Consider the following 72,089-nt stretch of genomic DNA (forward strand, 5'->3'; position numbering starts at 1 on the left):
TGTTCCTTGAAGTGAACATTGAGGTATTGTAGAGGAAGATCAAAGATTATGGCGAGGTTAGCCAGTGGCCCTTTTTGTTCCACATCGCTGTAAATCTACAATATCTGGAAATAGTTTTAATATCTATTAAACGCTAATATGGGCTCGAACTTAGACAAATCATGAAAATCTCTGAACAGGGAAAATGTTCTTGGAAGCAAGTGACAGATTTTCACTGATACCCAAAGCAATCATTTTTACTGGGAACATATACTGAACCACAGAGTTCCTTTACAATGTTATCATAGTATTATTGGATTATTTGAACAAACATAGTGAAGCACTAACTTTACGTTTCTTATTTCATCCAATTGTCTTTGAGGTCTGTGGATTATATATGTATTTTTTGGATGAAATTGTGTATTAATTTGTTGGAGAGCAGAGCAGGCAGGGAGGACCCAAATGTAGCAGGCTGACTGGTGCAGTAAAAGATTTAATAAACTAAAGGTTTGTATGCTGAGAATCTAGAATGCAGTCAGGTAACAGTGCACAGGTAACGGGCCAAAAAAAACTCCATGCATGACAAAGGACGAACCAACAAAGGAACTGAGGTGGTATAAATAGTGACTGACTAACTGGGGAAGTGAGAACAGGTGAGCAGGAGGTGAGTGCAGAACTAATTAGGGACAGGTGAAACTGATCAGGGCGGGGCAGACAATCAAAAAGGCGGGAAAAAACACACAAAGGCAGGAAGTAAAAACATGGCACATGAGAGTGAAATATCATAATGAAACAGAAAACAGACCATAGAATGTATAGAAATGAATGTAGTCACTGTGATGTGGACTGTCGTTTTGAAGCCTAGAGTTCGCCCATCTTGTTTTTTTGCAACCAGAAGTGACACGGAGGGTGGAGCTAAGTACAACCAAACGCTGAATAAGACATTTTTAGGGGACCAAAATGTTACAATTAACGCACTGTGAAAGGGTTAAAGTTCTAAGACGAAAACACGGACAACTCCCAGACCGGACAACGCCGTGGTAGCAACCTGTCAATCACAAGGTAGCCACGCCCTAAAGCATCCCCTCCTTTATGGTCTATTTGTCTCTAAATGGGACCATCATTTACTAAATGAACATCATGCTGTATTGAAGAAGACTTGAAACTAGCGATTGAGACCATAAACTCATGTTTACAATGTTTACTGAGGTAATAAATCAAGTGAGAAGTAGGACCATTTTCTCATAGACTTCTATACAATCAGACTTCTTTTGGCTATTAGAAAGAATGCAAGTTTGATGCACTTCCGCAATGGCTTCACTTTTCAGACCCTGAAGCTGCCCACTGAGACAGACTAAACAAAAACCCAAGACCATGACATTAATTGAAACATTTTCAGTATATGACTGGTGGCTTCACATGTGTGTTTGGCCTATTCCTGAAATTACTGGATACTATTGTATACTTATAGCATTGTCAAGATGTTAGACTGTATGTGATTTTGTTTCATGTGGAGTATTTGGAGTTTGTGAACACATGTGATTTGGTATCTTAACTGAGCCTGATGAGGCAGATGTGAAAAGCCGCTTATATATGATTTCATTTTAAGTTCGTCCAGAACTGATTTTTTTTGGGGGGGGGGGGTTTGTAGCAAGATTCTTAGTCATTTCAGTCTGAAACTTGCTTTGGATCACTGAAAGTCGCTCCGACGGTGATTGCATTTGGCACAGAGCCTTCTGTCAACATTTGCATGCGCACCAATCCCACCAATTCTAAATATACTGCAGTAGGACATTGCATCAACATTTTCCTTTTTGCAAACCAAACAAATGTGACAGCGCTTTTCGTGTCAGGTATGTGTAACCAAAACAAACAGTCTCATCTCATAAGGAAAATATGCTGGCGCACTGACAAAGAAAGAAGAAGAGGATCTTCAGATGCATAAATAAACAATATATTACATGTGCAAAAGGTGATGAAAGTAACAAAATAGTGTCAGTCGTGGGACCATCTTTACAGACCGTGTTATTATTGGTGATTGCTTCCTGGAAACCAAACGGCAGTGCAGTCAAGAAATGCAATATGTTTTTTTACACACCAGATTATTTACAGGAAAGAGAAACTGGTTTCATTCTACCCGGGTTTAAATGTTTTTGTTGCGCAGTGAAAACCAGACAGTGCCGTCTGCGAAGACTGTGAAAAATCTCACGGATTACATCAAGCACCTCATTCAAGTGAAACGTTTCCAGCACAGATTGGACACACTGAGCGTCCCAAGAAATGTCAAAGCAACAATGGAATTAAATCCAATGATTTTCCTTTGTGCATCTTTCAAGCTATTTCCTCATAGGTCTGATGATTCCTGTGTGTGATGTGTTATTTCTGTGCCTGGGAGTCTGGATTTTAGGGCGGCCGACGCCTCAGCTCATGACTGGATGGTGATGTCATCTCTGTGGAAGGCCGGGGGCTCAAACACCAATTAACTTCCTTTTAGTTTTTGTATATTCAGTTTCAGTCAACAAACTTATAATTAATATTCACAGCACTGCACAGCAAGGTTTATACTATTTGTAAATTAAAATATTAAGTAACTGAAAAATGTCAAACCTCAAGCACCTTTTTTTTGGCAACTAAATTATTTTAAAAAAAGCAGTTACCAGCAAAAGCTGCCAACAGTATTTATTCATTCAGTATTTTTTATCATTCAAATTAGAGTTAGGGAAGAACCTGAGCATTTCTCAGCTGCCTAACATTAACCTGACGTGGTGAAACAAGTAACATCAGCTTAGCATCAGCTAACACTGCTAAGCTAAAGTTAACTAACAACATTAGGGGGCTAAAGGCACTGGCTGTATTCGAAACCGCATACTATGCTAGTATGTACTGATTCGGCCAAAATGTAGCATGCAGTATACGGGTCGCTACCTCGCCAGCCGGACAGTCACGCTCACTTATTGCTATGAGCTGGCTGGAGCTCTCTCTAGAGACCAGTCTCATCGACAAGAGGCCTGTTTGTTTAAATATCACAACACAAATGTCCATTATAAAATTAACAGGAACCTGTGATTATCTGCCTTTCTGGAGTTGAAAAGCTCCACAAAGGGAAAGAGAGAGATACCTGCTGAGACAACATGACCCTTTTTAACATTACTCTAATATTTGAAGGGATATCTTTCCACTGTTTTGTTGCTCTAACTGAAAAAGCAGTTTGAGTAAATTTTGTCGAGCAATGTTTTACCGTCTCCCCTGGTTTGTCTCACTTCACCATGAGCTGTTAGAGTAAATTGTTTAAGGGGTGGTGGAGCTAAACCATGCAGTATCTTCTGAAGTAAACAAACATTGGTCACAAAAAATAAAAAATGTAAAGCTGTATTTTTCGATAATATTGCCATAGTTGTATGGTTGTTTTTTTTTGTCCAGTGCTTTAAGAGCTGGTTTAAAGGCTAAAGCCTGGCCCATGGATGTATTAAGAGAACTGGATACAGCGTTGGAGGCGGGGCCCCGTTCAATCCTATGAAAGTTGCTCAGTGGCGCATGATGCCAAAATGGCTCGACTTCCCAGTGGAAAAGTACCCGGATCTTTTGGCGATTTCCCGCATCCATTGGGCCCAAGGAGCAGGCGAAGTAGCGTCCGCTCGGTCACATGGTCCCAACCGTCACGGTGTCGTCACGGCTTGCTAACTCCACCTCCCAGCCCTCAGTCCAGCCTCGGTCTGGGTCTCATTCACATGAACGGAAGAAGGGAAACAACTCTGGATTCAGCTATTAGTGCATTTAGTAGTATGTAGTATGTGGTTTCGAATACAGCCACTGTCTAGGGTCTGTGGTGGTCCCATAGAATAAATTAACTCAATTAACTGTGGCGTTATTGTGAAATATAACGTTAGTTGCTCTAACTAGGGCAACCCGATGACCACAAAGTAAACATCATTCGGCCGGCATCACAAACAGAACACGTACAAAGTGTCCGCTAACCGTGTCAACTGGTGAGTCTCTGGTTTTTCGTAGTGACGTCAGCTGTGTCCTTGAAGCCTTCAATTTTACTTTAATCCATTTTAAATACATACTCATCTGTGTTTATTATCTACGTCAACCTTTCGGCCTACAGTCACCAGTTTGAATATACGAACTGCCACCGCAGTAATGGCGCCGGCGCTAGATGGCAGAACACACAAAGCAGTCACTGGACTCGTCTGTAGTATCATAAATACTTTTTCTCTGATGAAGTATTTCAAATATTCCCCCAGAGAGCAGCCAGAATATTTCAAGATTTGAAGGATTTAAGCAGTTTTACCTCAGAGCACAGTCGTGCTGCAAACATCCTGTTCCACCTTATGTCTAATGTGTTTTATTGGGTGTGGGTGTGGGACTTGTGCAGGTCACTTGAGTAAACTAGACACACTGTAATGTTCCTGGAGTCATTTAGAGTCAAGCCGTCATGAAGCAGAGAAGCTGCCGCACAAAGAGACCTTGTTACATGCAGACACATGAGGTGTTGGCAGAATCTGCTCTTCATCTTTCTCCACACAAGGATCACCGGCCGACCTCCGTCATGCAGTATTTATAGCGCTGTAACTCTGTCTCGTCCTCGGAGTTCTCCTAAACACGAACAGACAGAATCTATGAAGAGGTCTCTCAACAAACGGAGTGGTTTGTATTTCTTTACAATAACTGTTAGATCACCAGAGGGCTTCTTACAGCATATTGTTGTGACCACAGAACTTATTTCATCTTTCATCTGATGATTTCCTTTTTTCAATTCTGGTTTCTCTATGCAACATTTTCAGCTGTGTTACGGTAGAACAGGCAACGAGTGTTGAGCGTTATAAGGGTTACATGAAGCCACTAACAAACAACCAATTATCTTAAATGACCTTACTGTTATGAAAACAAGAGGAGATTATTATGTACCAATTAGACATAATGCATGGTGTCCTATTCAAGTTAATATTAGGTACAATAAACCAGGTCAGTAACCTGACCTATTTCTCTGCAGTTACAGTTTAACTCATTGTTACATCAAATATTGACAAGCATCTTTAACCCACGCTTGTTGCACCATTATTTGTAGGTACTTCATTTACTGTTTGTGCCATTTTGTGACTCTTGTTTTTAATCTGTGATGTTGAATTTTTTTTTTTTTCTGCTGTCAGTTTTGTGCTAACCAAGCTAGCTGTTATATTAGCTGTATGATGCTAACGTGTTGTTGCTAATGTGACATTCTAAGTAAATCTAATTTACTGTCAAAGTTATGTTGTACTCTTGTGCTACTTTTGTTCTACTACTTGTATCTGTTCACTAGATTAATTGCTGTGTCGTACTTTCTATGGGGACTTTATGTTATGACTCAGAGCAACTGATGTAGTATAAAAAGTGGGTGATAGTCCGCTTAGGGCAGGTGGGAGTAATGGGTCCAACAAACACAGGACTGTCACCCAGGAGACCACTGTTCGTGTCTCGTGGGAAATTTCATTGAATTTGTTGTGTTTTATCCAACACTGTTCTCACACAGTGTCACAATTGCTTCCAGTAAAAGTGTGTTTTTATAGCTCACTGCATAGCTGTGCAGCTACACACACAGTGAGGGCAGGAAACCTACATTTGTCAAGGGAATATTTGTAAATGCAAAATGTATTTGCTGTATTGCCTGCTTCAGTACTACAGTCACTTTGCAAAAATCTGTTATATTTTATTAATATACACAGTCCTTGTGGTACTGTATATTTCAGCCCTGCTACCGCTGCAGTTCTTGGCTGCATATCACAATCCTGTCATCCTGTGTTTCTAGCACCATGTAGTGTTGCGGTTCCTTGTATACTCTAATTCTGCTTCTCTACATTTTAGGTAGACTCCTGCTACACTTGTCTGTTCTGGAAGAATCACCCCGTCTCTGTTGTTCTTCCCAAAGCTTTGTCCTACTCTGTTCTTTTTTCCCCAGTAATGTTTTCGGTCAGGTTTCTGGTCCGTAGCCATGTCATTGTGCTATTTAAAGGTCAGTCTATCATTATCAAGCATCTACAGACTGTGATCACAGGTGAAGGTGTTGGTTGATGCTGACATCTAGTGGCAGAAAATGCATCAGCACCATCACTGATGGGGGGGAAAACAATGATAGAAATCAATAAATAATCACACAAAATAAACACACAGGGTGAAAAAAATTAACATTTCACTGTTATACTCTGTGTTTTCCTACTCCCCCTGAACTGGTCATTCAGTCTCCTCTAATTTTCATCAAAAAATCTGCCACCTTTATTTGTTTATCCCTTGAGGGGAAAAGACACAACTTTGCATTATTCATAGGTCACGTAGTTACTGTGACAGTTCATCAAGAAAATACATCATAATTTAGTTGACGTTTGTGTGCCTTTGAATTTTAATGTGAAACCAGGCATGGCTTAATTAACTAATCGTTTTAAGATAGGATTACACATCAAAATAAAACAGAATTAAACGTGTCATCCTAAAACATTATTTAAATTTTGTGTTTTACAAGTTAAGTTCCTGTTAGCAACCTTTGCTGACCTTTAGCACACATAACATCTAATTAAATAAACACAATATGTATCAGAGACATACTGAGGTCTTTGATCTTGTGCAATAATGGAAATATGTTTTGCATTTCCAAAAGCAAAACTTTTCTTCTTGACATTCAAATTTAAAAGCAAAATGGCGTTCAGCTGTTCTCTACTGATGAGAGAAAATAAAATACATTTACACAGATTTAAATATGAAATTCAATTATAAATTTATATAATAAAAAATTATATTTTTGTAAATTTAATTATAAATTGTAGAATAGAAATATATATCTTTTAGAGCTGTCAATCGTTTCAAATATTTAATCGCGACTAACTGCATGATTGCCCGTGGTTAATCGCGATAATGGCAAAATCTTCGCACATTTTTATCTGTTCAAAATGTACCTTAAAGGGAGATTTGTCAAGTATGTAATACTCAAGGGAGTGAAGAAATAATGCTTGGTTTATGCAAATGTGTGTATTTCTTAATGGAAATCAATTCACAAGACAAATCAATGACAAACATTAACCCTCACAGGTACTGCATTTAGCAACATGACAAACTCAAGCCCAACAGGCAAAATCAGCATGCAAGTGTGCTGACTTGATGATGACTTGCCCCAAACTGCATGTGATTATCATAAAGTGGGCATGTCTGTAAAGGGGAGACTCGTGGGTACCCATAGAACCCATTGTCATTTACATATTACAAAAAAAAATTTCAGTCTACATCCAGAAAACATCACTTGATCCTGTTGATGAACTGGAATGTTTAAATCAATTATTAGTGAGCAGATAAAGTAAGGTATATATATATATATAAATGAGGTTCTATTTGAACTAAGAACCTGCAGACTTCCTCAAAGGAAACATACTTTCCATTTGACACATGTTAATAATCTGAGAGCTGCTTGTTCCTTTGATGCGTTGTTGGATCCCGATATTTCAGGCTTTCTTATGTCACATCAAAACCATAAAGGTGACAGAAACCACTTTCAGTTCTTCGCTTTTGAAAGTCTTCGGCTTTTGGAGGGTGTGACAACTCAATAACTTCTTCTAACTGTCCTGGATGTCTCCTTGATAATTTCTCTTTGTGAATTACGGTTCAAAAAGTGTTTGTTGCCGTCAATCAGGAAAAAATTGCAGTTTGGGAAGAATCTCCAGATATATGGACTGGAGCCTTTAAAAGTGCTGGTTGGCACAATAATTCAAAGCCATTATGTCTGCTGTTGCCTGTTTGTCCCGAAGGAAAATAAAAGATAAACAACACATAATAATAGAGGAGTTTTTTTTTAGCCACTGTCATTCAGAGCCGGAGTTGACTTATGACGCAAATATCAGCTAAAGGCGTGTCTTGTTTGGCAGACAGTGTTGGCAGACAAAAATGTTGGTCTAGTCACCGTTCTGGTATTTGTTTTTAATGTAGATACTCTACCTCAATGCCTTGAACACATCAGTGTTGTAGTCATTCAAAGCAGTCGTTGCTAGAAGGAACACGAGACATGATGTGACTTGTTTGTCCAAAAACAAGCTCTGCAGCCAACTCAGCTTCCTTATGACACATAAATACTCAGCCACTAATGTGGAGGAAATCACAGTTTAAGTGTCCAAAATAAGTGTAAACAGAAACTTCTGCGGTAACTCAGCTGTCACCACACGGATGTCAACAACTTTTTATATTTACAATGGATAAGTGAGATAAAACCACAGAGAATTATCACCTAATTCTGCGGCTCTATGAAGCTGTATAAACTCATGTAGCTCCTTGTTTTAGTTTAACAGCACATTTTATGGTTTAGTCTGAACCCCCAATTACCTCCACCAGGGAGGTTAGGTATTCGGTTTGGTTTGTCTGTTTTTCAGCACGATTACAGAAAACATACTGGCCCGATTTTCATGAAACTTGGTGGAAGGGTGTAGCGTGGGCCAAGGAAGAATCCATTCAATTTAAAACAAAAAATATAGCGAGATAGTTCATTTGGCCTCGGCGGAGGTCTGAGCTCTCCAAGTGCCCTTTTAGTTAACTATGTTCTCAGCAGCAGCAGCAGCATGCAGCTGTTCTCAGCACATAAACTCTGATAAACCGACTGTACGCTACCTGCCCACCACCAAACAACACACAAAGCTACAGTAGTTACTACCTGTGAAGACAATCGACCTGACTAAAGAGACAGATTTTTTTCTTAGGAGTTGGCGGAGACTAAACCAGAGATAAAAGAAGAGTGAATATCCGTCAAGTCGACAGAAACACAACTCAAAATAAATGCTAATGTTGTTATTACAAATAAATCTAATTAAAGAAAACTAATGACAGCAACTTAACCCTCTGTACTAAAACAAACAGGATAAAAATAAATCAATGAATAGATTAACAAAACCAGCAGCTCGATCCTACAAACTTGCACACATCGAGGCTGGAACAGTGCAGCGTGGTTCTGGTTGGAAGAAACTGAGATGAGTTTTGCCCAATGCAGGTTCGGCGCATAGACTGTATATAAGAAGTGGACGTGGTTCCTGTGACGTCACCCATTGGTTTGTAAACTGCCGTTTTGAAGCCTCAAGTTTGGCATTTTGGTCGTCGCCATCTTGGTTTTTAGCAACCAGAAGTGACACGAGAGGGTGGAGCTAAGTACAACCGAATGCTGAATAAGACATTTTAGGCGACCCAAATGTTACAATTTACTTTGATGAGCTGAAAACACACTGTGAAAGGGTTAAAGTTGTAAGATGAAAACACGGACAACTCCCAGACCGGACAACACCGTGGTAGCAACCTGTCAACCACAAGGTAGCCACGCCCTAAAGCATACCCTACTTTATGGTCTATTTGACTCTAAATGGGTCCATAATTTGTTTGTTTTTCACCTTCACAGTATTTATTCAGAGGAGGTTTACTGAGAGCAATGCTGTCTTTTTCAGCAACACCCTGATCACACAGATACATACTCACATCTGGAGGCTGTCCAGTACAACCACAGTCTGATATGTTGGCCATTGAGCAGCTCTGGAGCGGTTGGGCTTAAGGGCCTTGCTCAAGGGCAGCTCAGTAACAAGGGAGGGGCAAGCGCTGCTTCTTAATCCTTCACCCAGGCTCTTTATATAGTATGACGTCACCCGGGAGGAGCCACCACCTGACGGGAGCTCTGTACACACCTGTGTACATAAATGTTTACGCAGGTACACACCTGTCACATGCCATGCCAAAAATACTGACAGTTACACTGTCATTTCATTGACATGAGTTGTATTCAATCATCATTAGGTATAAGGGGAGGACCTAGTTTCCTTGATGTCGTCATGATTGATATCGACATAGGAATTTGTGTATTTGGTTGTCTGACATCACTCTTTGTGGGTTGCGATAGCCTATTTATCTAACATTTTACAGGGAAAGGTTATGATTTGTGCTGTTTTTTATATAATTGAGCGGGCTTTAAGTTGTGATTGGGCTGGAAACTGTCAGTGTGATCACCAATCTCTGCTGCTCTACGCAGATTTTAGTCTGTTTTGGATTTCTGGCATATTTACTGTATGGTTCAGTTTTACTGCTGTCATTTCTAAAATCTTTAATAACTCACATGTGCGCCACCTACCCTGCACCAAACGGCAGACAAAGTTAGCAACTAGCTGGTGAGGAAAGTCGACTATGGAGGTATTTTGTTTTACGAGTTGGTGGAGACCAAACCAGAGCTAAAAGTAGAGTAGTTTAACTTTCATTCATCTGGTGACTAGAAAGATGACTCCAAATATATGCTAATGTTACTCTGTGTCTGTTGGATGTGTGAAAAGGCAACTGTTTGCTAACAATGTTAGCCATAGTGCTTTTATAAAGTCAGGGATGTGTTTTCTGCTCCCCATGGCGACAAACAAACAAAACAAAAACAATTAACGCAGCTTTTATAATGATGTATGATTTGAATACAACAAAGTGACACAATTAAACTGAGGTGTTTCTGTTGAATCATTAGCTTAAATAATGAGAGTTCATACCAACTTGTCCTCTGGCTCCATGCAGAGAGTGACCTTTCTATTGGCCGCCCTCCAGCGCTGTTTACATGCACCTTCGACACCCTGTAACTGAGTCTTTCAGCATCCATTAATAAACCAGATTATTCTCGTGCCACCCGAGGTGTGCACCTGGCCGCAGACACAACACTTGTAGTCATCAGCTTTGTAATTTGAAGAAATGATTATCTTATCCAAAATGGCTTTTGGCTGATATCCAAATGTACTTTTGATGCCATGAAATATATTTTGCACACATTAAGGAAAATTAAATTGAAAGGAGTAAGATGTTTTTTAAGTCACAGTTTGTAGCACAGTGATTAAACCAGATTTCTCATAACTGAATGATAAATATGTACATATTTATATGTTCTTAACTCAAAACTGGTCAGCCTTTTATTACCAACAGCAATATGTTGGCACAGTTCCTTTTTTTTACATAAATTATACTCTTCTCCTTCACCACTTTCCACTGACACTATTACAACAAATATCTTCTTGAAAGATCTTGAAAATCAAAGAAAGCTTGTGAGCTGCTTTTCTGATGTTAAAGATAGTCATGAGGAAAAAGAGACCCAGGGAACCCCAAAAATAGACTCATAAAGCCTTTATTGATTATTCATAATGAAAAGTTAATGCATTTTGAGTATGTGTCTCTCATGAAGGCCATATGAGGCTGATATGAATATAGCAACATGGAATAAAGGCATTTCATTTAAATCTCTCTGACCTGCTGATGGACCAGTGAGCAAACACACCAAACTCCTGCTGCTGTGTAACCAATTTCAGTCTATTTCATTAAGATAACTGCTTTTCAGGGATACTTAGAAACAAGCAATTAAAATGCATCAAACAATAGCAGCAGATGCAGAGTCTGTTCGTGAAATGTACTAGTCCAGATTTCAGTTTACATTTGAAAGCCTGTAGACTGCTATGTTCCCTTGCACACCTGCTAACTGGTTAGATAGTGACTGTATAATACTGCCGGCTGTTCTTGAAAGCAGCATTTTTGGCTGCAACTAAACACTGTTCAAATCCATAAACCTTTATTGTGGAAACCAGATATTTTTTGACCGACACGTTCCCATCCCAACTCGTCACATATGGCCGCTTTGTCACGGCCCTTGGCGTCACTTTGTTTTCGGCATTAAAACCACTATGGTTACCCTTGGCGTCACTTTAGGTTTAGGCAACAAAACCACTTGTTAAGTTTAGGACATAACTACATGGTTGTGTTTAAAACTATTAGGTTTGTAAAGTGAAAATTAAACTGAACATTGTGAACACAGGACACTAACAAACAGCTGATGGTAACGTGACACACGGGACATGAACAGCGGTCTCCTGGATGAAATCCTTGTGTTTGTTGGACCCATCCAACCCCCCCTCCTGCGCGCTTAGTGTGCGTCTTTTTGTTCTTTAAACTACATTATCACCCACTTTCTTGGAGTATTTACTGTTGCAGCGGATGGGTTTGCATTGTTATTCATGGAATGCCTGCTGATGGCCGTCACAGAGCCTTGGAAGTTGACGCCCTGGGAATGAGAACGGGCTGGTGAGACGTGCATAAAATGATACAAGACACCTGTAGTATTTCTATCTTTTGACAACCTTAAAACTACTAACCCTAGATTACTGGTGATCCCAGCCGATATTTCTGTCTTTAAGAGGCTGTAGTGGACTCTGAATGGGTTCTATGGGTACCCACAAGTCTCCCCTTTACAGACATGCCCACTTTGTGATAATCACATGCACTTTGGGGCAAAAACCATGCAGTTTTTTGAATGCAGTATAAATGTGTTATTTTCGTCTATTCTAAAAATGGTGTATTTGAATATTTCTTGTGTCACTTTATGTCTTGTAATTACATAAATTGTGTATCACTATAAAGCTGAGACTCCCGTGGATCCAATGAGCCCAACTGTATTCATGTGTGATGATGTTAGTCCCCATAGTAGCCATTTCATTGTAGCGAGACCATTTCTTTAAATTTGACTTCACTGTATAAAATGACCTGTGGTGACCTCTAGGATAATCACAGCCTCATGAAACTTTACAACCACAAACTAGAGACCTAGAGCATTCAGAGGATGGATGGCTTCCCCAAGGTATATTGACAATAAGGGGGTTTCTGAGCAGCATCCAGAACAAAAGTGCTCGCCATCCAATCGCCGAAAACAAGCAACTCTTCGATCGGTAAAAAAATGATTAAACTTTGCTCCAAATCTGTGTAACAAATGGTATCAACCCAAAAATTGCTGCATCAACTTATGAGACATAATAGAGCATGGGGATGGCCATCATATACTTCCATCATAATGTTCTAAGCCCTTATATACTTTCACTATTTACTTTCATTAATTCTTCTGATTTATGACTAGCATAACACAGTGCTGAGCTGCATGTCAAATTAATCTTCAGGTTCCCAGCTTTCAGATGATACACCACTTCTATGTGGCATCTACTGTTGACGTGCTATCTCCCCCTAAAGACCTCCTTGTGCCCCCCTTAATATATGAAAGTATATGTGGGTCTCTAAGGGTAAAGGGGAAAACGCCCGTATGTTAAGGCTTTTTTCAAGGTATTATAACCTGCCAGGCAGTGGTTTAAAAATAGGACACGTTTAAGATTGTATACAGTGTGCATCTCAGGGTTAAACCTATAAGATATCAGGGCAGAGACATTCAGCTTTCCCTCCTGCCTTCTGGGTCTCGCTGGTTTCTGCCAGACACAAACCTGAAGAAGATAATTCAACTCTGACAGTGAAGTATCCTCCCCAGACCTGCGGAAATGCATCCGCGGACACACCAACACATGCACACACACACACACACACACACACACACACACACACACACACACACACACACACACACACACACACACACACTCAAATCACACACTCTCTGTGTTCTTTTAGAGGGTATCATTAAGGCTCTTTGTGAGCTCGCAGTAACGTAACAGTTGGACATAGACTGTAATCAAGCCCTGAGAGAATGCTCACAGCACAGGAATATATAAAGCCACAACCTGGCTCGATCTGAAAAACAGCTTTACAACATTTATTTCCACGGCTAACCTGAAGCCATGTTCTTCAGATAGAACCGCGAGGCCTCTTCTTCTTGTTTTCAAATCTAAATTGACGCACTGTTCCAGGATTGAACACCTCCTGAGAGCCGACTGAACCAGCAGGGATGTGCCAAGCTGTTGTTCCAATGTGACAAGCATGTTGCGAAATAGAGAACACTCTGAGTGTGATTACATGTTGTTCCCTCAGATGAATGTGTCTTCTAGCAGCAATTTACTGCTAAATTTCATTTTCACTGACTCTGAGTCAAAAACCATTAAAACCTCCAGAGGAAACCACGCAGGATTTGAAATTATACACTTTTTTTATGATCAACTGAGGAAATAAGCGAGAGCAAACGCAGTTTGAGTTTTTCCATTATGTCTCTCCAAAGATTTGCAAAGTGTTTCTGTGCAGACTGAGACACAGAATCTTTAGCATACAGGGAAAACACTCATCAAATCTAATGTTTATCTGGAGCATCTGAGAGCTTCATTATGGAGAACTTAGCCTACTGGAAAAAATAAAATCATTTCAATAGATGTTTTTGTGTCAACGTCATGATTTACGTCACGGTGTTAGCTGGAGGCAAAACAAAGGAAAGATTGGAGGGTATCGCTAGCAGTGGGCTAAAGTTAGTTGCTGTGTTGTTGGGTGCCAGAATCAAGATTTCACATACATTTGAGATGACAAACTGTGATTCAAGGCAAAGAGCTGCTAATAGTTAGCCTTTGGATAACCGCAGTTGTGAGCCATTGGCTGCGGTTAGTAGAAGACTAAACTATTAGCAACCATTTCTCTCCATCTCTGAATCGCGTCGCTGATATTATACAACTCTCTTTTTGACTGACTTTACTGAAGGATAGTTAACTATAGGCATCCAAAAATGTATACGCCCTCAATTTATCTTTACAACGCTGCTGTTGGCCACCAGCCAGCTGGTCATACGGCCACCAGCCAGCTGGTCGTACGGCCACCAGCCAGCTGGTCGTACGGCCACCAGCCAGCTGGTCGTACAGCTGGCTACTTAGCTGGTTTTCTAATTCCGCCATGCTGTCATGCAACACAGACAATGAGCCAAACAAAGTGGCGATAGCCCTGTGCTTTCCTACGCTGTGACAAGAGTGTGTGAATGAAGCATTAAGTTGATAAACTTTACTCATTTAGCGACTGGCTAGTTAGCTAGCTACCTTGCTAATTCAACCATACTATAGTCAATCTCCCGACAAGCTAGCTAGCTAACTAACATTAGCTTTGTCGGCTAATTTGGTCCCGTTGGTTAATGTTAACTTTCCCAACTAACACTAATGACCCTGGAGAGTGAGTGACAGTACATATGGAGAGAAACTAGTATTTTATTCAGCCATTGTTAAAAAAACAAGCCAACAAAACTTGGTAGTCAGCGTTAACTAACGGGTTCAGAGAATTATCTGCCTCCACTTTAACGCTCCGCCCACTAAATACGTCATCATGTTAACTAACAAAAAAGGTCTATTCACATGAAACTTTAATTCAAAATCAACATTTTGAAATCGAAAAGTAAATTAAAACAGCTGTAAACTGATTGTAAAACTCATCCAAACATTGTATTTTCTGAAAATATCACAAACATCCACAGTGTGACCTGTTTTTCTCTTTTCACATCGTCATCATCATCAGAATGAATTATCCCTGAATATGATAATAGCTCAAAGGATGCGTCATAACATTCACATTCACGGTGCACACCCATTATTGGCTGTTACATGTTCCCTCTCGCAGCCATTTCCCTAATGGACTCTCTCTGGTGAAGCCACAGCGGCCTCAGATCTGTGAGAAATCTCATCCACATATGAATACTTATTTTCTTCAATGTCCTAAAACTGCTGAGAATATCTAACAAGATAGCAGAGTGAGCATATCTTGATGCTACTAAATTATTAACCATGCAATGGGAAATTATATCTCTGAATCCTCAAACTGGCCATATTACTGTTGTTGAGTGAAAAGCTCATTTAATGTTTTTACTTATATTGCAGCTCCATTTCCTTTTTATTACATTTTTCCACATTGTGATTTTTTTGTGAGTGTCAGTTTACTGTACATGATCTGTTGTAGCTTCATTACATGCAGTCTGTTTGATTCTACTGTCAAATGTATGAGCATCAACATCAAACAGAATTTATGTAAAAACATGTATGCACGGATGAATGAGGGAATTCTCTAGCGCATGTGCATGGGTGAGCAATACATATGAATGAATAAGTGAATGAATCAAAGGGCAACTCTTCTCTCCACCCTCATTATTCACTCTACTACAAGTCTACTTTTAATGAACCAGGCTCCTCACTGAATCTATTTATCTATATGTATCTGCAATGTATGACGCTGGTTAAATCCCCTAGTGAAGGAAACAAGGAGCTCCAGTGCTTCCTTTCCTTTATCTGAGGAAACACACCATCCTTTAGGAAAAGAGAGGCGGTAGGCCTACTGTACGGTCTGATCAATCTATGCTTTTTGTTTCAGTTCATCTGGTTTGAATAAAACCACACTTCACATCATGTGTTTTGTGAAAATTAAAATATAGACCCAATACAAAATGTATCTGCATGCTGATTAAGAATTAATGAATGGGTTAAGATGGATTACAAATAATATTCTTTTAATTTTTACTCCATTTGGGGGAAAAAAATGTCAAGGATAAAGCTTCACTAAAACGACTAAAACCAAATATGCAAATGATTGCTCTATCATAAAGGCTAAACTTATTGTACCTTTTGTTTCTCTTTTACCACTGGGAGTCATCAAAGTCAGACATTTTCAAATCCGACACATGTGGGCTTCAATTTAACTATTTGCATTGCAAATATATCTTTTGTAACACCTTCATGTTTAATTATAGCATTTCCTTTGTCCTCCTTATATTCACTAGAGCAGTGCCTGTTCAGAGCGCGTGCCCATCCAGAACGGGCCGATTGCCTGGCTCCCAGAAGTGCTGCTTGCAGCGTCGTCGAGAACCACGGTATGGCTGCTTGTACCTGCCAAGTGTGATGTTGAATGGATGAACAGTTCTCGAGATACGTGAAGGGCAGCCATACATACATAAACAGATAGACAGAGAATACTTCCTTTACAGTTTGATGATGCCACTACAGCGCCACCTATTGACCGAATGGCACCAAATTTGTCATTGTCACTCAGACATCATACTGTATCTACACATGACCACCAAATGTGGTCCCAATAGCACAAAGCGTTCAGGAGATATGACCTTTTTTGTAATCTAAGCCCTGCCCACAGCATTTGAGCTAACCTTGAGGGCCAGCTATAGCAAAACTGTATAGAACATCAACAATAAAAAAAAAAGAACTTTTTTTCGGCTTAGTCCAGAGATGTTCTGTACCAAATTTGGTGACGATTGCTCAAAATGTTTAGGAGGAGCACCGAAAAATCAGATTTGGACAAAATTCAAAATGGTGGAAAATCTTGACGCAAATGGGCGTGGCTTATTTGGATAAATTCATCTGTACCCACAAAATCCAGAAAAAAATATTTTTGTTTACAGGCGAAAACATAAAGTTCACTGTTATAGCGCCACCATCTGGCAAATTTCACCACATTCAATACTGCACTCCTTTAAGTCCCCAGCAATACATTCACCAAGTGTGAAGTAGATCAGATTAGTGGATCTTGAGATAGACAAACAGAGAAACAGTCCTCGTTTTATAGTCAGATATATATTTCTGAACAGCATCATTCATTAATGTTGCCTTGTCTAGTTTTGTCAGATATTCTCTTGGTCTCTATTTAAGTCTCCTTTACTATTTTTTTCCCCCTCACAATATTTTCCACTGAGGCCAAGTAAAAGTGGTCTTCAAAGGAAAATGGATGTATTATTTTATTCATGCTAATTTGTATCCCCACCGTCATTGTAATCCTGATAATGACCTCAAATTATACCTCGTCATGACGTCAGTTCTGTCTGATTCAGCTTCACTGCACAGTGTTACTGCCAAAAACAACACAGAACTGACTTTAACACTTCTACCTAAACTGACATCAAACTTGAATCAGTATTCATAAATTTGCTATGTTGCTGTTACGAAGCTCTTCATAACATCTTCAGCAGTTTTCAAAGTGCCCCATCTTTTTACTTTTTCATGCCTTTTGTACGCTTTTGATTCGCACTGAAGTCGGAGGCCTGTTTATCCTCTGTTCAAGATTTAGACATTTCTATTATTCACGTCCCTGATGAGGCTACATGATCCCATTAGTTCCGAAAACTGGCAGGCCACATGAGGTGCCAGCAACAAGCTGTCTGTGAGGAACTCTGTGTGCCTGGGACAGTGAGCCTCTGTTAAACCTCATTATGGCAGTGTATCAACAGCTGACCTGCAAACAATGATACCTTCACTACACTGTTTTGAATAAATGTCATTTGGTTATGATAACAAGGCATATGTCTACTGTATACAGTATGTCTGTCCGGATGATGAATGTGAATGCTTTTGACCAGAGGGGAATAATATGCAAAACAGTTCTGAAGTCACGGCCGTAGCTACAACTGAGGTCATGTTACCTATTTTATTTGTATTTTCAGAGAATAGTTGGTAAATGGACTGCAGTTATATAGTGCTTTTATCCTATGTGCTTTACAATTTGTCTCTCATACACCGATTCTCTCTCTCTCTCTCTCACACACACACACACTTTTTTTTTAACTCAATATGTTTGAGTTTGACAGTGGTTAGGCCAGGTCGCCATTGGAAACGAGATTGTTCATCTCAATGGGACTCTCCTTATTAAATAAAGATTTTAATAAAAAAGCAATACATAAAATAATAAAAAGATGAATAAAGATTTGGTTTTTGGTCATTTCTTCCCAGAATTCACTCCATACACCATAAAACCTCACAAATGGTTGATAATTATGTTGGTCAAGGTTCGGCCCTGGGTCCTCTCTTATTTAGTTTGTACAGGGGGTCTCTTTAGGGGGAGATAGCAGGTCAACAGTAGATGTCACATATAAGTGGTGTACATCACCTGAAAGCTCAGCACTGTGTGTCAAATTGTTATAGACATAAATCAAAAATTAACTAATTAATTAAATTACAAATTAATTAATTGAAGTAAACTATAAAAGTGTATAAGGGAGAATGATAGAAGTAAATGTTGGCCATTCCTATGCTCACTTGTGTCTCATAAGTTGTTGCATACATTTTGGACTGATACCATTTGTTACACAGTTTTGGTATTAAATTAAGCAATTTCTTACCACTCGAGAATTGATAAAAATGATCAATAATCCCTCCAAAATACCACATTAAGACACCAAAACCTTGAGGAACACAATAGAAAAAGCCATGCTGTGATTTGGTATCAAAAACGTTTGACATTTGGAGATTTCTGCAAGAATAGCATTTTTTAGCGATTAAAAGGCGAGCACTTCTGTTCTGGAAACTGCTCAGAAACCCCCTTATTGTCAATCTACCTAGAAAAGCTATACATCCTCTGAATGCTCTAGGTCTATAGTTTGTGTCTGTAAAGTTTCATGAGGCTGTGATTATCCTAGAGGTCACAAATCATCACTACAATGAAATGGCTACTATGGGAATCAACATCATCACCCATGAATACAATTGGGCTGGATTGGATGGTGAGCACTTCAGTTCTTCTTGTATGTTTTATTTAATGCCATCAACCTACCAGGAACTGCAGATGAAAATTTGTCTGTATGGCTAAATCTGACACATTTACATGACGGACTCAAGTGCTCATGTTAATTAATGTGCATTGCCCTTTCTTAAATAAAATAAACATAATATAACAACATAATTTAATTCCTGAAAGCATTGAGAAGGCTTTTAAACAGACTTTAGACCTTCATATAGATGAACAAATATAATCTACATTTTTTGTTTTTTATATTTATTTGATTTATAAAAAAAACAGGGTCAAAATTAAGGGGGAGAGTGGCGAGGAGTGCGCTGGGTGGACAAATTACCTTAGTCTGCATTTCAATTTTGTTTTTTACTTTCATGACTTGACACAAGTACTGATATTCTTCCATATTTCATATGTGGCCAAATTTATGATACACTGATAATTAATTGGACATGACAAGGCAATTTGTGACCCGCTCTATCAAAATGAGTCGGATGTCGCGGCAGCGCATTCTTGTAAAAACACGTTTTTTTATGAAAAAGTGTGTTTTGGGTTGTTTTTTTTTTTATGCGTTTCTGAATAAATAAAGTCTCAGCTTTAATACAAAGTAAGAATCGATGTAAAATTCAAATGATGAGTCTAGTTTTGAAGCTCTTAAACATAACGTTGTCGTAAAGTTTTTACCGGAAGTCCGCTGTATTGACTCGGCTCAATAGAGCTGGTTGACAGAGGAGATAGCTGGCTTGACAAGATGAATTCACGTGAGGAAAACATCGCTCGACTTTTAAATTAAATTCCTGTTAGAGGTGCGACATCTGACGACAACTGGACCGACTTAAATTCAGATTATTTCACCGCACCGGGTGATGAGGACAGCGGGTGCGCCGGGTCGGGTCGGACGCCCGGCTAACGCTAGAGGCTAGGCTAGCTCTCAATCAGCTGATCAGGACGGAGAAAGAGAGTTGGAGGAAGGCGAGGAGGAAGATATTCCACTCATGGCTGAGCCGATGATGACACACAGTGTCTCTGATTATAGTTATTAAATCAGGACAGTGTTATAGAGACTGAGATCGCCCGGCCGGGAGTACCAGTGTAGCTGCAAACTGTAAAACAGCGCCGCTCTCTACTCCGGAGGAGATGGAGAGAAGACCCGACCAAATGAAAGAAATGACTGATGGTAAGTTCTGATGGTTAAACTACACTATCCTTATTTTATCTGTTTGTTTTAAAGACTTTTAAAATCTCTAGAGCAGGCTAAGAAGCATTAATAGCAGCTAATAATGTGTGTGTCACTGTGTGTAGTCTATAGGTGTCTGTCTGTCTCAGGTGTGTCTCTCAGGTGTCTGTCTGTCTGTCTCATGTGTGTCTCTCAGGTGTCTGTCTGTCTGTCTCATGTGTGTCTCTCAGGTGTCTGTCTGTCTGTCTCATGTGTGTCTCTCAGGTGTCTGTGTGTCTCATGTGTGTCTCTGAGGTGTCTGTCTGTCTCAGGTGTTTCTCTCAGGTGTCTGTCTGTCTCATGTGTGTCTCTAAGGTGTCTGTCTCTCTCATGTGTGTCTCTCAGGTGTCTCTGTGTCTCATGTGTGTCTCTCAGGTGTCTGTGTGTCTCATGTGTGTCTCTCAGGTGTCTGTCTGTCTCATGTGTGTCTCTCAGGTGTCTGTGTGTCTCAGGTGTGTCTCTGAGGTGTCTGTCTGTCTCAGGTATGTCTCTCAGGTGCCTGTCTCCTAGAAACTATTATTATTAAAAGGGAAATGTTGTGAAGTGTTTAATTCATTGAAAGAAGTGTTGTATCTGAACATAATCCAGGCAGCTGTTACATCATCACCACACCAGGTTTTATGAAAACAATATACAAATGTCATTTCTAGGAGACAGGGACAGGGACAGACAGGGTTGCTGTGAGAGACACAAAAGGTGAGGATATCATTTTAAATAGCAAAAGAAATAGCTTAACATATAGTCAAATGATATGTTGTATATTAATCTGATATCACATGGTGAATAGGCTATGTTAATGAATATAGGGCTGTATTAATATGATAATGATCAGGCCTCATTCAACAATGATTCAACATGATTTAGCCAGCCTAAAATCTTTGAGATGACTTGATTTTTCACTTTATGCTTTTCACTTTATGTCATTTTGTAGATGAGAAACATCGGGATCTCCTTGAGAAGATCAGCTCCCATATGACCCTGTCAAAGGATACAGTGAGCTGCAGAAGAAGCCAGCAGAATGAGTACAGGCAACACATTTCATAGTCTTTCTATTATATCTATATTTCTATTATATATTATATTATATAATATTGTACATACATAATATGTACATAATATTTGTTCATATGCTATCCATTTTCTAGTATGTTTTTTTATTGTTTGGATATGGACATGTAAGTTTGTGCATGTACCTGTGTGCACATGGCTCCATATTTAATATTTTTAATTATGTATTCTTCATATAATTATTATTATATTGAAATAAACATATATACTATATATTATATCATATGTACAGTATATTTTTTTATATTTTATAAATTTTATTCCATACATTTTGGATTCTTTTCTACATGGACTTCTAGCCCTATCTACTGTACTGCTTGTGGTCATACGCGTGCACGTGGCCACGTGCACATCACGTGCTCATGACTATGTGCACATGTATGCATGAAGGTATGTGTAGGCTACATTATGAAATGTTGGGTGTCACTTTTGACCAAAACATATTGTGTTCATTTAGACTTGAGTCTTAATAAATGTGTTTTAATCAATGCAAAAAATGGCTGAAAATGAATTCTGATCTTTAATGCCCTTTTTCTCAAAAGTAATGTTTCATGACAGTCGAACTTTGAAAGAGCATATCTCATTGAATATTTGGCGTAGAAAGATAATCTTGGTATTGCCATAAAGCTGAGACTTTCCTCTTTACAGTCAGATAGATAACTCAAAATGTGTTTCGGGGTCAATGTGACTCATAATGATGGAGCAGGTCACATTTGTGTTATGTATTGTGTGTATTTGGGAAAACAACAGGCCTTTTTTTCCTAACTGTGGACATTTTGACATCAGTCACAGTAGGAAAAGCACAATAATAAAATTAATGATGGCTCAATTCCATTTAGCGGCTTCAGTTTCAGGCTCCTGGTGTTGTGCATGCTGGCTCGCTGTCACACCGTTCTGGTTTACTGGGACACTTGACTATAATGGAGCCATTGTTAGCGTTATTAGTAACACCTGTGATTTTCGGTTAAAAAAGCCTGCTGTCACATCTACTTTATGTACGTTGAGGGTTTCTTTTTAAACTAATCTCTCATCCACTTGAAGGAATTTTACCTTTCGCATTCATTAACAAAACAAGTACAACCACTCCTTGTTCTTGACCCGGCTTTGAGTGCCACTTCATCCGCCTCACTTGTCCGCTCAGCCGCTGCATGACTCGAGGAATGAGACCAAAAAAAACAAAACAATCCCGGCTCACTTGACGCACAATACCTGTGGTTTCACAAAGTCACACGTCACACGGTAGCCTGATATAGACCAAGAGACAAAGGCGTGGATGAAACCCGAGCTCGCCAGCCTCCTTTCTGTTGCCATGACGACAGCAGCCGTTTCCAGTGCCACGGTGAGAAAAAAAAAACAGAGCTCAGAGGACCTGTGGCCAGAGGCTCCACCCACTGGGGGAATTAACAGATCTAACCTGGCAACCCGGTAACTCAAAATTAATATAATCAACTTATTTAGAACATGAAATGGATACAAATTAATTCCTCCACCTTCTCTTACTCCTTCCCATCCCTGCCATGTGTGGCCCTTTCACAGCGTGCAACTGGATGCGGTTCAGGGCGTGTTGCTATTGCTGGCAGGTGTAGAAGCAGGTTGAGCTGGTTGCTCCCTGAATGCCATTCTGTTGAGCCCTCCTCCCTCCCTCCTCGTCTCTCCGGGCCGAGTGCTGATTCACTCTCACATGTTGGCAGCTCACTGAAGAGATTTTGTTGCCTGTGCACCTGTTCTCATCTGATATAGCCTAAGAATAAGGTAAGGATTTACTGAGAGAGGATTTTCATTTTGTCTTTGTCTTTTTAATTTTCTCTGGAAATGTGTGATGGATGGTTTTTTAGTCCAAAATGTTTAATATGATTTGAGTCGCTGTTATATTTTTAAGTTAAACTAAAAAAAAGAACTCATAAATAATCTTTTTTTAAAGAAATATTTTAGTTTCGCCTTCTTTTACAATCATTTGTACTCCAGTTACACAAATGTTATGGTTATTGTTATACCAGGCAGTTTTAGATAGTGCTTTCTCTTTTGAAAGAGTAAAAATAGAGTATCCAAAACATTATTTTGTTACAATGTGAGAGTAAAAAGAGTTTGTCTCTGGGTGCCAAAACATCACATCAAAGTGACATCCATACTGTAAGGCCTTACGTAACCTAAACAGGGGAATACATACAATGCAGTTACATAAGTGTGCAGTAAATCAGTTTTACAGTAGTGACTTGTGAACTTGGGTTAAGTGGAGGAAAAAGTATTTAGATCTTTTATTTGAGAAAAAAAATGAAGTACATCACTAGATTCAAGATTCCTTAATTGTTCCATCTCAAATATACAAGAATAAGAGATAAAAAGTCTTTTGTTTTGGCTCCTCGACACTGCAGCATAATAGCAATAAAAACAGTAAAAAGTACAGTAAAAAGACATTAAAAATGACCTCAATTGGGGCTGTCAAAATTAACGCAGTAATGCCTTGGTAACACCAATTCGTTTTAACGCCACTAATTTCTATAACGCATCAACTTAGGTTGTAGCCGGCCCAGTTTTAAAACCAAAGTGATGAAACTGGTATCATATGAAACTATAAAAACCTAAAGAATTCATTGGTAACAACCATGTCATACCAGCTTGTCGAGAAGGAGGCTAAATAATGCTCTAAACTTATTCTAAATTTTGGTGAGGAAAAACTAGGATGGTCAATTTCAAAGGGGTCCCTTGACCTCTGACCTCTAGATATGTGAATGAAAATGTGTTCTATGCAAATCTCCCCTTTACAGTCATGCCCTCTTTATGATAATCAAATGCAGTTTCGGGGCAAGTCATAGTCAAGTCAGCACACTGACACACTGACAGCTGTTGTTGCCTGTTGGGCTGCAGTTTGCCATGTTATGATTTGAGCATGTTTTTTATGCTAAATGCAGTACCTGTGAGGGTTTCTGGACAATATCTGTCATTGTTTTATGTTATTAATTGATTTCCAAAAATAATGTATACATACATACGCATAAAGCAAGCATATTTGCTCACTCCCATGTTGATAAATACTTGACAAATGTCCCTTTAAGGTTCATTTTGAACAGAAAAAAAAATTGCAATTCATTTGTACATATTTTTATTTAATAAATTAATTTGGATTAAATATTGTTATCCATTGACAGCTCTAATTACAATACAACAAAATACAATATAATAATATAAAATACAAGTAAAGTAAAAGTAAAAGCTCTGAATTAATTTCTTTAAGTAAAATATAAGCAACAAAATAGTAGTAGTAATACTCATATTTGATGCTAGTTTAATCTATATCAATGCCTCATATTGTTTAAACTGATCATATATTTCATCTTTAAAATCTTAATCTAAAAAGTAACTAGTAAGTAAAACTGCTAAATTAATGTAGTGGAGTAAAAGTGCAATATGTCTCTCTGAAATTTAATGGAGTATAAAGAAACATAAAATGGAAGGGCCTCAAAATTGTACAGTATTAGAGTAAATATATTTAGTTACTTTCAACCCCAGCTTGGGATTTTGTCTCACACAGATATTGAGGTTGTATGATGCTGTAAACGTACAACATAAATGACAGCGTGTTTACATGTGTCTGTTGGACTGGATCTCACAGTGAAGTCACAGCTGACAGAGCTGTTGAGGTGCTAGCAGGTCAGATATAAATGAATACAGGTCACCAAGTCATCGATTATCATCTGATCTTAGATCTTTTGTTCGCTGAACTTGGACACATTTATACAGCACAAATCAAAACAAAGCAATGGCTCTGCTGAGTCACCTGTTATACTGGTTCTACACGGATTCCCAGCTGTCTACAGCATTATTCCACTTCACACAGAGTGTGTGTTAGGATTCACACTTCATCATGCTCTGCTAGTTAAAAAACAAGGTTTTGTTTTTTTTTGCCTTAAATTCACAGACTCTAATATACAAACTTGAATACAGCATCCAACCTTTTTAGTTACATCTCTGCCCCGCTTTTTTATTATTTTTTTCATCTATTTTTTCTATTTATTTATAATTGCTAATGCTGATGTTGTTTTCTTTTGTGTACATCTTGTTTTGTCTCTTTGTTCATTTCTAAGCTCATTACTTCAAAGTTGGTTTATAAACTTTTGTAAGTATGAAGTGTAAATTGCAGAAATGAAAATCAAAAAAAAAAAAAAACAATATATAAAAATAAATAAATAAAGTCAGGTACTCATTAAAAAGTCATCAACACCTTCCTCTTCACCCAGGATTTTGGTCATCAATAGCCGCAATTATCCGGCTATTTTAGCTTTTTCTGTACTTGTGTTTAGTTACCTCCATGTAAAGTGTCCTTGGGTTTCTTGAAAGGCACTACATAAATGCAAGTTATTATTATTAAATTGACAGTGTATGATCAGACAGAGACAGAAAATGTGGGGATTGAGAGGGAGAAGAACTTGATCCATTGTATGACTGTGCTAATTTATCAGCAAATACTTTCAAAGTTCTTCATTTCATAACTCCCCACAGGAGGGTTACTGTACTAGTCGTAGTGACATTTACACTTAAAAATGTAAATATCATTTATAGAGTTTTTCTTGATGATATCCTCGGTGTTCTGCAACTTAGAAACATGGCAGTCTTCTGGGTAATTGAATAAAATGCTATGACCTGGAGGTTTAATTATAGCATTTTTTTTCTGTCAGTTTGGTTATGGCAGATGGGGCTTTAAATACTACAATACCCACGAGCCTTAGCCGCTGAATTAGAACTGTAGCAAATTCAATAAGCTTTATTATTGCAATTGAGAACAAAACACAGCACTGGTATCACCAGAACAAATTTAAATTGTTCATTCAATCAGTCAAACTTTATTTATATACAACACAGTCTCACAGCAGTTCAAGACATAGTCATTTATTTATTTGATTCGTGTACATAGACATGAATTTCCCTTATTCTTTTCCGTGACGCTCAGCATGACTCTCAATAACGTATTTTTCTATGTGTTTTCCTACGAATGTCCAGGAACACATGACGCACAATGTGTCAATTTCCGCTCCAGTCTTTTCAAAATAAAACTACTTAGTTAGGTTTAGGAATAGATCGACTTTGTAAGGTTTAGGAAGAGATTGCGATTTGGGTTGAAATAACACTGTAAATGCTGTCACTTAAGTACAGAATGTGACAAATAAATCAACTTTGACTTGTTGTTTCACATGGAACATGAACACCGAACATGATCTCCTTGGCCAAAGTCCTGTGTTATTTGACTCACCCATCATTCCCGACCTTCTCCCTACATGGCGATTACCGCTCTCTATACTTCACAATTACATGGATTACATACAAATTGATTTTGTGCTCACCATCACGAAAATTTTTTTTAAAGTTGTGTCTATGTACACGTATCAATACATTACATTTTGTGACTATTTCACGAACTGCTGTGGAACTGGGCTGTTATATAGCACCTTTCAAACAAATCTTAATGCACGTCAAAGGGCTTTACAAGAGATTGATAGATAGATTGACAAATGTCATAATGATCAGCAGTTACACAAAGTAGTAAAATGTTATAGATATAAACAATGAACCCACTAAAATGATAAAACACTAAATAAAAGCCAGACTAGTTTATGTTTAAAAATATATTTAAAATATTTTCAGCTTCTCTCAGATCCTCTGGATCATAATTTTAATTGTTGAATGTAGTATCAAGTCTCTATAAAGTATAGTATTTAGCTCCTGCTCTCCACAAGTGGTGCACGCAACAAAATTTTAAGCTCTGAGATTCGATGTTTCTCACTGAAACACTTTGAATCACTATTTTATTCTCTTTTTTTTGTTTTGATTTGTGAACAGGTGAGTCAAAACAGTAACCTTTGACTTGAGAGCTACAAAGATGTTAAATAGCAATTTCCGAGGTCGGTCAAACCGGTCAGTTTATTCCAGTAAATAATTTTCACTGTTGCAGTGTTAGCTGCTCTTAAATGTAATTGTATCTGGGTGGATTGGGCCATTTTCTTTAATCATGAGCTCTTAGTGTCGTATTATCAGCAAACTTGAGCCGTTTGATTGATCCTGTGTTCACACAGCAGCCTGCACCATCAACAACCCACAGGTTTTCCATTTATTTCCCACAGAGCAGAAAAAAAGCCTGTTGAGAAACTGACCACAGAGGAACATTCCTGACTCCTATATGTTTTCATACTCGACTTATTTAAGAACGGAAGTTTAATCCTTTGGACGTGTGCGACTGGTGAAAAGTTGCTTTTCAGAAATCCCAACTTTCATTTAAAGGGACTGTTTGTAACTTCTTACGCGTATAAATCACCCGGGCCGGTGTCCCATGCGTGCTTGCATATGCGTGCTCGCGTCTGGCTACGCTGTTCAGACTCAGACTCCAACACAAACTACATGGAAGCACCAAAACCTCAAAGTTGTATCTAGTGAAGCCCGTCTTGCAAAACAGTGTTGGGTGCGGTCGTAGTACGCGGGAGAGACCGTAGCTTTGGTCTCCAGGCCCGAAGTCCCTGCTGTACTCTGCTCCTCTGCTCCTCTGCCTGCTTGCCTTCACTCAGCTCACTCCACCTCACGTGCATGCGTGCACACTACACACTGCAGAAGACTTCGTAGAATATCTAGTGAATGTACAGAGGACGTTTGTGCAGAAATAAATGCTGCAGCTCCTCCAGACCAACAAAGGTTTCCCGTGTCTTGCGAAGTGACGGGGCTCCGCAACGAGAAATGTTATCGTCTCTGACCAAAACTCCGGTGTCTTCCCTGTTCCCTCCGACTGCGGTCGGGAGGCTGAAGCAGGAAAAGCCAACACTAGGATCAGCAGTAATTCATGGAGAGTACTTCATCTGGTCAGCTAACATTACTTCCAAGGGTCCCTTGACCTCTGACCTCAAGATATGTGAATGAAAATGGGTTCTATGGGTACCCACGAGTCTCTCCTTTACAGACATGCCCACTTTATGATAATCACATGCAGTTTGGGGCAAGTCATTGTCAAGTCAGCACACTGACACACTGACAGCTGTTGTTGCCTGTTGGGCTGCAGTTTGCCATGTTATGATTTGAGCATATTGTTTTATGTTAAATGCAGTACCTGTGAGGGTTTCTGCACAATATCTGTCATTGTTTTGTGTTGTTAATTGATTTCCAATTATAAATATATACATACATTTGCATAAAGCAGCATATTTGCCCACTTCCATGTTGATAAGAGTATTAAATACTTGACAAATCTCCCTTTAAGTTACATTTTGAACAGATACAAAATGTGCAATTAATTTGGGATTAATCATGATTAGCTATGGACAATCATGCGATTAATCGCGCTTAAATATTTTAATCGATTGACAGCCCTAATAAAGAGATGAACAATCCATTGGTGATCCTTCGATGAGTTTAAAGAAAATTGGGCGTAGCTGTTTTTAATTTATTTTCAGCTAGTGGTACCCTTGGTGACTAGTTAAAATATGTTGTGACAGGTAAAACCAGAAATCTAAAATCCCTACATTTGCATATTCAAACCTCTGCTGCTGCAGACGGAGCCTGTTGCACTGCTCATAACAAGTCTCCCCTCAGAACAAAGCAACCGATCCACAAAGTGACTCCATGTGAAAGTGCACTGCAGGGAATAAGTGAGGCCGCAGTCATTTGTGTATTGGAGTGAAGCCGAGAGGAAAACACAGAGCTCACAGGGCACCTGTGTAAATTCACCCTGTCATCAAGGTCTCACCGGAGATTGTGTTGGGACCGTGCTGAACTGTGGTAGCTCGCTGTGTAACAATGCAGGGATGACTGCGTTGAAATTCACCTCCAGATGTGGCAGCGAGGGATGTCATGTTCATGATGTTGTGGCCCGCGTTCACCACACCATCAACCCAGCAGCTCCCTGAGAGACGGGAGGTGGGACAGGATTAGTCGTTCAAGGATTTCCATCATGATTTGTGTCAGTGCAGCTGACCTGAGCTGTTAAAGCAGGTGATTGTGTGCTTCTGGAAAATGGGAACAACCAGGGATGTCTTGTTGCACACTGAGTCTTGACTTTGTGTGTGGTCAGGGAGAGTTTGTAGGCTGTGATGAACACGAGTTTAACACCTGTGGCTACTTCCAGGTGGTAAACAGACTCCTCAGTCACTGGAAGCAGGAAACAGAAAAAAACACTGCTTTTTCCTTTTAGTTTTTTGAAGTAGGGCTTTCAATTGATTAAAATATTTAATCGTGATTAATCGAATGATTGTCCACAGTTAATCGTGCTTAATCGCAAATTAATTGCATATTTTTGATCTGTTCAAAATGTACCTTAAAGAGAGATTTGCCATGTATTTAATACTCTTATCAACATGGGAGTGAACAAATATGCTGCTTTATGCAAATGCATCTATATATTTATTATTGGAAATCAATTAACAACACAAAACGAATGACAAATATTGTCCAGAAACCCTCACAGGTACTGCACTTAGCATAAAAAATATGCTCAAATCATAACATGGCAAACTGCAGCCCAGCAGGCAACAACAGCTGTCAGTGTGTCAGTGTGCTGACTTGACTATGAAAGTGTGCATGTGAGCTTCACAGAAACAGCAGTTGACAAAGCAATTCAGCTCAAGGTCCACTTACTTATTTGTTCTGGAGCTTTTTACCAACTTGAGCTTTCGACCTTTAATCTCCATTGTTAAGTGGACAAGAAGTCTGAAAAGTGCTCCAAATAATGTTTGAACATCTACAGTTCCCTGAAAACAGAATAAACTATATATTTACTGAAAAGACCATGTGATACAGTCGAAAGCTTCCGAACAAGCGAGTAAGTGGACCTTGAGTGGAGATTGTTTTACCAATAGCTGTTTTCAAGGTCAATAATGAACTGTGAAGCTCAAGGCAATAAGGTGTGTTCCTTATTCATTAATTACATCAAACCAAACTCTTCACATGTGTAAAACTAAAATGAAATTATTATTATCATTATTTAATGAAATGATAAAACTGTCACGTAATAAAATCAGCATGATTCCACTGAGGGTTGATAAACAATAACTTATTCCTTTTCTAACATAATCTGTATTAATTAGTGACCACTCACATCTAAAGTATTATCATCACCATGTTCACTCTGAACCTTAGCACTTTGTGAACAACAATGTTATATATATGTTTTTTCATTAAATACAATAAATGTTTTATGTTCTCTCTTGTGTTTCAGGGTGAAACCAAAGGAGGAAATGGGATTGTATTTAAAAATCGCAGCAGGCCTCCTTCTGCTTATCCAAACCTTTCACCCGGCATCGTTTCAAAATGCAACCGATGCAACCGACGCCCCGCGGCGGACAATTGATAAGGCTTGGCTCCGTGAGCTAGCCAAAAATACAGCTGGAAGTCAAAACGCTGTAAATACTGAGGAGGCTGACTCTGATCCGGGATCTGATGCGGATGGGGAGTCGACTAATGATTACTCCAGTGGGATCGCATCCGGCTCGATGGCAATATACAGCGAAGGCGAGGAGAATGCGTCCGGCCAAGATAACCGCGTAAGAGAAACTACGAATAATCTGACTACTGTCGCTACCACCGTGCCGCCTACATTTCCCACAAATGTTACAACCAGGAAAGCTAAATTGCCAGACGCCACCGTTTCTCCGACTAACGTGACCTCAGACCCCACAACCTCACGCCAGATCAACAAGACAAAAGCTGAGAATGAATTTCACAACTCCACGATGACTCCTCAAAAACCCACGACTCATCCGAGCGCACAAAACTCCACCCACTCTTCAGGTAGCAATCACACTGATTTACCGACGACAACCTTGGCACCGGAAAGCAACGCTACGCAAAAATCCACGGCAAAACCCAACAAAGACACAGGGTTGACTAACGCTACAAAATCTACCACAAAAACAACCGCAACAACCACAACAATTCCAACAACCACAATGAAGCAAAAGAAAAACGAGACCTCCACCAAGTCTTCCTCTACAACGGCGATCCCATCTGAGACCACAGGAACGAGCCCTACGACTACAACCATCGCTGCTCCGATCACACCCGAGAAGGCCAACAAGACAGACAAAGATGCAGCCTCGGGGAGCAACTCAGAAAGAGGTACTGCTGCCGTTTCAGGTGTCACAGTATCTGGGTGCACATTTTTTTGACCAGGAAACGGCTTTGTTTGTCTTCCTAGCAGCATGACATCACTTTCTAGACAGATACCTGAAGAAAAATAGCATTTCTGTGAAATTCCAAGCCCTCCTGGCTGGCTTGTGTTGAGCAATAAGGCAACACAGCACAACATCCTTTACAGATCACCTTTAGAGACTTAAACTAACACCATGCTTCTTGCTCAAGAGCATATATCACTGTTGCTTGTTTTAGACATTGCTTTTTTTCCGCCCTTTCCCTGACCCACATTTGCTTCCATCTGTTTTCCCACTGGCAGAGGACAAACGGCCCTTCTTTCAAAGGAAAAGGTTGGATTGGGTTTCAGGTGCTATCGATGTGGACACTATGAGTGAAGGGCTTCTATTACAGTCACCTTTTTAGCAGGACAATGAACCCCTGTTTTAGTGGCAAGAAAATCTAAAAGAGGCAGTCATGGAGGGAGGTCAAAGATACTCGTGCTGCCTCTGTGCGCGGGCGTGGGACTAGTCTTTGGTGTCAACCACAAGATTAAGGAGATAGGATTGGAAAAGGCTGCTTGTCCTCTACACCAGTGCAAATCTATCTGTGTACTGTATGTATCTATCTAGTTGAAAAGCAACTTTGTACTGCTAAATATATGTGGGCGAGTTCACTGCTGTCACCATGGCAAGACGGGGAAAAAAAAGGGCTTTACAGAGTGCAAGGTTGGGATTACTGTGAAATAAAACTCACATCCCACGGACAGATGTGACAGCAGGACATAACACTAACAGATGATGCCAATAAACAGTGGGAAAACAGTTGTGAAACTGCCGGCAACACAGAAAGAAAAAAAAAAAACCTGCTCCATAGTTATCATGACAGGCACAGCGTGTGAACACAGACCTGTACAAAAGCACAGACGGTGGAGTAGAGATAAACATAGAGGCTATAAATATGAGCAGAGGAAACGTTGCTGACGCTGTTATCAATAAAGACAAATATCTACTCTCTCCAGCTGCTTGACCAAGGAAACATATAGATGTTACAGTGACATCAGGTTCTTTATGAATCGTAATCATGTTTCATCAAAATACAACGAGACTTTACACACCGGGGACGTGAAGAAGAAATGACACGAAAATGCAAAATACTGACAAATATTGATACTGCAAATATTTCGCATCAAAGCTATTCATACTGGCAGAGATGGGAATTTGCAACAGTTGCAACACTTTTTCAATAAAAGATATAAAGAAATAGAAAAGGTAGAAAGAAATAGATTTGCGCAGGCAGAGGGCCAACTACCAGGATGCTATTGACCCAGAGCAGCGTCTGGCAGTCTGTCTGAGGTTAATTGTTGTATAGCCCAAACTACTGTAAGCTATTTTAGTTTCCTTTTAGCAAAATGTTCAGAATGAATTTGCCTCTGGGAAACATGTAAGCAGTGTATATGTCTAGGGCTTTTATTGTGAAAAGTAAGAACAGAAGGAGTGGATCTGGTCTGCGTCGTCTTTGTCAAGGTTGAAGGGCGTAATAAAGTCCGCCGTCTTGGTTCGGACCACAGCGCCTCCGTGTTGTTGTCATGGATGTATCGGGGTTTACTTCCGGGTTATGCGGCCCAGTGATTATAGGCAGTAGTGGTTCTCCCGCTGGCCCCGCCCGCGAGCTCCTGCTCGGCCCACAGTCTTTACATTGTGATGACGTCACAGATAAATCCTTTTTCTCGCCTCGAGGAAAGTTTTAGAAATATAAAACCTCCATGGATCAGAAATTCATAATAGAAAGAGTCATAATCGACCTTGTTTGCAGTTCGAGGTGTTCTGTCAACAGTTTTACAGATGTCTCTTTTACAATGCGGGTCTATGGGGAAAATTGGAAGCAAGGCTGAAACGTATCCAGGTCTTATTTTCCACCAATGATTATTGTACACTATAATGTACGTATTGACTATGTCCGTTTGGCACAACGTGATCGATTGATGCCTTTATTTGTGGTGCGAAAGTTCCGAAAATAAGCTTTTTTGCCACGTATTCACGTTCTATGTGAAAGTACTCATGACAAAAACAACAGTACGAAACAACTATATTGACGTGTGAATTAACAGCACAAAAACAACGCTGCTGGTGTGTGAGTCTACAGCCATGCAGCTCTGTGAGGCGTAACGCTGCTTTGAGCTGCATGCTAATATGCTCCCAATGCAACCCTGTTTCCTATAAAATTATGTTGACATACAACTAAACCGCTTTCTCAATTACATTTCGACATATTTTTTTACACATGACAAAAACAGTGCTCTCCTGGGTGACAGTCCTGTGTTTGTTTGACTCATCCACCACCCTGACCTCCTCCCTGTGCGGACTGTGATTATAAACATATTTTCTGATACGTCAAAAACAAACATAATCTGGCATAAAATACGTTTCCCTCAAAATGTTATTAACAGTGCAGTTTCGTTGTACGGGAACGTAATTTTTAGGGACACCAGGCTGCACAATGTCAATGTTAATATGCTGATGTTTAGCAGGTACAATATTTCATCATCTTAGTTTAGTGTGTTAGCATGCTAGCATTTGCTAATTAGCACTACACATGCAAGGACAGCTGAGTATGATGGGAACACGATTTGCTTATCATTAGTCAAATTGAAGTTTTGACCTGATGATGGTGCTACGTGAAAAGTCAGGGAGTCACCAAAATGATTACTGAGAGGAACATAAATGTCTGCACCGACATTCATCGCAATCTTTCATCCCAAACCACAGACAACAACGTCATGGTGGCACTAGAGAAAACGTCAGGGGATCACCAAAGTCAGTAGGATTTATTCTCAGGGAAACATGGATATCTGGACCAAATTTCACAGCAATCCATTCAACAGTTGTTGAGTTGTATCAGACCAAAGTGGTGGACTGACCAACAGGCCAACATGGAGCACCTTTAAAGCCTCTGGACACCCACACAGGTGTTTTCAGTTCTTCTGATCAGACGTCTGCTCAGGACTGTGTGGGCGTGTTTAGATTAATTGAGTAACATCTTCCTGAGTCTCCTGTTGGCTTTGTTGAACCGGTTAGGGCGGGACAAATAACACCTTTATCGTTGTTGTTATTGGTAGATGAAGATCTGTGACCTAATGATTTCCAATGAAAGCTCCGGCCCACCTCGAACCTGAGCAGAAGTCTAATCAGCCAGAATAACTGAAAACACCTGTGTGGGTGTTCAGAGGCTTTAACACCCTCATGGACTTTGGTCTGGGGGAACATAGTTTTATTTGCATGCGTTCACATTTTTTACTGAATCTATATATCAAATGCCCATGAGAGAAAATAATACAAAAATATATTTAAAAACCCAATATTCAAAGGACAGGGGCATAAGATTACAATACTACACTACCCAGTATATATAACACATATTTCCACTCATATTTTACTCTTTCTACTTTCAAATGAAAGGGAAAAATGCAACTAAAGAAAACAAGAACTGAAATACACTGCATGAGAAAAATGGTCTTTTGGTTCAACTTGCCCCAGGTTAGGGGTAAATTGATCCCAGCAAGTGGGTAAATTGAGCTATTTGTGGATAAACGGAGGCACTGAATTATTTATGTGTGAGTCCCGATAAAATACAAATGTAGCATTTCTGTGTCAAATGATATTGAAAACCGTCACTTTCAGAAACTGTCTTTTTTTCCCCACTGCTGTTGACTTGAATACAAACAGTGGAACAGAAGAGTAGAAAGAGTTCTTTAAATAACTTCAACAATTAAACTTTGCAAAGTTGAAACGGTTACACATTACGTTAAAGCACAAAATTGTTAGGATTGAAAATGTTAGAAAATTCCCACCTGTACAGTTGTCATAATGTGACAACAGATGTTAACAGGTGCAGGTTATTAGCTTTGTGCTATATTTATAATTTTCAAAGGGTCCCTTGACCTCTGACCTCAAGATATGTGAATGAAAAGGGGTTCTCTGGGTACCCACGACACACCCACGGCACAGACATGCCCACTTTATGATAATCACATGCAGTTTGGAGCAAGTCATAGTCAGGTCAGCACACTGACACACTGACAGCTGTTGTTGTCTGTTGGGCTGCAGTTTGATATGTTATGATTTGAGCATATTGTTTATTCTAAATGCAGTACCTATGAGGGTTTCTGGACAATATTTGTCATTGTTTTGTGTTGTTAATTGATTTCCAACAATAAATATATACATACATTTGCATAAAGCAGTATATGTGCCCATTCCCATGTTGATAAGAGTATTAAATACTTGACAAATCTCCCTTTAAGGTACATTTTTGGACAGGCCGCGAGACTATCACAGGGCTGACACATAGAGACACACAACCATTCACGCTCACATTCACACCTACGGGCAAATTAGAGTCCACATTTAACCTGCATGTCTTTGAACTGTGAGAGGAACCCAGAGAAAACCCATGCTAACATGGGGAGAACACGCAAACTCCACACTATGTATATATGTTCAGTATATACATAGTGTAATTCAAAGTTATATAGTGATAAAGTCATATAATAGAACTGGAACTAAAGTTATGTTCAGTCCCATTTCACCTGATTTAGATGCACAGCCTGCCGTCTTTAAATATTCAAATGTATTCCAGAAATTATCATGATTTTGGCTCGTTAATTGCATTAATTAGAACGGCGTAAATTAGACAAATCTGTACAGCTGACTAATTGGGATGTGTATCTACTGGAAACATGTTTTCAAAAACACATCTCAGCTATAATTATCTGACAATTAACCCTCAAAGACAGCAGTTGATAGGAATAATTTGGTTGTTGACATATTATTTATCACCCTCTCCCCCCACCCTCTCGACCCCCTCTTTCCTCCAATAAAGGTTTGGCGACGGATAACCACGGAGCGTGGGGAGCTGTTCTGGGAACGGGGGTGGCTGTGTCCCTTGTGGGACTGGTGGCCTTCATCATCCTGAAGAAGAAACACGTGAAGGGTTTCTCTCATAGTAAACTGGTTGAGGACTATCCTTCAGAAACAGGTATGTCCCGACAACCCCTTATACAGTACATGCTCAACCTTGTCAGCGCTTTAAAGGAAAATTCCACCCTAGGACATCTATAATTACACTGTTATCTGTGATTGCTTGATCAGGATTTAATTAGGGTTGCCAACTTGATCTGACGTTTTCTAATATTAAAAAAACCCTCTGGTAGGTGGGCGGGCGGCAGCTTGCAAACTCTACTGCTAAAACACATGTACATTTTACACTAGTTCTGATACATATTCAACATTTTTCTGATACATAACCCCCTGAAAAACAGCTCATTTTAGTTTTTACACTTAGTTTTTAAGTGGATTAAACAAACAAGATATGATTTGTTAATTAGTGAGCTGTAGATGTGCCTCCAGTCTTTATGCTAAGTTAAGTTAACCAGCTGCTGGCTGTAGTTACATATTTAATGTATCAGACACAAGAGTGGTATCGATCTTTTCATCTAACTCTCAGCAAGAAAGTGAGTATTTCCCAAAATGTCAAATTCCTTTTAGCCCTTGGTCCTCTGCCTCTCTCTCTCTCTCACTCACACACACACACACACACATACACTCACACACACACACGCACGGTAAGGTAAGCTCACCATGCAAAATAGGATCATGTTCTGCAGTATGACAGCTTGCAATTTGTCTCATTCTTGCCATGAACTTAGAGGAAGACAGCATTTTCTTGTCACAGTTCCTCCTACGTGCCCTCATACTTAACCTTTCTGTTAAGGCCCAACTCAAATTAACCTGCACATTTCTTTTTCTGCTGCAGCAAACCTATACCAACACATTCTCATTCCCATAGAGTCAAATACTGACGCTTTGTCACGGCGATATGGTCGCACAAAGCACTCTTTAGCGCGCGGTGGGAGGGGCGGTGGATGGGTCCAAATGACACAAGGCTTTTATCCAGGAGGACGCTGTTTGTGTCCTTTGCGTCACGTCCAAAACATTCAGTCATTTTCACTGTACAAACGTAGTAGTTTTGATGTTGAAAATAAAGTGACGACAAGGAGTCGTGACAAAGCGTTGGTAATTGACGAGTTGAGATGAGAACGTGTTGCGTATACCTACCAGTTCTCATCCCAACTTAGACACACTGACGCTTCATCAGGACCCGTTGGTGTCACTTTCTAAGGCACTGGGTAGCACAGCTTGTCAAACGCTCCACTACTGTCGCAGTAATTAACGTTGTGAATTCAAATAAAAACACTTGCTTATAGGTTTAGGCAACAAAACCACTTAGTTAGTAAAAAACATCGAATAAGATTTAAATACCACTGATCGCAAAAACATTTAAACTTCCCCTGTAAATCCAGCATTACCAAGGAATACACCCGATTTGACAATATCAGGCCATTAAATAGGCGTTATCAGTCACTATGAGCACTATAGATGTGGGTCATTAGGGGCCTACTACACAAACTTTGTAAACTTTGCCATAAAAGTGAAAGTGAAACTTAAAAGCAACATGTTCTAACATGTAGTAAAACAGAACGAAACGTCATGTTTTGAAATCAAACAAAAAGGCTTCTTTAGGTTTAGGGGAAAAAAACAGTCAGGTTTAGGTAACAAAACTACAACTTCTTGAGGTTTATGCAACAAAAAGTAAAACTTCTTAGGTTTAGGCTAAAAAACAGGTTTATGTCCAAACTACAGTTTACAGTAGTGTAAAGCGCTTTGAGTGGTCGGAAGACTAGAAAAGCGCTGTATAAATGCAGGTCCATTTACCATTTAGCATTCACCCATTATGGTGTTTCATACAATCAATACTACAGCGCCTGACTTCATCTTCTGTCCTGATTACTACGGTCGCTAGAGGTCACTGTCGTGTTGTTTAATACCTTTTTTCGGTGATCTACCATGTGAATAGATGATAAGACCTACTAGTGGGTGTAGTAGGCCCCTATCAGTCCACATCTATGGGGCTTATAGCGACTGATAAGGCCTATTTAATAGCCTGACAACAGTCTAATCGGCTGAGGAATAATACAATCTATTTGTCTGCGTAATACAGCGTAATGAGGCTTTAGAGACAAAGAGTTCAATGATACTAATGTTTAATGTCAATTTGTCTGATTTCTAGTTCACAGATTAGACAACAGTGCACCTTTGGACTTGAACTTTGGAGTTGGTAGTTCGGCCTATTACAACCCAGGACTCCAAGGGGACAACATCCAAATGACCAACTTTCCAGGACGCCGCTGAGACCGAAACGTCTCCCAAGACCAAAGTCACGAACTCCCTTGAAAGATAGTTGGCTAATTATGCTTATTGGCATTTGATAGACAACCTATAATGTGGAGGGTTTTTTAAATAAGACGATGTGAAAGTGACATTGTGAAGGTCTGTCAGCCTCCACAAATGATGCTTCAGATTATGCATTGTGTTGAGTAGATTTACTGTATTGACATAGAGGGATCACTGAAGGCTGACCTACACTGCAGCAGCCAAAATTAACTGTCAAGACATTGATGTATGTTGCCAAAGGGTATCAAATGAAGTCTTTGCTAATAAAGAATATGCTTTACAGCTAATGAAGGATTATATTTGTAATAACTTTAATTTGTAATTATATTTTGCGTAAATAGGAACCACAAAATTCTGTTGAAGACCAGGAAAAATAAAAACAGTTCAGAAACCAGAGTGCGACCCCTGCTAATGCAAAACATTTGTAGCAACAAAAGTTCTGCTGCTCTGCAGCCTGTAACAGCAGATGACACAGCTGGCCCGTCGAGGCGCTTGCAACAAAATTCAGAAGCCATGGCGAACAATAACATTGTCCATATCAACAGTCGCCTGCTGTTATGGCATGAGGAATGCAATAAGAAGTTAAATTTGAACTGCACTTTCAGATATCCCACAACTGGCAGTCACAGCCGGAGTCGGAGAATTGAACCGTCAAACCAAAGACTGTTTTTCTACACCAGCGAGGGAGGTGGAGGGAGCTGTTTTGTTATTCATAGACTGAGGTTTTTGGTATTCAGGAAGGGGAGTCGTGTATTTGGTCTTAGCATTACTCAGTAGCAACAACTATATCATCATAATATACTGCTTAAATCTTCTGACCTCCAGGTGTCCAAACAGAGATTTGAGTTTCTTGTAGTGACAGTGTGCACCTGCTGCATGCTTAGAGCAAAATTAGAACTTTAATGCAGAATATTTTTAAAAAAACTTTATTTTTTCACTGTTATTCGTCTCCTCAGTTTGCTTTAACTTTGATTGACAACCTTTAAAGGTCACATATTATGCAAAATGCACTTTTCCATGTCTTTTAAACATCAATATCTGTCCCCAGTGTGTCTACAGGCCACCATAGTATCATAAAAGACCATCCTCTCTCTTTTTCTCCTCCTCCGTTTGTCCGGAAATGGGTGCAGAAATAAAAATTCGCTTTTTTCCTAGTCTTCTGACGTCATTAGGCAGAAATGCAAGCCATATATGGCTTTCCTGTTTCCAGTGAAACAGAACAGCACCCCCCTCACCCCATACCCCGGCTTGGTAACCCCGCCCACGGAGTAGCCGGCTCAGCAAGCTGCGTCCGCCATTGTTATTTCGACTGTTTACTAGTAAACATGCTGAAAGGAAAACCCGCTTGTTCTGTTGTTGGCTGCAATACTCCACACAAAAGCTTGCACCATGTACCCACTTCGGATCCTCTGAAGACCCAGTGGATGGACTTTATTTTCGCTGGTGCTGTGCCCAGGTTTATAAACTTTATTCTAGCTGCTATCTCTCCACTCGTCTCTCAGAGAGAGAAAGAGAGAGAGAGAGAGCTTCTCCGGGAGGGAGGGGGAGATAGTGACGCTGTGTTGTTGAGGAAGTTTGATTGACAGAAAACGCTGACCAATCAGAGCAGAGTGGGAGGAGACAGGCTGTGAATCAGTGGTTTTCAGACAGAGGCTGAATTAGGCTCTGAGGCAGGCAGACTCAGGCTGCAGTATGAGAAGAATAAAGGGTTTTTTGAACATTGCAGCATGTAAACATGTTCTAGTGCAACATTAAAATACATCTATGAACCTGGAAATGAGCATAATATGTGACCTTTAAGAAGAGTGTCTCTTTTTTGACTGATATCTGTTTGGGAAAGGAGGGAATAGCAGGGATTAATACACTCTCTCGTCCTTTAATGCTTTTGTATGATAAAATTAACAATATTACATAATTATTCTTTTCTAAACTTTCTTACTTTTCAATGTTATGTAAAAAAACAACACATTTTTATGTGAAGAAAACACCTAGAAAATACATCTTTTCAGCTCCCTGGATCCTTTCACTCATCATTACCTGAGTGAAGCCGCACTCGATCAATATGCGTCCCGATTATGATTGATATGTGCCACGTCTTGGCCTAAACAGCCAATAATAACTCGGAGATGTGGGATTGTTTTTTTTTGGTTGAGATGGTTCGGTGGCAGGTGCGGCAGGTCTGCTTCCTTCCTCGCTCTAATTTCAGACATCAATCAGGGCGAGAAGGATTTTTGTCTGACTGAGAGAGGAGTTTTGTGTCGCAGTGTTAAAGAATCACAGTGATTACTGCAGAAACAATGCAGGGCAGATGCATCATGGTAGACTCACCGCTGTTTGTAAAATGTATTGAAATCTGATGGTGATGCCTTAATAAAACAAGCAAACCCCAAATAGTATTCTTCATTTTGTGATTTCATATTAAGGAAGTTTGCATTTCCTCCCAAGATATTCTCACAAAAATGGTTCTTTTATTCATTAAACACACGCAAAAACATGCAGATACACAACACTTCAGTATCAAGATCATATTTGGACAAGCCAGGGTTTCTTTCATCCTTCACAAAAAACTGGCTCTGTGGGGAGATTGTGCCTGTTTTAATTAACCACAACAATTTGGGATGTGATTGTTTGGCAGGGTGCTGAAATCAATTAACTGACGCCGAGCCCTTGTGCTGAAGAATGTACATATCTCATTGGGGGGGTATAGGCAGGTTAATTTACACTTCCAGCTGAGCCAAATTAATTCGAATGAAATTAAACGATTGCTATCTAAATTGAGGCTATGTCAAATTTATTATTGGCTAAATTCAAATTAATTTTCTTCGAGCTAACTCACTGGAAATGAGTTTAACCTATAAGCCTAGCCTGTTGTAATAACCCAAATCACTGTCTCTTTATCAGATGAGCCTCTACAACAATTACACGGTCAACAGTGCATTATGCTGAAATCCTGGGATTTTTAATGAACATGGGCACTTTACGTCAGTGGAGGCTCAGCAGGGGAACCCTGGAGGGAATTTTTTAAAGTAAAATCCACAGAGTTGGACTGAAATATGGCCAATTAATGAGAGAGTTTTAAGGTGGATTTTTCCTTCAATATACCACGTCTAGTTTACTATGTCAAAAACATAGGATAGGATTTAAACACTCCTGACAGCAAAAGCGATTTAAACTTCCCATGTAATGTGTCAGCACGTGAAGCAAGAAATTCAATTATTTACTTATTTTTCTGCCATTTTAGCGCCCCCCCCCTCCAACTATGAATTTTTGGTACCGACTTATATTTTATTGGTGCCATATCTTTGTAGGCGGGCACTAAAAATAGTTCATCATATAACTTCAGTTCCAACAGCCACACAGGCATTTAACAAGCTGGCTTCCTGACATTGTTAGCCATTGCTTATTCCCATCACTGTGTGAGTGCTGTGTCTGCAGGACTACCTGCTGCTCGTGTGAGTTTTGATCTGATCATTTGCCATCATCACAACAACTTCCTCTTTCCAGGTGGACTACAAACTTAACAGCACAGAGAGAATAATTTGTCCTGTACAATACCTGCAGGACTCCCTCACAACTGAAACATATTCCTGAGGGACTTTTTTATTTTTGCACTCTCACAACTGTCTACAGTAAATATGTAGCTTGAGCCAGCAGCCAGTTAGCTTAGCACAGAGACAGGAACAGGAATGGAAAACAGCTAGACGGGCTCCCTCCCAAGGTAACAAACTCTGCTTATGAGCACCTCTAAAACTCACTTATCAACACATTATATCTTGTTTATTTAATCCGTATAAAAAAACAAAGAGAAAAACGTCAGCTTGCCGTTTTATGCCTTTTAACAGTCGCCTTTCCGAATTCAGACATATTCTTCCCCATCATGAATTTCTTCCTAAACCTCACCCCAAACAAAAAAGCAACCTCACACTGATCAATAACACCATGGCCACCCACTTTCCATTTCTCACTGAAATCCCACACAGTGTCTTCGCAACAGAACCAGACAATATCTATTGGAAACCTACGGTATCACAGCCAAACTGATCTTTGACCACTGGTGCAATCAACTACATCTCTAAACCCTAACCCTAACCCTTGCCGTATTCTCCCCACCCCTTATTCCCATAACCCCTAACCCCCAACCCCTTAACCCTAACCATCCCCCTCCCCTTCCCCAATTCTTCTCTCCTCCCTCCTCCCTTTCTACCCCCTTGCATTTATGAATAAATTGTTTACTAGAGCACGAACTTCTTCATAGATCCAGCCTCTCATTTTGCTCTCACAGTGCACCAGATTGATGCATTTAACTTTAAAATGTACACAATTTTCTTCCAGGGGAGCATGCCCCCGGACCGCCCTAGGGTCCAACGTCCACCCACCACAGTCTCACAAAATCCTGTGGAAAACACTGTATTACATCATCCAAAACTGGATGCCCCCCACACTTCAACTCAATCCAGCGCCACTGGGCCAGACTATTTACCATGGAAGTCTGGAACATCATGAAGGTCCTCATCTTATCTTAACCTCCAGACACCCAGAGCCTCCTCACATAAAGCATGCCAAGTGTGAAGAACTGTAAGGTCTCTCAAAATACCAAACCATGACAATACACAAATCACACATTCCTTCATGTCGAGCAAAAATTCTACCACAGGAAGTCACTGGAGAGTATTTCCCGACGCTAACGGTATATAACCAACGCCGTGTGGGCTTATTGAAAAAGGAAATAATGTGTTGTTATAAATAATGTTAGTAGGCTATGACATGCTCCAGTCAGAAGCACATCACGGAAGTTGACAGCACGTCTCCTAGCAACAGCGGTCCTCAATTGTCAGTCAGCTGCTGCCATGGGAACGCCCCCAGAGACTTGAAGCTTAGACGTTTGTTTCCACAAATATGTCCAAAAAGTGTGTTATCCTATTTTGAAAAGTGGGAAAATATGCACAGTATCACCAGAGTTTATATGTCCTTACATAATAAGTGAGGAGAATTCAAATTTCAGTTTGACTTTAATGTCTTTAATGCGGTCGTGTTGTGCAAGGATGTTATTTTCAGACTGAAAATAGTCTCTGACAGGCCTAAAGATCAAAAGGATTTGTTTCAGTTTGTTCTTTTCTTCTCATTGATAAGCCACATTGAACTTAATGAACAAGTTGATGGGGAAAAAAAAATATTTGGAATAAATCATCATGTTCTTATAGACCTCAAATTCATAAGATTTACTTAATAACTGGGAGGAATGGTAGGAAGCGGTGGCATATGGCGACTGATGTGCAGCTGCTGTTTCAGCCTCTGTTGCCAAATCTGCCCAACCTGCCACAGACTAATCCTGGTAAAAGAAGGAACAGCTTGGACTCCAGATTTAAAACACCTGAACAGCTACAGCTGCACTCATTTGGTGAATTTATGACACAGAGGGAGAACACAATGAATTTTAAACCTAAAACGAAACACTAAAATAATTGAATTTCTTAGCTCTCGGCTTCAGTCTTGTTTGTTGGATGTACAGTCATGTTGTACTACTCCCAATTTCACATTGTTCTCATATTTTCCTATAATTTTTATCGTCAGTTTAACCAGTTAGCTGCATGAAATGGGTATAAATAAGCCTACTGCTGTTTGTTACATAACAGACTTGGCTTTCTAGCTACTATTGTTATTGAAAAAGCATTTTGTGAAAAAAATACTGACAATGTAAAACCACAACAATGCTTAACCGTGTCTTGAAATTCAGTGTTGGGAAATTATATAATGTGTGGGATGTGCTTTGTTAAATATTGATATCCCAGTTGCCAATGTGATGAAAATGATATAAGCACAAATTTAATTAATTAAAAGGTAAATAAATAAATAAATAACTAAGAGCCATGAATTACTTCAAATCTGCCAGATTTGGGGACATTTAAGTAAAATCAAGACTCAACACGCAACTGTAAAAACCAGAAGTTAAAAGAAATAATTTGACATTTTGGGAAATACTTTTATTTAATCTCTTGTGGAAAGTTAGATGACAAGATTGATCATTCTCATGTCTGTAAGTTTGAGCTGGAGCCAGGAGGTAATTAGCTTAGCTTAGCATAAAGACTGAGAGCAGGTGGAAACAGCTAGCCTGGCCAGTCAATTAGACTGTTGTCAGTCTATTAAATAGGCGTCATCAGTCGCTATAAGACCCATAGATGTGGGTCAATAGGGGCCTACTACACCAACTAGTAGGTTTTATCATCTGTTCACATGGTAGATCACTGAAAGAAGGTATGAAAGAACATGACAGCGACTTCTAGCAACTGCTGTAGTACAGCCAGTGTGAAACTCCATAACGGGTGGTGGTTGGGCACAATGGGGATGATAGATGGATGGGACACAAAACACAGGACTATCACCTGGAGTCGCATCCAACAATGTGTATTTGTGTTCGTAGTTATTTTAACCCAAAACAAAACAAATTTGCGTTATTATTGCATTAACTTTGACAGCCCTAGATAAGATCATGGAACAATGATAATTGAACCACAGTTTACTGAGGAAACTATTTTCTTATGAGGCACAAAACTTTGTGTCAGGTTATTCAGAATGATCGAGACTGGATTCTGTTTTAATTGGGCAAACTACGTTTAGGGCAAACCCACAGGGAATTAACTAAGTGAGTAATAATATTCCCAAAAGTATACACACATACAGTATGTGTGTGTGTGTGTGTGTGTATGGGGAGTTGAAGGTATTGTTTTGCATTTTAGAAATACACCCACAGCTCACACTGTTGTGACATTAAAGGGATTCCTGGGGTGTATTTAAAAGCTAACTCAATAGGATATGACAGAGAGAGTGAGAAATGAGGCCGAACAGCAGGTTAACATTCTCCCTCTGTCACTGTCTGGTTGCACAGGTCGGGTCTTATACATTGCCCATGTGTCTGACGGGCTATTGTCTGTCAGTGATCTCTCCACAGTGGTTGCTGCTGCTGTTGGGTCACTGGGGTGGATCTGAAAGGTCAGCGTCCTCCTCTGACAGAACCCGTTCTGGGAAAGATAAACAAATACGAAAGGTTTCCAAATATACAGATGAGACAGGGGAGAAATATTTGCATAGGCAGGCAATGAATACTGAAGAGCCCTGTGTGAAAGAAGCAGGCGTTTTTGCCCCCAGTTATGCAAACCGAGACACCTGTAAACTCGTGGAACGTGGCAGCGGTATTCAAAGCACGATACCTTTTTGGACAACATACAGCATCCCCTCCAAGCACAGTTGCCAGTAAAGAAGAGTTTGACTTTCACTTAGCCTTTACTTCACTAAGCCCCACTGACATTAAACTTTTATTTGACAAGATTCTGTAAATATACACAAACAACCACAGAGTATATGTACAGTAAATCTTCCCATAAAAAAAGGGATTAATAGTCGGAAAATAACAGCCAGCATGCCCAGCTGATTAGACTGTTGTCAGGCTATTAAATAGGAGTTATCAGTCGCTAAGACCCATAGATGTGAGTCAATAGGGGCCTACTACACCCACTAGTAGGTTTTATCATCTATTCACATGGTAGATTACTGAAAGAAGGTATGAAAGAACACGACAGCGACCTCTAATGAATGTAGTAATTATCACAGGAGCAGAAGCGGAAGTCAGGTGCTGTAGTCTAGACAGTGTGAAACTCCATAATGGGTGGAGGTCGGGGACGATGGATGGGACACAAAACACAGGAGACCAAAGTCCGGATCCTTTGTGAAATCAACAATGTGTATTGGTCTTTGTGTTCATAGTTATTTTGACCCAGAACACAAAGTTTTCCCCTAAACCTAACAGTTTTTTTTACCTAAACCTAAAGAAGTTGTAGTTTTGTTGTCTAAACCTAAAGAAGCCTTTTCGTTTGTGTTCAAAACGTGACGTTTCATTCAGTTTTACATGTTAGAACGTGTCGCTTTTAAGTTTCCCTTTCACTTTTACAACGTATTAGGCTTAGAAGGCCCCATTGACCCACATCTATGGTCTTTATATAGTGACTGATAACGCCTATTTAATGGCCTGATAATGGTCTAATCGGGAGCCGTGTCCAACATGAACAAATGGGCTTTAGTAAAAGTAAGAAAACAGTCATGTCATATTCACTACTATGCTGCTCAAGGTTTCTCTTTTAAGTGAAATACAGTTTAATTCACTAATAAATTCCAGTATTTCTACTCCCTCTACTCTTAAAACAAGGGTTGGTAGTGTTTTTTGTTATATTTGTTGAAATTCTCATTACATCCCGTCAGCAATCAATAAATTAAATGCTCTGACAAAAAATATATATACCTACCTACCTGACTGTCTACCTGCGTGCACTCTGGCCGTGCACTCATTGTGCATCACTGGAGTTTTCCACAATCTGCTAGCCAAGTTCATTGTTTATGTTCATGAGGGAGTGGCTTTGGAGACAGATCAGAGGCATGTACTACAAAGCAGTATTTAGGATTAGCGAGGTAACTTCAGGGTTAACCCTGGGTTTTCCATTCTACGACAGTGGTCCACTTCTTACCGGGGTAGATCGCCATAGTAATGTATGGTCATGGTAACATGTGGCTCAGAGGGTAGATCAGGTTGTCCACCAATCGGAAGGTCGGTGGTTCAAGCCCCAGCTGCTCCGGGTCATATGTGGATGTGTCCTTGAGCAAGACACTTAACCCCAAATTGCTCCTGAAGGCTTAGCCATCGGTGTGTGAATGAGTATTTAGATTAGATCCTGAGGGGCAAAGTTTGCACCTTAGCACCCTCTGCCATCAGTGTATGAATGTGTGTGTGAATAGGTGAATTCTGACATGTAGTGTAAAGCGCTTTGAGTGGTCGGAAGACTAGAAAAGCGCTATATAATTGCAAGTCCATTTACCATATTTGTCTAATATACTGTAGTTTGCTATCCCTTCGTAAAATGTGCCGCTCTGCCTGTCTGTCTGCAAGTCTGTAGACACATTTCCTGTACATTTTTACACATAAGCCTGCAAATAAAGAGAAAGGTTGACTAGTAATGTTAAGAATCTGCAGGAAGTGTCAATCCAGCCCGTTCTCACTCCTAGGGTGTTAAATACAGAGGCTTTGTTACAGCCGTCAGCGAGTGTTACCACCTCACAAGGCACTCTTTAGTGCCGGTATGAAAAGCAACGGGTGTTCCATTAACTGTAATGTAAACCCATCTGCGGCAACTGTAAACCAGAGTGTGGTGACATCATTTAACGAGCGAAAAGACACACCGGGCGAGCAGGAAGGGAGGTGGACGGGTCCAACAAACAAGGCTTTCATCCAAGAGACCGCTGTTTGTGTCTCGTGCGTCATGTTCCAGTCAGCTGTTTGTTTATGTCCTCTGTACAGTGAAAATGACACTGAACATTGTGAACAAACGTAGTGGTTTTAAGCCCAACCATGTAGTTCCTTCCTAACTATAGTGGTCTTGTTGAATATGGGATGAGAACGTGTCGGGTTGAAGGTGTGTGGAACTATTATGGGAATTGTGTGAGGTCACCATGTACTCCGTGTACTAATACGAATAATAACCTACAAACTAACAAAGTTAACAGGAAAGAAAAGAGGCCTAATCAACCAAAATAATTCCACTCACATATGTGGGTTTATTACGGATGTGTTGGGCCTTTAAGGTTAGAGAATGATCGTGGTCTAGAAGAAACTATTGTTGAATGTCGGTAGGAAATGGAAACTGACCAGTAGTGTCAAAGTCCAACATTTTGTTGACCCATCCATCCACCCTGACCTCCTTCCTCTGTTTGGCTCGGTAATAACATCTACAATACTTCCTTCTTTGCTCCGGTGGACAAGAGTTATACTGTGATCCCGACTGCTATAAGGGCTTGTTTTGCTCAAATAACTGATCATTTTGTGGGAGGATAGTGACGACGAGACTGTTGTTGCAATGATGGAATTAGTGCTGTGGAAATTAACTTGATGCTGATTTTGCTAAAGATAACAGGTAAACATGAAAGAGGTTCTGACTTTGCATTAACTGGGACTGTTTGAAATAAAGCCTTGGGGCTCTCTGCTAAAGCTGAAAACAAAAATGTATGGTATGACAAAAATCAATACATTATAGACGCGCGGTGAAACTAAACAACATGACAAGAAAAGCACAAAACACTTTGAAAAAGAATCTTCATCGAGGCTCTTTGCGAGGTTTCTAAATTCTCAAAGTGACACGTCGATCCAGCAGCAGCTTGAAGTAACTTTATAGTGTCCGACTACAAAAGGTATTTTTAAAGCCTGTCTATCCAACTATGCAAAGACTGCGAAGGCAAACAGATAACGGGAACACATCATGTGAATGTAGCATTAAACAGACTTTGGACAAGTGTAATTCCAAAGATATGACAGTAAGTGGGCCAAGAATAGACTTATAAATGAAACGACACCAATGGTTGTTCTACAAGGAGAGAGTGCCAGCCAACTCTTGCATAAAAAGGTACAGTGATAAGTGCGCTTTCAATCCTGTAAAAAGCTGTAAGGCCCCATAATGAAGCCTATAGCAGCCAAAGATAATGCCTTAATGCTTTCATCAAACCCATATAATCAATCGGGCATAAAAAGAGACGATAATAGGGAAAAATGGGTCCTCTCTTTGGTTGGTGTGGACATCATTACATTAGTTTTACCTGCCTTCAGGACAGGTTGGACCAGGTTTCACACGATGGAATGTTAAAAAGGTCAAAGGCTAGACTGAAGCAGGTTTCAGACTAGGTGATTAAAGCTGAGGCCAGCTTGTTGCAGACTAGATCACTTGGCTCAGTTCCAGTCGCTGTGCAGCATGAGTCCCCACGAGGGACATCAGCTGATGTGGATGTGAGTCGCCCTGCAGGGACCAGATCTAACTAAAGAGAACATGATGTGCTTTGTTTAAGTGCTTTAAGTAACGTCTCATGTCTTTATATGCAAATTGGGAGTCACACTTCAAGTCTTTTAGGTTTCTGAATGCAGTCTGCATGTTCATTGATGACATAACATTAGACTGTAGCCTTTACTATGACTGAGATGATAACCGGGGCTCTGAATAAAATGTTTAGATGTCCAGGCTGTTCTCATACGCCGGTTGCAGCTATACCTACAAAAAAAGCAATGCACTGTAATGGGTTTACATAATAGTTAAACAAACACCCGGTGTGTTTCATACCGGCATTAAAAGGTGCCGTGTGCAGCGGTACCTAATGCCAACTATTAAATTAATCGCAAACTACCTTGAAAAGCAATTAATCGGTTTGAGTATTTATTTTAAAGAAAACAAAGTAAAAATTCTCTGATTGCAGCTTCTTAAATGTGTATTTTCTGGTTTCTTTACTCCTCTGTGACAGTAAACTGAATATCTTTGAGTTGTGGACAAAACAAGACATTTGAGGAAGTAACACCGATCCACATTTTCCACCATTTTCTGATATTTTATAGACCAAACAACTAATCGATTAATCAAGAAAATTATCAACAAGTTAATCGACAATGGAAATAATCGCTAGTTGCAGCCCTATTTTGGTTCACTCTCATAGCAGTTGTTTTGGCCGCAGCAGGCAGCTGTTTTCGGTGTAAAAGCTCTTAAAACCCACTGTATGCTACCTGTCTGGCACCAAACAAAGTTAGCAATTAGCTGGTGAATATAGTTAAGTATTTAGCAGCTAATGAACTAGATGTTTTCCTCAGGGGTTGGGGGAGACCAAAACAGAGCTAAAAGTAGACTGAATATTGGACTGACATTCGCAAAGACACCAGAAACATGATCCATAATAAATGCTTATGTTGGATCTGCAGGATTTGTAAATACACAACTGTTTGCTAACACATTTTTGATAAAAGGTGATCCTAATATGTCAGTGTTGTGTTTCCACAGTTTCCACTGCCCCCAATGTTACAATCAGTAATAGGTGGACCCATACGCAGAAGCAGACTCATAGAGTGTACAGTAAATGAAGGATTTATTGAAGGGACCAAGGGCGATGAGGATGGTGAGAAATTGAGCTGAGCTGAGCTGAGCTGAGCTGGGCAGGCTGATGAGAGTGAGAGTGTGGTTGGTGAGACAGGTAGTGATCCCGAAGACACAAGGAAAAATGTAAAGGGTAGGTTCAAGGAAAATCAGCAGCATGAAAAAGTAACTCTGATTGCACTAAACAGAGTGGCCAAGAACGACCACGAACTACCACAGTGGTCGCAACAATGTTCTGATGAAGAGTGAGTGAAGAACCGGGGCTGATGTACTGCAGAGTGATGAGCTTGATGGAAGGCAGGTGTGGGTAATCAGCGGTAACTGGAAGCCAAGAGGGAGCCAGGAGAGGAGAGGAGCGCCACGCCCACGGAACACAGACACAGACCGACAACGGAACAGAGGGGGAGAAACACAGGGAAACGCAAGGAAAACCAGGAAAACACAGCCGTGACCATGACACCATGGTAAAACAAATAATTGCGGGGGGGGCTTAATATCTCTGAAATTCCAAGATTAAAGTCGTAAATTCACGAGAAAAATACTTGGATATACTCTGAGATGATAGTGGCAAATTTATGAGAAAAATCTCACAAATTTCCAAGATTATAAAGACAGAATTCCTAAAGCTGTCAATCGATTAAAACATTTAATCACGATAAATCGCATGATTGTTTATAGTTAATTGCAATTAATTGAAAATTAATCACACATTTTTTATCTGTTTAAAATGTACCTTAAAGGGAGATTTGTCAAGTATTTAATACTACGTGGGAGTGGGCAAATATGCTGCTTTATGCAAATGTATGTCTAGATTTATTATTGGAAATCAATTATCAACCCAAAACAATGACAAATATTGTCGAGAATGCTCACAGGTACTGTAATTACCATTAAAAAAAATATGCTCCAATCATAACATGGCAAACTGCAGCCCAACAGGCAACAACAGCTGTCAGTGTGTCAGTGTGCTGACTTGACTATGACTTGCCCCAAACTGCATGTGATTATCATAAAGTGGGCATTTCTGTAAAGGGGAGACTCGTGGGTACCCATAGAACCCATTTTCATTCACATATCTTGAGGTCAGAGGTCAAGGGACCCCTTTGAAAATGGCCATGTCAGTTTGTCCTCACCAACATTTTTCGTAAGTATGGAGTGTTATTCGGCCTCCTTCATGTACGAGTTTATAATCTTAAAAGTTCAGAATTTTTTTTTGTCCGTAAATTTGTCACTTTAATCTCATAGAATATTAATTTTTTTCTCTCTAACATTTACGACTTTAGTCTGAGTTTTTTCTCTGAATATTACCCCCCTCCCCCAGCTCTGTAATTATCGTTGTACAAATAAAGTGGGATTCTAAAATGAAAGCCACCCAAGTCATCTCCTGCCGTTCCACCACAGCCTCCTCCTGTGCTCTTCAACAGAGCTGCATATTTACAGCTCAGAAGGAAAGGCAGAATATTGCCCATCAAGTTCCTCTGAGCAGCTTGTGCACCATAATCCAAGTGTTTTGCCGACAGATGTTTGCAGTGTGGGTCTAAATGTCCAATATTTACATCATTATAGTTGGAAATCTTAGATTCAAAGCGAGCCAACTGACAACAGCACTCTGGAGGAAGTCATGAGACTGTGTACGGAGGATTACTGTTTGTGAGGGAGGTTCGAGGAAACAGGTGGTAGTCTGACATGAAAACAGCACCATGTGGTCGGGCTGGTGCTGGCTGGGTGGATGCTTCTGTCTTCAACTGTGATTACCTGGAGTCAACTGCAAAGTATGTACACGTTATAGCCACTTTTGATAAAAGTTAATGACAGGAGTGCTTACTGATGATCTGAACAGGAAAAAACAGTTTAACTTGGTGGCAACATTAATCATTTACTTTGCAGCAGAGACTAAGTATAATGTTAAAGAAAAGGGTGATATGCAGAGTCAGCAATTGAAATGCTAATGAACAAAGGCAACTGAATTAATTCAATTTAAATTTAAAGTGGATGGATTTTAAGGGGAAGTATTAACAGGCAGGATGGTCACCGGTCGACATCAGCAGCAGCAGCAGTAGCTCTGTGTATTTAAATGCGGATAAACCTGCTGTTTTGGAGGCTTTCCAGCTCAAATGCTGCATAACGGCCGGATTAGAGGGAGAAAGGAAGTCATTCTACAGCGAGGAGAGTCAATCAAGACCTATTGTTGTCCCGTGTTTTGAGTTGAATTAATCAGAAACTGATAAAAGGACGTCCAGCTACAGTCTTAATTCTATTATCTCATTCTGTAGAAAAAAAGATGAATAATTATTATTCATTACAAATTTCCTTCTTGACCTTTGGAAAAAGACCTGTCCAGGGTGTACCCCGCCTTCGCCCAATGTCAGCTGGGATTGGCTCAAGCCCCCACGCGACCCCTAACGGGATAAGCGGTTGCAGATGGATTGATGGATGGATGGATGGATGGACCTTTGGAAAAAGCAGTTGACAAAATAATTTCACCTCAATGTTTTGACGCTGTTTCGGAGCATTAACGGGTCACATGATTTTAATCAGATGGAGTTTGCCCAGTTGTCATTCAAATTTAATTGAATTAACTTTAAATCTCAACTTTGAAGCTAGCTATATTTTGGGCAGCGTCATTGACATCTTGTCGACTTTTTCTTCACAAAGTAAAGACAGTGAAGAAAAGATTGCTAATATGGCAAACATGGGTGTAGACGAAGCACAATGTAACATATTTAAAGCTACTACGAGTATTTTTACTGTTGATTTTAGTGCTCCTTGTGGACAAAAGCGGTGTTGTTTCCGAGCACCAGAGTCCCCTTCAGAAAACCTCTCATTTTACTGCAGCAGGGTCTGACCTGTCCTGGTTCACACATCTCGAGATCAGAGGTCAAGGGACCCCTTTGAAAATGGCTATGCCAGTTTTTCCTCGCCAAAATGTTGCGCAAATTTGGAGAGTTATTTAATCTCCTTTGCGACAAGCAATGGATTCCTTAGCTTTTTTAGTTTCATATGATGTCAGTATCTTCACTCTAGCTTTAAAACTGAACTGGCTCCAACCTCCGAAATATAGATTGCGTTAATGCCTTAATTAAATTAGTGGCGTTTATATGATTATGCGTTAAGGCGTTATCGCATTTACTTTGACATATATATATATATATATATTCAAGATCAGCTATTAAATAGACCTTGAGGTGAGATTGTTTTCTCAAGAAACCCTTTTTTTCTACATGTTTTCTGTAAAATCTGTCAGTGTTAATAGATGCATGAACAAGGTTAATATCTGTATAATATCACTGAACACATTACTCACCCAGCACTGATTACATCCATCACCGAGTGTGAATACTGTACATATTAAATAGGAGATAAAAGCAACCTCCTTCATTTCAAGCGTGGCTCTAGAGAGACTGTAAGCCTCCCCCACTACTGAAAATGTGTCCAAACCAACTAATTTACACCTTGAAATGAATCAATGTGAGTTCACTCGTGAGATTGCGGTTGTCAATTGTGTTGACTTGCTGCTGGCTCAGTGCTTTTGCACTTTTCTTTTTCTTTTATGTGTCGTCCTCCTGACAATGTTTGTGGTTCTGGCAGCTAAACAAGCAACAGAATACAGAATAAAACAGTCAAAGTGCCCAAAATGTTATTCCTCTGCCTCCAAACTCTAGCACACACACACACACACACACACACACACAGAAGATCTGAGACATAAGAACTGCAAGGCAGGCATAAAATCCGCCTCTGGTCCTCTTCATCTTCGCTCCTCTCCTCAGCAGCAGCTGAGTCCTATCTGAGCAGCTGTAAAAACAAAAATGTTCTTTTTTTTTTTTATCTTTTAACTAACTTTAAGCACAATTTGTTTCTCTGCAAAATAAACAAAAACCCCCCGATTGAGATTAATGAGCAATTTTGTGAGGAAAAATAAAAGCAGGGCCTCATTTCATTTTAGGTTAAATGGGGTCAATATTTGCTCAGTGTTCTGCTTCTTGATACTCTGAACTTATGGATTTTCATGGGTTCTTGAACATTATCTTCCGTGCGTAATTGCGGTCCGAGGAAAGCTTTCAGACCATTTTATATATATTCAGTCTGCAGGAGTTTGGGTATGTGTGACCAAACGTGTTGATCCTGATGCTTCATGGAAACTAGTAACGGGACATGTGGCGTCTTTACCACATTTAAAGCAGCGGTGGGTAGAAATGGAGCAAATATGATTATAAAAAGTGATTTTTTATAAAAAATACAGTAGTGCATGAGACAGGTAATCTGAAAAAAAAATCATGTGCCTCTGTGTCCTCTGGTGCTCCTAATGGCATCTGCAAGATTTCACAGACCGGAGGAAAACAACCAATCAGAGCCGAGCTGGAGCCTTGCCGTCTCTGAGCAGCTGTCAATCATTCGCTAAGTCCGATCAAACGGTCAAACTAGGCAGCGCTGATCAAATATGAATCAGTATTCTGTTACTGTAATGCCTATTTCTCGCCTCAAATGTTTTCAGAAACATCTTGTAGCGTACTGTTTAGCTGTAAAATGAGAAAGTTTGTGACCCGGCAGCCATGTTGAGATCGGTTGAGGAGCAGAATACCAAGCACCGCCCACCAGCTGGAGCAAACTTTCTCATTTTACAGCTAAGCAGTACACTACAAGATGTTTCTGAAAACATTTGAGGAGAGAAATAGGCATTACAGTAACAGAATATTGATTCATATTTGATCAGCGCTGCCTAGTTTGACCGTTTGGTCGGAGTTTGCGACTGATTGACAGCTGCCTCTGTTGAATGAACAGCCAATAGGAACGCTCTCTCTCTGTGAAATGACCTGTGATTGGCCAAAGTCTCCCGTCATGGGCTAGATTTTTTTTCAAGTCTGAAAACAGAACCATGAGGAGGTGCAGAAGTCTAGTTATCTTTCAGAACACTTGAATTACAATATGCTGAAAGGTTATTATGGAATTTCTTGCCAAAGATGCCAAAAATATTCTGTCTACTGCAGGTTTAAGAACATAATGTCATAAAAACAAACTCATCCAGGAAGGAAACAAACATGTCTGTATGAGAGGTTTGAGTTAGACAGGACCTGAAGGTTGGCTCAGCAAGATTTGCACCGGAGTAAATGTCTTAGCAAAGGAGAATTATATCCTCGTATCGGCACTAACAAAATGTGATGCATGGAAGGCGCATACCTCAGCATCTCGTGAACAGCTCAATGAAAAATATCGTACAGAGAGAACTCACTGGGGAAAACGTAGAGCAAAAGTAATCAATTATCACACCTCCCAACCCATTCCCATTGCAGAGGCCCCTTGATTATTTAAGGGAATTAGCTATCGATCAGCTAAGTGAGTCAGCGGGACAGCCACCAGCCTGCTAGCCGGTCAGCAACACCGCCGTCGACTGCACCCCCCCCACTCCCCCTCCTCCACCACTCATCAGCCTGCTCAACACACAGGCCGGTTTAAACACTCGCCTCTTCCCAATTGGCACCTGACTGGAGATGACTGGGGAGGAATGCAGAAATTAACAGGTACTAATTATGCATGGGAGGCAGGCCGGGCTCAAATCAAGGTCAACAAATGGTGAGGAGGCATGGAAATCTCACGCCATATGCCCAACTGTGTGTGCTGAGCCGAGTCTCCGCATGCTCCCGGCTCATTATCGCCATTATCATCCACGACGTCTGCGTTTACACCAGAGCATTCAGCCATGGGGTTTAGTCATTAAAGGAATGCATTGTGCTTTACACAAGTGACTCTCGTCCCACTCTCACTGAACAATTTACAACAATACACAGCTTCACGCGAAGGGGCCGTCGTCCTCGGCAGAGCCCATTATGTGTCCGTCCGAGCTGCTGCCAGTGGGAATCTTCTGGGAGGCGACTCGCAGCGTCTCTGTTGTGATGCTTTTTTATTTGTGGGCATCGAAAAAATTCACAGTGTTTTGGAGAATAGACATTATTATTACAAAGACAATGAAATGTTTACAATGAAACTCTGTGATAACGATATGCGGAGGAGACAATACTAGTGATGGACGGTTTCATTAGTGTAACTTTGTTGATGATAAAACACACAACATCAAACTATCCTGTAGTGGGCCATGGACGGTAAGTTATTTTAATGTGAATGTTTGCAGGATAATAACTTTCAACCTTCACACTATTGTGACTACCACAAACAGTTTTCTTAGTTTCAATTAGCGGTGTTGTGGAACAATGACTTTCTCAATTTTTCTGACATTGATTAGGTGCTTTAAGCTCTTTGTAGTTGATGCTAATCATCATGAATCATGAACAATAACGTTTCACATTAACACTGGATCAAATGACTATGTGTAGTATGAAAGGGGTCGCTGTTAATGAACACCCGACTGAAGCTTCGTGGAGCTTTTCAGCCTTTTTTTGCTCTCATCCCCCAAAAATGCCAACTTGTCACATACTGACGCTTTGTCAGACCCCTCAGCGTCACTTTTTCGGTCGCCGTAAACACATGCTTAATTATTAATTATTAATTAAACAAAAACACTACGTTTATGCTACAAAACCACTTAGTTAGGTCAAAAAAACAACATGGTTGGGCTTAAAATTACTATGTTTGTAAAGTGAAAATGTAACTGCGCAATGTGAACACGGAACACACACGATCAGCTGATTGTAAAGTGAAGATGAAACGTAACGCACAGGACACGAACAGCGGTCTCCTGGATGAAAGCTCTATGTTTGTTGGACACATCCTCCACCCCTCCCGCCTGCCCTTCGTGTCTCTTTCGCTCTTTATAGTAGTTTGTAGTTAATGGAAAGCCCGGTGCGTCACATACAGATGCTAAAGGGTGCCTTATGCGGCAGTATTGAACGCCGACGGCCGTTGCCGCCCTGGGGATGAGAACGGCTGAAAATGCATATTCACACCAGGACGTTGGACTGCAAAGTTCATGTGTGCATCCTTGCGGAATACAGTAAGTGGTGATGGAAGCTTCAGGTGACCTAGTGACTTATTATGTGGTCTTTAACATGACAATGAGTTAACTTACTATCATACTATTGGTACCATTCACTCATATGTCACCATGCCGCATCTCTTTTGTGGGGCAGTTTATAGTCTGATTTTGTTCAGCTCAGACTCCAGCGGGGGCTCCGGCAGCGACCAGCACACCACGTACAGACCAAGATCCGGCTTTGTTGCCGCCTTCAACGTGCAGTCGGAGCTCCAGCGGGAGGTGGAGAACTCCGCGTTGCGGAGCAGCGGCTCCTCCTCCAGCCAGGAGCAGAGCTTTGCTTCGTTGCTAGGAGCCAGGCCATATTGCTGCAGCAAAGGGAGGCATGGGAGAACCAGAACCAAGGCCTACGGAAAGGAGGCTGGGTCACGGGCGGACATGGGTCTTGGGGTATGGGGTATGACACATGCGCAGTGTAACTGAAGCTGCGGTCGTGCGATGCGATTGGTTCAATTTCGGCTAGTGTGGACCAGATTTTACTGCGCATGTGTTCTACCCGCAAAGATGTGACGCGTTGATGACGCGTGATCCAGCCTCCTTTCCATAGGCCTTGACCAGAACCAGGATGTCAGACCCTGCTGCAGTAAAATGAGAGGTTTTCTTAAGGGAGTCTGGTGCTCAAAAACACTACTGCTTTGTCGACCAGGACCGCCAAAATCAACACAAAATAAAGGTTCCTCACAGTAACTTTAAATAATTACACATTCTTTTCTACACCAGCACATATTTCCATGGTGACAGGCAGCAATTGTTTCCTAACATGTTAGTCAAAGCAACTTTCCAAGCCGGAGATTTGAATGTTTTTCAGACCCCTAATGGCCAATACCTAATCAGTGCAGCTTCAACCACGTTCATGGCCCAAGATGCTTTGATACTCCCGAGCAGAAATATCTGACACAGGCAGCAGCCAGCCTCCATTTATCATTTGAATGATGAAAGCTCGTCCAGTGTGGCAAAGGCCCGCTCCCAGACGACACTCTGAGCTGATTGCAAAGCAGCCACCGCAGCAACATGCTGACGCTATGAGACGAGCGTGATGTCTCCTTGCGCGGCCACATATCCCCAGCAGTAGGCATTTCACGTGAGGCAGTTGCGGCTAATTAGAGTTTGATAGTTTTATTTTTGAAAATCACCCTGCTGTATCCGGGCCGCAGAGCTCAAATTTCACAGATGAAGCGCATGACAAACATGATTACAGCTGCTACCATAGGTGGTCATCAGACACTAAAATCACTTCCTTTATGACACTCGCCCAGCATGAGTGGAAATAAATACACACTTGTATCGAGGTGCTTGAGGTGGTTTGAGGTGCCACACAGTTAAGAATCAGTGTTCACACCATGCCTCTATTGATAATTGATGTCCTGCATTATTAGCTCCTTTCAGTGCCTTTAAAGGATCCTGGATGTCAGTGGTGTGTGTCTCTGGGTCCCACTGCTCCCGTGGTGCGTATCATGCTGTGGCTGAGACGAGGAGCTGATTAAAATCTGCCACAGCCCAGTGCACCGAGGACACTCGCAGTTATTTGGGGCCTCGCAATGCAGAGTACGATACTCCCTTTTCCCCTTTTCTCTCGCCGCCATCAAACCGATTGCAACCTCGTTTGCTACTTTCTCTTCCTACTGTATTCGTGTGTCACTGAAAGGAAAGAAGGGGGAAAGAAACGTCTTCGAGGGACTTCAAAGTGGAAAGTGAGGAGGCTGAATCTATTTTGGTGAGAAAAAAAAGGACTAAAGACAGGTATATCTAGACACACAGGCAAACACCGGAGCAATTCTTCTTTAGACAGGATGTGATTACATGCTACATTACAATGCAACTCATTACTGCTTATGGCGAATTAATTACATGCCTCTCAGCTGAACTAAATTAAAACCTGGCTGCTTGTGATACTCAACGGAAAGACTGATGAACAAGGCTGTTTTTGGTAATTCACGATGTGAAAACTAAAGGCTGGTAGAAAAGCTAAAGGACGTATTAGATACACTCTGTGAAAAAAAGTGCTATTTACTTACTTTTTCAGAAAAATGTTGCCAAAAGTCTTCTGTCTTCAGTTTCCCGCAGTTTCCTTCATTATCTTCTACATTTACCCAAATCACAATCTCTTTTTTAACTTATTTTCTATTTATATTAAAGCAGCATTCATTTATTTTTTTGGCAACTTGGGGACAACAGAATATCCTGTAAACATTAACAGCGCAAAATTTGCATTCATTTGGAGTCATGTTTGTGACCACCAATATAAGAATTTTTCCTCCTTTTAGTACTGGTCTGGTCTCATCTTCTGAGGTTGATATCCGGCTCAATAAATGCTAAATGCTCCACTATGTCCACTAGCTCAGTGTTTCCCAAACCTTTTTTTTGGGCACCCAAATTTTAAAAACTTGAGCAGATTTGTGCGTAAATGAACGTGACCATTTTTACTGCCATTTCCACATCTTCTTATTATCTTGAAAAGGTAAACCAGCCATTTCAAAGAGATAAACGTTTGATAAGTCACAACTTTGTGTCATGCATGTGTTATTGAAAACATGTACACATGTTAAATACTTTATCAATGAGACCGAATAAATACATTTAGGCGGAGTTAACAGGCCCTCATTTTTTTCCTCACAAAACAAGCAGAATGTACGCTAGCCTTTCATATTAGATTCAATGTTATAAGTAGGCTACAATTATCAGAACAATACAAACATTCAGGCTCCCTTATGTGGCTCAAAGTTGTACTGCAGATATAAATGTTAAATAAAAGACTTTGGAAGAAATTCTGCAAATTTATTTGGCGCCCCTAATAAAAACCTCCTGAGCCAGTCTTTAGCTAGTCTGATGTTTGGTGCTGGGTAGGAAGCATACTGTGGGTTTATTGTATTTCTCACTGAAAGCTGCTGCAGTTGGAAATTACACAGACGAGAGGTGTGAGAGTGAAGTAAATCAGTAAAGTTTTGGGCTGAAACACACCAAAATTGGGGTAATTTCAACTATTGTTATAATATTGATTTAAGTGTTCCAATTGCAGTGCAATTGCAAAATTCAAGCAAAAACTCCCTTTTGTCATATTTGCTATTCAAAATATGATGTTTCCAAGAATGTGTGAACAACACTAAATTCCCACATAACATGTAGAAATGTTTCTTTTTCTTTCTGACATTTCAAACATAAATTATGAGCATATAACTGCAAACTAGTGGTAAATATGTCTGTATTAAATATGATCTGTAACTGTGAAGTGCCTGATGTGCAGGTGACACTGAGGGCAAACACACACAGTATACAATATATTCCATACATCTCTTCCACTGTCACTGAACTGCATGTAGCTGGGGTCAATAAATCAGCATCCTGTTAAAGGTTTCGACAGCACTACAAACAATCAGCATACTAAGGGACAAATTCTGGTGGCAATGTACCTTAAATTTGGTGTGTGACACATTTATGGCACTTAGTGGAGCTTCAGAGCGACTGTATTAATCGCTCATGAATACTCATGAATTATTTTGTGGCACACCCTCAGGACAGTGTGCCAGTTTGAACAAAACTATTCAAAATAAGACTAAAATGAGTCCTGCTAATTGCCATTTTAACTTGAAAAACATGTCCTTAATACGGCTTTTATTAACCGTGGAGAACTTTTTCACAGCTTTATGAGAGCTATTTTACCTGAATGCTGACTGAACTCTTCAGTCAGCTTTAATTATGTGTTTATTCACCAGGTCATTCATGTCACAGTGGTGGAACAAAGTGTACAGTGAGCGAAGGTTTTGAATTAAATAATACAAATAATAAATTAAATAATAACAAAATGACAAAAACACATGGTACTGTATTCATATGTGTCAACATTTAATATATCAAATATAAAGGTTTTAAATTAAACTCATATATATGCAAAAATGTGCTGTAATCTACATTCCTCTTTATATTGAACACTGAGGAAAAAGCTTACATCAGAACCTAAAATGCATTTAATTCTCAACCACATAATATTTACACTAAACTAAATAAATGTTACTCTCCTGGTATTCTTTTGTCATGTCTTTCTTTGCTCGTGTTTAAAGCTGCATTGAATCCTTTTTTGACCACTTGGGGGCAGCGTAACAAGCTGTAAACACAACATCTGACATATTACTAGCATATAAAGTTGTATAAAGAATTGCTTATTACACATCGAGCCAATACAGATTAACATTAGCATTCATTTGGAGTCGTGTCTCCCTAATGCTTCCAATATTTACTCTTCTTTCAGCTGTTTTGGTCTCAGCTAAAGAGTCAACATTTGACTGCTGCTAAATGCTCCATTATGTTCACCGTTTGGTCTGCCAGTTGGTGCTTAGCAGGTAGTGCACAGTGGGTTTACCTGAACTTTTTGCTAAAACTCGTAGCGTCTGAAAATAAGCTTTGTAAGAATCAGAATCAGTTTTATTTGCCAAGTACACACATACATACAAGGAATTTGATTCTCTCTATATGTACTTACACAGAAATAGAAATAACAGCTCGGGACAATGACAACAAAGCTGGACAAACAAACGTGAGGAATAGACAGGACTGTTATGTGCACAAGTAGTGAAAAAATAGGTGTATATATAAATATTACGCAAGTAAATATAAAAAGCACAAATCACCAACAGTAAAATAACAAATAAATAGGGCAATCAATCGATTACACTATTTAAATGTGCTTAATCACATGATTGTCCATAGTTAATGAGTTAATTAGTTAAATGTAAGTATATATTTATTATTGGAAATCAATTAACAACACAAAATAATGACAAATATTGTCCAGAAACCCTCACAGGTACTGCATTTAGCATAAGGGGAGACTCGTGGGTACCCATAGAACCCATTTTCATTCACATATGTCGAGGTCAGAGGTCAAGGAACTACTTTGAAAATGGTCATGATAGTTTTTCCTCGCCAAAATTTAATGCAAGTTTGGAGCCTTATTTAACCTCCATTGCGACAAGTTAGTATGACATGGTTGGTACCTATGGATTCCTTCATATGATGAAACGTTAAAGAAATAAGAGACGTTAAAACAAATTTGCATTAACGTGTTATGACGTCTATATTCAAGTCAAGAGCGGAGTTCGCAGGCCTGAAAACAAAAACATTGAACCAAAAGAAATGAAATGTTTAAGATTGCACACATAGTTATTTGGTCCATTGTTAATATAAACAATAACGAGAGCAGTTTTAATGTCAAACTATGAGATGTGTTTGTGTCCTTCTGTTTCGAGGTCATTTTGTTCCACAATATAAAGTATTGTATACATTCATGTCCATACTGTGTCCCATTAGTTGCTGCCCTCCGAGCTGCATTCTCCTCTTTGTTTGCCTCCGTCGAGCAGAGAAGACAACATCTCGTGTGCACATTTTGCACGCCGGCATAGCAGAAACACAGGCTTTCCATTCTAAATCTGTATCGAGCTCTTTGTGTGCTTTGCTAACCCAGCCAGTGGTACGCTGCTGTCAAGGCAGAGCCTGTTACTGCTGGATTGTACACGCTTTCTCCAACATCCAAGACTCCTCTATTTCCATAGCAACCAGAGCATCAAATTTGGTTTGCAGAGATCAACACGAAAACAACACAAGAATAAAAATAAAAACAGAACATATGCACTGTGTGTCAGAGAAGATTTAAGCAACATGCCTCCACAAGACTCTTATGCATCATGGTGTTTATTTAAAATCAAGAAGAATCTGTAGTTTGTGTGCAGAGCTTTTTGTTTATGTTGTGTTTTCCTACTTTTAAAGTCACATTTAAATGAAGAACATGGTCTCTTTATCACTGTCAGGTTATTTTCCATACTACAGTATATCATACACATACTGCAGAATCAGAATCAGGTTTATTTACTGAGTATATACATACTGTACATGGAATTTAGGTCCAGTTTTATGCAGCTCTCTCAATGTACTTACACAGAATAGAAATAACAGCTAGGAACAACGATGACCAACAATGAAATAAGTATACAATAATAAAAGTAAAAATAAAATATCTAAGTGTACTGGAAGTTGTAAACAACACAAATAGTGCAAAGAAATAAATACTGGATGGATATACATATATACATGGACTGGATGATTATGTACAGTATGTACATGTGGAGATGTTTATATTATATGTACAGTGAGTAGGATTTAAAGTTTACAGATATGTACATATTACAAGATGTACATAAAGTGACAGATGATAAGTACATATTACAGAACGATGTGCATTAAAGACTGTAAATTATAATCTAAAAATGAGATTTAAAGACTGTAAATTATAATCTAAAAATGAGATTTAAAGACTGTAAATTATAATCTAAAAATGTGCGAAAATGTGCATGAAGACTGTAAGAATTATAATCTATAATGGCAGCAGTGGATATTTGGTGTTAGAGTTTTATTGACAGTGTACGACTGATTAAATGTTCATCAGAGTGCCATCTGTGCCTGGAGCCTTCCTGATCTTCTGTCTGTTAAAGACTTTCATTTAAACCCCCAGTCTGTAAATTCATATAATAACATAAACGTATGAAAACTTTGATTTCCTAATGAAAACTAATTGTATTTGCAAATATGGGCTCATTGGCTTTGTTTCCAAATGTTATTGAGCCTTTAGTTGCATCAGAAACATTAATAACTTGTTGTCTAGTGTTCGTCCATGTATTAAAGGGGGCATGTTATGCCCATTTTCAGGTTCATACTTGTATTTGGGGTTTCTACTAGAACATGTTTACATCATTTAATGTTCAAAAAACACATTATTTTTCTCATATTGTCTGTCTGAATATGCCTGTATTCATCCACTGTCTAAAACGCTCCGTTTTAGCGCCTGTCTCTTTAAGCCTTCCTTCTGAAAAAGCCCAGTCTGCTCTGATTGGCTGGCAAGACAAATATGGTGCACCTTTGCAAAGGTAGTTCTCAAGTTATTCTCTAATGAGCCTGCATGTGACATAGGTAAGGGAGCCAAATCTGAATGGCTTGTTGAATCACATGTTTTCTGATCTCGGCAGCCCACAAAAAACTGACTGGGTTGTCTTAGATAACTAAATGTATGAGCACAAGCATTGAGAAAGTGAGTTTTTCATGAGTTTTTTTCTCTTTAAATGAAATGAAGCACGGAAGCTGTGGCATGGAAATGAATCACGTCGTGTGCATGCATTAGATGCAAACAAAATGGGCATGTAATTGTAAAACCATCACATAGTGCTACTAAAAAGTTAACATGTTACCTCTAAAAGACTTGCCTATCAATTTAGGAGTGACAGCAGGTCCCAAACTTGTATTTGGTTTATAATTAGATAATTGATTGCGCCTCATTTTTTAATCCCTTTACTTTTATTTTCTGGGAATCTGTGGCGTTTACCTCAAGAAGTATCTGTGGGTATAAACAAGAATTTTATTGAACAATCCTGCCTTTCTCCCATAGACTGTTTATAAGAAATGGATGTAGTCACCGTGACGTCACCCATTGGTTTGTGGACTGCCGTTTGGAGCCTTGAGTTCGGCATTTTGGCCATCGCCATCTTGTTTTTTTGCAATCAGAAGTGACATGAGAAGGTAGAGCTAAATACAACCAGTACAACACTGAACTAGAAGTGCACTCGGAGAGTGCAGACCTCCGCCAAGGCAGGTTTCATGTACGTCGTTATTAAAAAATATTCCCGAAGCCAGATCATGACCTGGATCGCCACCAAAATCTAATGGATTGTTCATTGTGCCACACCCCACCCTTCCAAAAATTTTTTATTCAAATCCAACGCAGACTTTTGGAGTAATCCTCCAAACGGACAAACCAACGCCGGTGAAAACATAACCTCCTTCCTAGGACTTGGGCTTTGGCGGAGATAATAAGACACTTTAGGTGACCAAAAAGGTTAAAATTAACTTTCATGAACTAAAAACACACTGTGAAAGGGTTAAAGTTATAAGATGAAAACACGGTTACCCACTGATTTCTCCTCAAATAATTTTTGAATGATTCTGCCAAACCCAGAATTCAATTAATTTCTTTCAACAATGTGCATGGCAACTACAGTATGAACAAATTTAGGAAAAGATTGCAGTTTCAGCAAATAATCTATAGTTAGGGTATGGTTAGGGTTAGCAAAAAGGGCCTTTTACAGGATGCAAACTTCTGCTTTGCTACATTCTGTAAGGGACGCGCTTGCTCTATCTCTGTACTTAAATAGATAATGGGCTGCCCTAAGTGATATCCCATTAAGTTACACTATTCACCAATCCTTCACTAAATACTATTACCTTTTTACCAAATATCCTCTTTTTACAGCAAATACATCAAACCGCGAGGCAGCCCAACTGTCTAAAAAAAGACATTTTATTGTGACTTTAGCATATCAGCCCCTCTGGCTTGCTGTGGCATTCTTGACAAGGAATCATTTTCTAATTGTTGTAAGATGGATTTTGGCCATGTCAGTACCAGCAAACATGCTCTGCTTACATCGATTTAAATTGGTCTGTCTTGGATGTATTGTATGAAGCTCCAGAAGGGACATGAGGTCGTGTTTTCACCGAAAATCCTGTTGACAAGTCGGGGAAAACACTTGTGGTATCTGCAGCCCCCCGGCATGTAGCTACAGTCTTTTTTTTTTTTATCCCTACACAGGAAAGACACAGTGTATCAGTACAAATTACACATTTCCTATGAGACCAGGCGGTATGTGGATATGAATACTATACAGTATATTTGTCTACTTAAATTGGGTATGCATTTTTCATCTTGTTCATCATGTGAAAAGGTTTGAAAGCACATACACTACATTTAGTAAATTAAATAAAAAAACTAAAAGATAATCAAACAAATCACGTGGTACTATTCATCTGTCTAACATGGTCTCATAGGAAAGGCGTATAAATGGCACGCCACTTTTATTATACTATTTTATGTATAATTTCACGCCACAGGGTTAACATTGTGAAACAGCTATTTGGGTGTCATTTAACATTGAACGGTCACAGTTATATTTAGGCAAAAAAACACTTAGTTAGGTTTCGGAAAAAACATGGTTAGGTTTAAACTAAGTACGTAAACTAAGTAAAATACGTACGTAAACAACATAAGTACGGAAAGCACGTCACTAACGTCACTTCAAAATAAGTCAACAACACTTTTGGTTTCACACGGGACACAAAAAACGGTCTCCTGGGTGAGAGTGATGTGTTAGTTTGATCCATCCAACTCCTATCCTAAGTAGTCTTTCTCACTTTTTATAGTATGTCTGCTCTGAGTGAAGCATATTCAAGTGGATGCATTTACATTGCAGTCAGTACTGACTATATGGCAAGAAAAGACACACCAAAAGCAAGAATGGCGCTGTCCAATGTATTCTTGAACAATAACTTACAAAAAGTTCTTCCTCATTTTTTGTGCATTTTCCTACAAATGTCCAGCATCAATTTCTGCTCCAGTCTTTTCAAAATAAACTTCTGTCTGCACAGGAAACAACTTGATTAGGTTTAGGCAACAAAACTACTTAGTTAGGAAAAGGTCGCGGTTTCGTTCGAAATAACACCGGAAGTGACGTAACTTAAGCATGGAAGTTATGTGAGAAATAAATCAACGCTGATTTCTGGTTTCACACGGGGTAACGGACACCGGTCGTCTGGGCAAAGTCTGGTGTTTTTTTGACCCACCCATCCACCCCAGCCTCCTCCCTACGTGTTGTTTGTCGCTCTTTATACTTCCTAGCTCATAATTACGTGGATTAAAAACAGTGTATGAGAACAGCTGGCATTGTGATAGCATACAAAATGAGATAAGAAATTTGCATGTCATTCAAAAATTATTTGGCTTATCTGTCATATAAAACAGATCAAAGCCTGGCTGATGTTTTCAGGGAAATCTTAACTTGAAGTCTATGATAAAAAACCTCCTCTCCACGCCAAACAGATAGAGCCAGAGCAACACGACCTCCTCTCCACGCCAAACAGATAGAGCCAGAGCAACACGACCTCCTCTCCACACCAAACAGATAGAGCCAGAGCAACACAACCTCCTCTCCACGCCAAACAGATAGAGACAGGACAACACAACCTCCTCTCCATGCCAAACAGATAGAGCCAGAGCAACACGACCTCCTCTCCACGCCAAACAGATAGAGCCAGAGCAACACAACCTCCTCTCCACGCCAAACAAATAGAGCCAGAGCAACACGACCTCCTCTCCACCATGGAACCTAAAGGGAGGATCAGATTTTTGTTTTTAGGTCACGGTTGCTTGGTAATGGAAACATATGTTACCCATGCCAATAAGCCCCCTTGGACTGAATTAAATTGATAGAGAGGTTAAATCTCCTGGAGGACGGAGGTCCAGGTCCATGATGTGGAATGAGGCACCACCAGCCAGGAGAGGCAGAGAGACGTTGCGGAACGGCACAGTAAGAAGAGTAGTTTGACTTGGTAATTTAAATACTTTTGATTTTCTTGCAGAAAAAGAATACATCTGCCTCTCTGTCACCGACACAATGGTCCTCTTCCTTCCATCATTTCAGTTTCAAACCATTGATTTTCCTTGTCCTGTGCTCATATAATGCTTTAGTGATGGGAAAATGTGTTTCTCTCACATTTCATGTATGGAGCATGTATTTGAATTTCACAACACTGTCCTCTTTTCATGAAATTTCAGGAGCCGGGTCTGTTGGACTACAAGGCGGGTAGAAAAGTTATTACACCACTATACTTTCATTCATCAATTTGATACTGACGGGTGCATATCTCATCCAGCACTGCAGGGTGAACTGCATGGTCCTGTTTGAGAATACGGAGTCCTGTGCTGTGTAACAGCTGTCCACAGAGATAACAGATTAAAATGAAGTAATGACTATTTTTTTTTAAGTTTGTTTGACCTGCACGTATCGCTGAGACTCAAAGCACTGCTGATGGTGTTAATGCTACATCCTCTGAGTTAACGTCTTATTTCTCTTTTCTTTTTAAGTTTATGGTATTGATTATTCATGATTGTATTCCTGTCTTTGTTCTTTGATCTACTGCCAGACGGCTGTTACTCCTCCATGTTTCCCTGAGTTTAAATGTTCAGCTTGTTCCACTATGCTTTACTGTTCTGAGAGTTGCTCTCCGGTACTTATGAGTTGTTGTATTTTGCCTTTTATTGTTATGGTCTTTTAATAATTTATGTATTTCAAAGCACTCTGGCTGCACTGCAAAAACTGCCAATGAATCAAACGAATCACTGACTTAATCATTGCAGGGCTTGGTATGAATTTTATCCTTTTCTTTCTCTTGATATGAGGGATGTGGATATATAAGACGCGCTGGTCCTTTGTCCCCTGTGAGGTAGGTAAATATTAATGTTACAGACACAATAATAAACTTTACTATTCATTTGATGTTCTTTTTTTTTGCAGATCAGCAAGTGTCCTCTGGCGTATTGAGCATGTGAGGGGAGGTCCAGTCTTTGTAGAGTAAAATTGCCTGTGTTACTGTAAAGGACCTTATCCAGCCCAATCGCACAGAAAAATGTGAAATAGTCATGAAATTTAATGTATTGATTCATGTGCATAGACACAAATTTCAATTTTTTTTTCGTGACGGTCAGTATGAAATCAGTTTGTATGTAATCCACATAATTGTGAATCGGGAAGTATAGAGAGCGCCGAACACCATGTAGGGAGGAGGTCGGGATGGACGGTTGGGTCAAAAAACACAGAACTTTAGCCAAGGAGATCAGCATTCGTGTCCCGTGTGAAACCACAAGTCAAGTTGATTTGTCACATAACTTATTATAATTTATAACTTATTCTTATTTTAACCCAAACCACGATCTTTTCCTAAACCTAACTAAGTAGTTTTTGTCATGTAACTTCTGTATTTAAGTTACGCCACTTCTGGTGTTATTTTAACCAGAAGAAGAATTTTTAACCAGAAGAAGAATTTTAACCAGAACCGCGATCTTTTCCTAAATTGATCTAAGTAGTTTTGTTGCCTAAGCCTAAATAAGTCGATCTTTTCCTAAACCTAAGTAAACCTAAGTACAGTAAGTAGTTTTTGTCATGTAACTTCCATATTTAAGTTACGCTACTTTCAGTGTTATTTTAACCCACACCGTGATCTTTTCCTAAGTCGATCTTTTCCTAAACCTAACTAAGCATGTTTATTTTTAAATGACTGGAGAAGAAATTGACACATGAGTCACATGTTTCCAGACATTTGTAGGAAAACCTACGAAAAATGTTGTTGAAAATCATGCTGAGCATTAGGAAAAAACGGGAAATTTGTGTCTATGTACACAAATCAAATCCGTGAGACTGTGTTGCCATATCAGTGTTTTTGCATGTTTTAGCCTATTTACTACAAGTCAGATATTTGCATTTCTGCTGAGCACTTTCCACAACAATCCATGGAGTATAGATTTGTGATTTTTTTCCCCCCCAGCTCCGAGGCAGCCAGTATGCAATGCATTTGCATTTCGGTGTAAAATCAGATGCAGAGCCTTGAAACGTTCTTGAATGTCTGCAGGTAATCCATTGTAGTGGAAATCATGTCTGCTTTTGTGTTTTTACAAGTTATTGTTGTTCAAATCAATTTGCACTCATAAGTGCATGGCCACACAACAATAATGTAGATGAGGGCGGAAATTATTCTCACTGGTTGATTACATATCTCAAGCCACATCTTTGCAAGTTGATTTTTGAAACTGCAGAGAAAGCAATGGAGGCTTTTGTCGGTGGAAAAACACGATGGAAGAAAAATACGCTTTGCAAACAAAAAGTGAAAGTGTTTTCTCTTTCAAAATCACTCTCAATGAACAAAGGTGCTGTTTGGGAGTCAAAGTACACAGCAATTGCAAAGAGGAAAGAAATCCAAGGCACTCAAAGAATATTATGCATTTTTGGCTGAAAGCCTTCATCAGGGTGTTGAGGTAAAATGCCAACTCAGACACTTATGTAGCACATGGCATGACACCAATGAGCTGCAGGTGTGTGGATAAGAGCTAAGAAGAATGCGGGGTTACAGCAATCACACTGGAGATCAATGAGGAGGCTGTGAAAACTAACCCAACACAGGCCGCCTATCTGCCTTTACAATGAAACTTCAGAAAAGCAACAAATGTATTAATTTCAAAAGAAATTTCAGTCAAAAATGATGATCCAACATACAGTATACGAAGCACCTACCCACACCCCGAAAAACACAGTTTTTAAACCACATCTACAAACTATGGAGTTACATTAAGCTCTGTGAATGTTGTTGCTTTAAGGGTCAAAATCCAGAAAGTTTCCCTCTGAAGAAACAATATCTGCCCCTTTAATGGACACAGTGATGACCTCAATGACAACTGCTTTGGGAGAATGAGGGTTATTGTCATGTGTAGTTTTCACCTTGGTCTCACAAATGTCATTTTGTGTGCAATAAGAACGCTGTTCTTGCTTTTGGTGTGTCATTTGTACGCTATGTAGTCTGTATTGACTGCAATGTAAACGCATATATGTAAATAGGATATGCTCAGAGCTAGTGACGTTGAATAAAAAGAGAGAAATACAGCTTATGCTGGGTGGGAGGGGTGGTGGATGGGTGGTTCAACAAACACAGGACTTTCAACCGTTATCAGCTGTTATCAGCCTCATAGATATGGGTTAGGAGGGGCCTGCTATGCCTACCAGTAGGTTGAGAATGCCGTTATCATCTATTCACATGGTTGATCATTGATCCGAATACAAGAAGACTACGCCAACCTCTAGTAGCCGTAGTAATTATGATGGGAGCCAAGGAGGAAGTCAGGTGGCATAATATGCAGAGCAACAAAGTCTGCGTAGGGAGGAAGATGGGTGGATGGTTGAGTCAAACAAACAGGACTTTCATCCAGGAGACCGCAGTTTGTGTCCCGTGTGAAACCAAAAGTCAGCATTAATTTATTTTACCGCACTTTTGTTATGTAACTTACGTACTTAACTATTGCCACGTACAAATGTTATGTAACAAACATATTTTTAACCCAAACCACAATCTTTTCCTAAACCTAACCAAGTAGTTTTTTTTGCCTACACCTAAATTAGTTTTGTTTCTATTCAATGTTAAGTTTCACTTTCACAACGTGGCAGGTGCAGCTTGGCCCATCTGAAGCATTACAATGTTGGAGATAACATTCAATAATTCAATCATCTGATGACATTCAAAATGGGTTTGTGTAACTATGTGTAACTTTATCTCCACCTTAAAAATAATGTTAGTGGCTTGGTCACACTGAAGATTTCGCCAATTATGAAACACTAAAGTTCATGTAGCCGTTAGATTGTTAG

The 72,089-nt window shown here is 39.8% G+C and overlaps 1 protein-coding gene across 1 annotated transcript; it reads left to right on the forward strand.

Annotated features, from left to right (window-relative positions):
• The first annotated feature begins 23,114 nt into the window (after positions 1–23,114).
• LOC141759909 (uncharacterized) lies at positions 23,115–41,280 on the forward strand. The gene is made up of 5 exons (XM_074622403.1): positions 23,115–23,251; positions 30,687–31,585; positions 36,479–36,634; positions 38,726–39,877; positions 40,691–41,280. Exons 2-4 carry the CDS (start codon positions 30,706–30,708, stop codon positions 38,845–38,847), a joined length of 1,158 nt encoding a protein of 385 aa, XP_074478504.1. The 5' UTR covers positions 23,115–23,251; positions 30,687–30,705; the 3' UTR covers positions 38,848–39,877; positions 40,691–41,280.
• Positions 41,281–72,089: the final 30,809 nt, after the last annotated feature.

Source organism: Sebastes fasciatus, chromosome 2 (genome assembly GCF_043250625.1).
Source record: "Sebastes fasciatus isolate fSebFas1 chromosome 2, fSebFas1.pri, whole genome shotgun sequence".
NCBI classification, from domain to species: Eukaryota; Metazoa; Chordata; class Actinopteri; order Perciformes; family Sebastidae; genus Sebastes; species Sebastes fasciatus.

Bases quoted from the DNA above. Each gene is read 5' to 3' on its own strand.
- LOC141759909 (XM_074622403.1), top strand. From the start codon at position 30,706: ATGGGATTGTATTTAAAAATCGCAGCAGGCCTCCTTCTGCTTATCCAA. The intron at 31,586-36,478 runs GTACTGCTGCCG...CCTCCAATAAAG, and splicing joins GGGGAGCAACTCAGAAAGAG to GTTTGGCGACGGATAACCAC. The intron at 36,635-38,725 runs GTATGTCCCGAC...TCTGATTTCTAG, and splicing joins GGACTATCCTTCAGAAACAG to TTCACAGATTAGACAACAGT.